Here is a 72089-nt window from a genome sequence, read left to right on the forward strand (position 1 = left end):
TAAAAATTGAGATGTTAACTGTAGTTAAAAAGGTGCACAATTAATATTTAATTCTCAATTTAAAATTGTTTTCGATAAACCTTTATTTTAAATAATATTTCAGATGTGGATAATTAAAAATTCCAAAGATCTTTTAGAGTACATACAATCTAACTCTCTTTCATCTTGTAACAGTATTTAGACATTTGACTTTTCTATTCTTTATACTAGTATTCCACATTCCAAACTAAAAGACAAATTGAAAGAGTTGGTATTGCTTTGCTTCGTAAAAAAGAATGGCCAACGTAGATACTAGTATCTTGTTTTAGGGAGGGATAAATCCTACTTTGAAAAGGATTACTCTGATTCCAACAAAAAATTCTCTGAAACTGATATTATCAAGATGCTTGATTTCTTGATTGACAACATATTTGTTTCGTTTGGAGGACGTGTTTTTCAATAGACTGCCGGCATTCCAATGGGAACAAACTGTGCCCCTCTACTTGCCGACTTGTTCCTTTATTATTATGAGGCTGACTTCATGCAGGAACTTCTTAGGAAGAAAGATAAGAAGATAGCAATATCCTTTAACTCCACTTTTCGCTATAAAGATGATGTTCTTTCACTAAATAATTCGAAATTTGGTGACTATGTGGAGCGCATCTATCCAATCGAGCTAGAGATAAAGGATACTACAGATACAGTTAAGTCGGCCTCATATCTTGACTTACATCTAGAAATTGACAATGAGGGTCGGTTAAAAACAAAACTTTACAACAAAAGAGATGATTTCAGCTTTCCAATTGTGAATTTTCCATTTCTAAGAAGCATCATTCCAGCAGCACCTGCATACAGGGTATATATCTCCCAATTGATACGATATTCCCGTGCTTGCATTTCCTATCATGATTTTCTTGATAGAGGGTTGCTGCTCACAAGGAAACTATTAAACCAAGAGTTCCGAATGGTGAAGTTGAAATCATCCCTTCGTAAATTTTACGGACGCCATCACGAGTTGGTTGATCGTTATGGAATAACCGTTTGACAAATGATATCGGACATGTTCCTTACATCGTAACTACAATCCCCTTCTCTTTCATGAATGTGACCTACCGAATTAGACTATTTACCGGATTTGTTATCACATAAGCAACACAACGGGTGCCACATGTGGAGCAGGATCTGCTTACCCTTTCGGAGATCACCCCTAGTTTTTTAGTGGGGTTCGTGTTGTTTATTCTTTGGTTTTCTATGTTGTGTTGTGTTTGTTGTTTGTTTGTCTTTTTCATTTTTAGCCTTGGCGTTGTCAGTTGTTTTGGATATATGAGTTTGACTGTCCCTTTGGTATCTTTCGTCCCTCTTTTTCAATGAGTGCGACTTATTCTGATTGATACTGAGATTTATTTACTAACAAATCATAAACATATGTATTTTTTATGTAGAAATTTATGTATGTGTTTAATTGTTATTGTGCTTAGTATAGTATTTTGTAAGCGTATGATTCTGAAAGAAGATTTAGAGTAATCGTTTATGAGACATACACACATTAAAAAAACGTACCAAAAATGACAAAAGTGATAAAAATGGCTGTTTTGCTATTTTATTTCATTTTGCATAGAGATTATTCACAAGAAAAATATCCAAAATCATTTAATGAAGTGTTGAAAAACAAAATAGATTGGTACAAAATAAAATCCGAATAAAACCTGGCTCCCCAAATAAATGCATAAATTAAGGACCAACTTTTGACGAAAACCGAATATATAACCGAAAACATAATATTTAAACTTTGAATAGTGAAAATCAAACTATCAATGTCGTATACTAAAAACCTAGAATATATTTGCGTAGGTTTGTCTTTATTAAAAACTGATATCAATGAAGAATATTTGAATGAAGACAAAATAAAAACAAATCTGTAAATTCTGGGTAAACTTTAAGCTTTTTTCAGTTCTTTCTTTGTGGCAAATTTGCTGTTTGTCTATATGCGAGAAGGTATTTGATTGCTACCTTGAAATATTCCAGTTTTATTCTTTTGTCTTAATTGTAAAACTAAGCATGAAAAGCGGAATGTCAAATTTCAAAGATGTCGGATGCCAAAAATAAACTTAAGACTTACTTCCAGTTACTCCAGTTAAAAAATTAGATAGCTTTTGGTTGCCTAATGTAATATAATGTAATGCACTCGTCATATGCACGTTTAGTTCACAACAGACTCATTATGAACGCTCGAATTTAAATTATTTTAAAGGCCAAATAAAGAACGAATTTAAGGACCATTGGGGACCCAAAATTCAGAAAAAAGTTTTAACTTTATGGAAAATACATCGTAGATAATATTAAAATTAGGGTTATATTATGATGTTATATGCTGTTACAAATGTAGTGAATTTCGTTTGATGGCAAATTGTGCACTCTTTCAATTTAGAATTTATTTTGTCCTTTCGTACTATGTGTCCTTGGATTGCTATCCCAATTACACTCAAGGATGTACACATCTGAGGAGCCAACATTTCTAAAAATAAATTCCTATCTTGATTTATGGGTTTACATATATATATGTGACTGCAAAAAATAATTGATTAATAAAAAAATCATATTGTGGTGCACTTCTATTTTTGCTACGGCCCTTTGAAAGTACCCAATTTTCCATTAATTTTTACCCATTTTTGGGCTATTATCGTGAAAGACATCACAGTTTCACAATTATATTTTTTTCATACTTTCAATCTGAATAAATTTAACATAAAAAAACTAAAGGTAGGTGTTTATATAAAAAAGTTTTATCATTTTTGTAATGCTTTTTCGTGTCAAAATCACCGTGCTGTAAGTTTTGTAAATTTGTGATTCATCTCTGTTTTAAGAACAATTTGCATATTATTTCAACTTCTTTGTTATAAATAATTGACAAAATACACATTTAAGAAATTTGGAAAAAAAGGAATATGGAATGTTTATGTTTATGGTTAAATCATTTTTTGTAGCCCTCATTCATTTTCTTAACATTTTGGCTATAAAGACTGACTTGATAGGTGATTAACTGTATTACTTAACAAATAATTATTGTTAATACATTTATTCACAGTGTTAAGTTTGATAATGATATTTATTAAATTCATTTATATTTTCCACTTGTATCACAAGTTTTGGAAATAATAGAATGACGAGATTTCAACGAGACTGACACGTCAGAATAATTCATCCTTAAATTACCAGTCATCAACAAAATATGCTTTAAAAATCAAATATCAATTTTTTTAATTTCGAAAAGTGTGATTAAAATCAAATGTAACTGATATTTAAAACATGTGTTTACTATGTTTGTAATTTTTGTTTCAATAATTAAATAGCTTATTACTTGCACAAGAGAGCTATTGGTTCGCCTTAAAATTCAATATTCATTTAAAAGTTAATTGGAAATGAATTCAAATATTCATAGCATATGACTTACTACACCTAATATATAAAGTGAGAGCTGCGTTATTTGAGTTTCAGTATTAACTTTTACTGGACCTTAAATAAAGATTTAAAATGAGGAAAATCTTTTTACTGCTGTATCTGCTGACAGGTGAGTTAGTTTTATCATAACTTGGATATAAATTTAATATAAGAGTACAACAATGTCGACTTTTAATACACTTTCATATTTGACTAATTAGATAAAAAAAGATAATAATTTATTATATTAAAGTATCATTTGCAAGTGCATCAAAATTGAAAAACACATAATAAAATTATAAAACTAAAATATGTAAAAAAAAAAAATAGGTCTACATTTCAGGAAAAAATGGAAGAAAATCGTAATTTTTTAATGGGATTTTAAAAGTATATATGTACGCTTTGTTCGAAATTCTTTAATTTTACTTTCCGATATATTGATGATGTTCTATCTTTGAATAACCTATATTTCAACCAATACTTACATCTCATATATCCCAGCGAACTTGAAATTAAGGATAATACTGATACTAAAAGGACTGCTTCATACCTTGATCTTTTCCTCTAATATTGACGCAGATGGACGACATCACACGAAAATCTATGATAAACGGGACGATTTCAACTTCCCAATTATCAATTTCCCATTTCTCAGCACAAACATACCCTCTGCCCTTCGTATGGTGTTTACATATCACAATTGATACGTTATTCTCGTGCATGTTCACACTATATACAGAAGTGTGCTACTTACACAGAAACTGCTTCAACAAAGTTATGAAGAGGACAGATTAAAAATGACACTCCGTAAATTTTATGGACACCATCACGAATTAGTTGATCCATATAATATGTCTTTGACCAAACCAGCTAAGGACATTTTTACCACATTGTAGATTGTGGTTTGTCATTACGTCGTCTAATCTTTTAATTGCCGAACGTGACTTGTTCCCGATTTTGACTGTTTTGCTGAGTGTGAATTCGCATTACTATAAGACGTGTTACGGTACTTATCTATCCCAAATTCATATATTTAGTTTGATGTTATATTTTTAATTTTCATCTGATTTTGTCAAATTGCTTGACGTCTTTTCTATTAATTCATGTGTTATGGTAAAGAAAATTAATCACCGCCTTCATTTATTAGTTTTGATTTTGTTCAACGTTATCTGTACGATTTTTTTGTTTGAAGTTAGATTCAAAACAAACTGGACATATATATAATATAGTTAATTACTATTAATTAGTATTGCAATGTGCATTGTGCTTAAATGTAATATCAGTATTTAGTTCTATTATAATCTTAAATCAATCCTATTTCTATCTTATTTTTTTAGATATAATTTTTCAAATATGACGTCATTTTTGTGCTGTTTCATAAATTTCAAAAGTCTGCGTGACGTAATATTGTGCCTTTTCACCACTACGTATGTGACGTCATTGTTATGACTTTTTGCGTTCAGGCCTGGACTGAGTCGGGTGTGTCTATTTTCTGTGTTGGTCTTCAATGCATTATGTATTCGGGTTTTGTTTTCTGTAATTATTTGAGACGTCAGTTTTATCATGTAAATCTTTTATATTCATTTGATAAAATTTACTGTTTGCAATAGAATAAATTGTTCTATATAATAAGGATGTTCTCATCAGAAGCATCCTAGCCGTATTTGGCACAACCTTTTTCAACTTTTGATCCTCAGAGCTGTACAACTTTGTTCCCCCTTTTTTTTTTTGACTTTCGAACTTTTATATCTGGGCGTCACTGGTAAGTCTTGTTTGGACATGGCGCGTTTTTAACGTATTGAATTTTAAACTTGATGCCTTTTGTTATCTTCATGTGTTTCTTAGCCTAATACGTACTTCTATTTATTTGTATTGTAGTCATGTATTATTATTTTGTTATTTTAATGTTATATTTAACAATGCCATCAAAGTGCGAGGCATGCCACAAAACCAGGTTCAACCCACCATTTTTTTCTTTAAAAATGACCTGTACCAAGTCAGGAAAATGGCCATTGTTATATCATAGTTCGTTTCTATGTGTGTAACATTTTTACGTTGCGTTTCAATTGTGTCGTTTGTTTTCTACTATATTTGAGTGTGAATTCACATTACTATAAGACGTGTCACGGTACTTTTCTGTCCTAAATTCATGTATTTGGTTTTGATGTTATATTGGTTATTCTCATCATACTTGGTCTAATGCTTAGTCCGCTGTTGTGTGTGATACATTTTAATGAAGTGTCATTGTTCTCCTCTAATATTTAATGCGTTTCCCTCAGTTATAGTTTGTTACCCCGATTTAGTTTTTTGTCCATAGATTTATGAGTTTTGAACAGCGGTATACTACTGTTGCCTTTATTGATAACTTTTTTCTTACATTTTCATACTAAAATCCATGTACAACCCTGGTTCAACTTTTCCCATTTATTTATGACTTCAAAAGTTCCAGTTTTTGATAGGGTTTGTGTTGCTTACTCTATGGTATGTCTTGTGTACTATTATTTGTCTGTCTGTCTTTTTCTTTTTTAACCATGGCGGTGTCAGTTTATTTTTTATCTACGAGTTTGACTTTCCCTTTGGTATCTTTCGCCCCTCTTTTAAAACACAATTGTTAACACTTATGGATTTCACAAGCGATCCTCTTGATTTGACACATAACTGATACATCAGGGAAAAGACTGTCACATTGCTGTAAAGCTACTTTAAATTTAGTTCTAAATGTTGGTGGGGATTTATTTCCCCGAGGGTATCACAAGCCCAGTAGTCAGCACTTTCTGTGCTGACTTGAATTGTCATTGATGTGGTTATATTTATAAATTTACTGTTTTCAAAGTTTTGAATTTTTTGAAATACTAAGGCTTTCCTACCTCAGACACAGATTACCTTACCTGTATTTGGCAAAAACAATTTAGGAATTTTGGTCCTTAATGCTCTATAACTTCGTACTTTATTTGGCCTTTTTAACTTTTATGATTCGAGCGTCAGTGATGAGTCTTTTGTAGACGAAACGCGCGTCTGGCGTATATACTAAATTTAGTCCTGGTATCTATGACGAGTTTATTTACATCCCCAAAAGTTTAACAATTAAACCATTGAACTGTCACAACCGTTTGTAAAGTGACACATTGACGTGGCATATGTTCTAGCCTGCAAACTGATAGCAGTATAATAGGAACATATATTGTACAAAAAGAACACGTCTACGATGTCGACTATATAAATCTTTTATGTCTTGCAAAAAAATAATGAATTTGTAGTTTTCATGTTTTTAAATCTTTTTACTTAATTTTGCCTTCTTCTGTTTTGATTCAAGCGCAGAAGGTGGATTTGATATGAATCTATAAAGTAACCAATTGTTTATTTTTTATGCCAATTTCTATCGATGTTTGAGTGCAACACCTTCTATCGTACGTTTAGTTCTTGGTGGATACTTACAAATTAGTAATAGCTTCCATGCTGGAATGAAATATAGTTGATTTTGTCATGTTCTGTTAACTAGCTGTTCATTTTATACATTCAAACTAAACACATAAAAAATGACTAGTATTTTTGATGCGTTTAAAATGTAAAAATTTATGATAATTCAATCCGTATCAAAATCTTTTTAATTACGTGTTTTGTGGACTGTTGATTTTCCTAACTTCCATTCTGTATTCTTTACATGGTGTCTCGTTCTTTTTCTAACGTACGTAAGAGCTTTAATGAATTCTCACCCTGTTACCTTATTTGATTGGGCTATTGTTAAGCTCAGTCAAGTCTAGTTAAGAAAAAATGTCTTTACCAAGCCAGGAACATGACAGTTATTATCAATTCGTTTGATGTGTTTTGAGATTTTGATTTTGCAATATGATTAGGGACTTTCCGTTTAGAATTTCCCAAGGGCTTGGTCTTTTTATAATTTTACTTTTTACAGCATATTTTATTCATAAAAGTAATGATTAATGAGACAAATATCCCCGGTAATCACATGAGGCCGGGTGTCAGAAGCTATAGAGAACTATTCAGTCTTATGTGAACAAACACCATAATATAAATTGTAAATTATGCTAATAGTCAGGTTTACAGCAAAATAATTAACAAAAAACAAGACTGCCTGACAGAAACCATTTAGATAGTAAATATAAATTTGAATTTAAGTTCTGTAGTTGATTGCATGATTGTATCTAGACTTTAATTTACAATATTTGACAAATATTTTAATAGTTTAAATTGATCGAATGTATTAGTTATGCAAAACATCGATAAATATATCTATATTTTCACTAAAAGTTTTGATTTTATGATATTTCATCTAATTTACGTTTTTATTTTGATCGACAAATATCTATATTTTACAAAATTTTGATACATATTGAGCACCAAAAAAAAATGGAATAATGAATAACATTATTAAACATTAATGTGTGAGTTATATTGAATATTTCCAGTCATTTTGAATTGAAACTATATTAGATTTTGTTTTGTTTTATAATTTGACAGTAGTTGCTCTCCTAATACCTTTCCAACTTATCAACAGAGGTTTTCTGGAATGTTATTTTGCTTACCATTAAATTTTCGTAATTAGCCATATGGAAAACCAGATTTATTTTAATGTATTTGCTTACTAAGTCAGTAACTGTAATCAATTATAAAAAAGAAGATGTGGTATGATAACAAATGAGGAAACTCTCCACAAGAGACGAAATGACACCAAACACACATGAACTATGCACAAATTCCAAACCGCCAAATCAGCTGTAAAAAGGCATCGAAATGATAAAAAATGGATTTACCTTTCAAACTGGAAAACTAACGGCCTGATTTATGTATACAAAAAGATGACCGATAAACAAATATATAACAACCGACATTAAGCATGTCATTCATTATTGCCTGCCTGATTGTGTTTTTTGTAGTTATTTTAATCATTTACTAAACACTTTTTTTCCATGTCAGCTTCTTTGATAACTTACAAAACAAGTTGTTTTAACTTGATGTCAAATTTGAATGCTGGGGAAAATCTTATCCATATCACTGGTTGCAAAGAAATGCTAAGCAACATGATACAATTTCATATGAGCATAACCTAAATGCAGATATATATATATATACGGAGTATATATCTTCACGTTGATACAATATTCCAGTGCTTGTATTTTCTCTCATGATTTCCTTGATAAAAGATTGTTGCTCCCAAAGAAACTATTTTACCAAGTTGTCAAATCATCGCATTGTAAAATTTTCAGACGCAATCACGAGTTGATTGACCATTATGGAATATCCTTTTCACAGATAATAGCGGTTATATTCTTAATATCGTAACTTTAAATTATAGTGTCGTCTGCTTTTCCCGAAAGTGACCTTCTGAATTAGACTTATTATCGGAGTTATACTAACATGAGTACGGGTGACACATTTGGAGAGTATCTGCTTACTCTTCCTGAACAATTGAGATTACTCCAAGTTTGTGTTGCTCAGTCTTTTTTGTATTGTGCTTTGTGTATTGTTTTGCTTGTTTGTCTTTTTATTTTTAGTCATTGGACTGTCAATTTATTCGTTAGAATTATCAGTTTAAATGTCCCTCTGGCAATTAATAAAAGTAAAGTTCAAATAATTTGTTTATAAAATAATGACCACGTCAATTGGTTGAGAGTTTTCTCATTTGGTATCATACCAGATCTTCTCCTTTCCTTTAGATTTGACTTTACTGCACACGATTTACACATTACACGGACATATTGGCTGTGTCGCTAGGTTAAACTGTAAGGATCCATTATTTCACGAATAAAATTAATTTATTAGAATATAAATATACATAATGCAATGGTTATCCTGAAATCAGGAAGGTATCGTTCAAATAAATCTTTGCATTATATGTGTAATGTACACATAAATTCTATCAAATTACTTCCGTTTTGTGTTTAAAGGAGGCTCCGTGTTGAAGACCGTGCTTTGACCTATAATTGTTTACTTTTACAAAATGGGACTTCGATGGAAAGTTGTCTCATTTGGTACTCATACCACATGCCGATTTGGAACAGTTTTGAATTAATATATAAATAATTTATTAAGCATAAGAAGGCAAAACATGTAGAAAAAAAACAGCGTTGTATAATGAATGAAAATAATCACACAAATATTGTACCTTCTGCCATAAAGTGCAGATTCTTAGATTCTAACAAATAAATTCTATTTAATATTACAGTAAAAGAGTACTATATTTTGAAGAAATATTCCTGTTGTATATTAATCACCGGATGAATTTGTGACCTAATACTTGTACAGAAAACGTTAATCAAAACGAAATAATAGATTGGGCCGAAGCACTCTAACATTGTAATTTTTTTCAAAATTTAAGAGAAATAAAATGATGAATAAAGTTCAATGATTCTGCAATTATATAATAGATATCAAAGGTACCAGGATTATAATTTAGTACGCCAGACGCGCGTTTCGTCTACATAAGACTCATCAGTGACGCTCAAAATATTTGTAAAGCCAAACAAGTAAAAAGTTGTGCCAAATACGGCTAAGGTAATCTATCTAATATAAGATGTACTATCATCATTATGATCAATTGTCTCCTCTGTAACATCAACCCTCGATATGTATTTAGATCTTGTCTCCTCTGTAACATCAACCCTCGGTATGTATTTAGATCTTGTCTCATCTGTAACATCAACCCTCTGTATGTATTTAGATCGATATGTTTATAACGGAAGCAATGAATTTCTACATACATTTAAAGTAAGTTTGAGCATGTTTGCAATATGAAAATTCTGTCAAAACAAATATTAACATTCCACTTGACAATGTACATAAAAATCCATTATCGTAATAAAACATATTACTCCTCAATAAACGGGTGTAATGGTGTGCATATGCATTTTCGTAGCCACAGTATATGGATGTTAAATTTTAAAAGGACACAAAAGCGTGTAGAGTAATTAAACTTATACAATTATTAAAATCAGATGATTTAAATAACAATCATAAATACAGTGCATAAAAGGCGTAGATTTAACGATAGGATGATTAAAACACTCCACAACGTTAATTAATCGCTGATAATAGATGTACTTCCTCTTGAAGATTCAAACACTTTAAAATTCTGAACTTCAGTCAACCATAATGTTCTTCAAAAACATATCTATTAAATTTTGATTGCTTTTGTATAATTAGGTCTTACAACTCTACCTATTGATTTGGTTATAAATATTTAAATGTTCTTCCTTTTTCTCTTAGAATAGCTATCATCAAAGGTACCATATTTATAATTTTTATAAGCCAGACGCACATTATGTCTACATAAGCCTTACTATTGACGCTCAAATCGAAATTATTAGATTAACAGGAACAAAGTGGAAGAGCATTGAAAATCAAAATATCATTTAAAAAAAGTGCCAAATGTGGTTACGGTAATCTATGCATGGGATATGAAAATCCTTAGTATTTTGAATAATTCATACTTTTGTTTATATGAAATTTATAAAATGACCACATAATTGAAATTCATGTCAACACCGAAGTGCTGACTTCTGACCTGGTGATACCCTCAGGGAAGAAACGTCAACCAGCAGTGGCATCGACCCAGTGGTGTAAAAAGTTACCAGAATTATAAAAAGTAAAATCACAAAAATACTGAACTTAGAGGAAAATCAATTTGAAAAGTCCATAATCACATGGCAATTTCAAATAACAAAACGCATCAAAAACAAGTAGACAAGAACTGTCATATTCCTAACTTGTTACATGCATTTTAAAATGTAGAAAATTGTGGATTAAACCTGGTTTTATAGCGCTTACCCTCTCATTTTGATGGCAGTCTTATCAAATTCCAATAAATTAATAGTCAAAATATGGTTACATCAGTCATCATCGTATAACAATTTTAAAAGGAACAATTTAACAGAACACAAAAACATCTATCTTCAAACACATTCATTGATTTGTGTGTCTGACGTCAGAAAATTTTATACGTCACATAAATTTGTCATTCAATGTGCATGCAAACAATTCTAAAATTTACATAGGCAATGTTAGCATATAGGGTTAAAAAATCAAAAGTATAATCCCTCGTCGGACGCACGTTTCGATGACTATTTATCTAATACTTCGCCACCATTGAAGAAACCGACACATTTATTTTCCAAAATAGCTCGTTTTGTCCTCATGATGTTTCTTTAATTTCGACATAAGCGGTATAGAGATTCCATATGAGAGTTATTTCCCCGCGAGACAAAAGGTTGGGTTAGAAAATATGATACCAAAGAGGGACGAAAGATACCAGAGCGATATTGAGATTCAATATGAGAGTAATTTCTCCTTCTATATTTGATATGAGTGAAATGTATTTGTAACTGGCAAACCATTAGTAATACAGACACATGGTATTTTGATTATTGTGTTATTATCTTAATCATTATAAAAACAAACAAAAATCCCAAAAAGAAAAACAAATATTTGATCAGTAATGAACTACCGCAGTGAATAAATCTGAAATGAACAGAAAAATACCAAAAACGTCGTTAAGATATATTGCTCCGTCTTAAAAGAGCTGACAATGCCAAAAAGAAACATTTCTAACCATTTTTAGTTTCACTTGTCACCTACACATCGTTAGCATTGATTTATGGTGTCTATTTTTGTTATACAATTTCCTTATTCAATTACGGTTTTCACTCTTAAAAATTCGTTTTATGAATTTACAGAAAAAAAGACGATATTTGGTTTTATATTCTTGGTATTATTTTTTTAAAGTTTAAGTTTTTTTCTGTACCTTGTTTTATGAAAACATTATCCTAGCTTTATTTTCCATAGCCAATCTGAATTTTGTACCATAGTATTTTTTATTTATTTTTTATTCGAGTGTCTTTGAAAACATTTTGTAGACACAACACGTGTCTGGCGTAAACAATTGTTATGCTGCTATATAGGATAAGTTTATAAGCTTTATTTTTTACCCGAATTATTATTTAGTCCCGTGGAGGAAATGAGGTTTTATGCTCCGATAAATCTATGTGTAACTTATTATCTATCCATTCAGGAATGTGGTCATCACAAACTGCTTACTGCTGTTAAACATTAGTATTTCGACACTAAACACAATTCAAAATATTCATTCGTTGTTACTTGAGCTGTGAGGATGCAGAAGAAAGTGACTACTGCCTGTTTTGTATGCGCTGATATTCTATAGACAGGTGTATTAGCTTTTGAAAGATCTATCTACATACTCAATAATATAAATGTCATATTTCTTTAACTGTATGTCATTCCTGCTTTGGTTTAAATTAGATGGTGTGGACTGTTTATTATTTGCATACTTTTTTATAGACACTCTTCAAATTTATTTCTTTATATAGATACATACTATATTAAGTAGGGGTAAAATTAAATGTATAAACAATTTGGAGTATGAATTTGTAGGTAAAGTAATAATTTTGTCTAGTTTGAAAAGGTCAAAAATTGGTATGTCTGATCTGTCAAACTGCAAAATGGATCCGCTTAATATAATATTGTTCTTTCCTTTAATTACAACTTTCAGAAATTTCTGTAATTGTGATATAATATGTCTTAATAGTAGTGTGCTACACAGTTAAATCATTTTTGTTGAGAGAATGTTGCGATTATTTAAATTTGCGTTTTTTGTTCAAAACAAAATATTCACTACCAAATATCCCTAAAGGTAACTGGGGAATACAATATGGTCACTCGATCTTCTTCCGACCGGCAGTAAAAAGCTTGCCAAATTGTGGTGTCCAATTTTTGGGAATTTTCGGTCCTCAATGCCTTCAACTTTGTACTCTATTTGGCCTTTTAAAAATTTTTTATTAGAGCGTCACTGATGAGTCTTTTGTTGACGAAACGCGCGTCTGGAGTAAATATAAAATTTTAATCCTGGTATCTATGATGAGTTTATTTGGTTGGCCGGGATGTACAAGTTTGTATCCACGTCCAGTCAGAATGGGGACGTTCAATCCGATGCCACGTGTATAGAGAATGCCACACGTTAAGAACACCTGCAACAACTCTTTAAGGAGTCCGTAGGTGGCCTTTAGAATTTTGGTTTCTATCCCATATATCCTCATTTTCCAGTGGCAGTCCAAATTTTCCCGAGCATTTTTCTCGGATGACCTCTGTAATAAGACCTACCTATTGTATTGATTGTCAATTTGTTCTCGTCCTGTTACTTACGAAATACTGATGGTCTGTTCAATGTGTTTTCTATAAGAATTCTTGTTACTGATTTATAGATATTTTTTTTATATTCTATTGTCTTCATTTCGTGTCTTTTTATAGATGACTGTGTGGTATGTGCTTTGCTCAATGTTGAAGGTTGTACGATGACAAATAGTTGTTACCTTTTACATATATGTCAGTTGGTATCTGGTGGAGTATTGCCTCACTAGCAAACACACCTTATTTTTCCTTTTTTTATATTTTCATCAGTAAATGCTTAAAAAAAAATCACAAAAATACTGAACTATGAGGAAAATTCAATTGAAAAGTCCCTTATCATAAGACAAAATCAAATAACAAAACACATCAAACGAATGGACAACAACTGTCATACTCCTTGGTACAGGCATTTTCAAATGTAGAAAATGGTGGTTGAACCTGGTTTTATACATTTTACGTCTCACTTGTACAATAGTCTCATAAAACTCCGTTACATTTACAACTATGCGTGAACAAAACAAACATAATAAATAAAACAGTCAAAAAATGGGTATAGCAGTCATCATTGTGGTACAATCTTAAAACAAACAATATTACAAAAAAGCACAAAAGCATCTATCAAATTAAAAACACATTCATTGCTTCGCGTGTCTGGCGTCAGAAAATGTATACGTCACATAGGAAAAATTGTGTCGTTCAATGTTAATGAATACAAATCTATAGTTTCACATGGGAAATGTTGGCATACAGGATTAAAATATCAGAAGTATGTTAAAATTAATATCAGAAATAGACCGAGATTTAAAAAAATCTAGAAGTTTTTTTAGAATTTTTAAGAATCCATATATAGTTAATACAATTACGCGATTAAAATAATTTTGACGTTTGTTGTTCAAAGTATTTTCTAATTTATAATAGAACTATAATATAATGACATATAATAGAATAATAACATAATGACGGAGTCTTTTAAAGTACAGAGTCACGTAATAAGAACAAAAGAAAAAAAACACACAAGCATAAACGAAAGACAATGCAAACACACTGACGGGATGTGTAAGTAAATCACCTTTAAATTGTAGCCAAAAAAATACACAAATCAATTATAGAATTTAACCAGATATATAATACAAAAGTTTATAAGAAGTATAACACAAATATTACTGTCAACTTAACTGTGAAATATGAGTCCAATCTTTTATTTTTATCTGTATCCGAAAATCTTCTCGGAATCCAATCTGAATGTTACGTTCACTACTAAGGTCACAATCCTGCATGATGTTGTTTGTAGAATAAAAGTGCCAATCCAAATGCTATGAATACTAATGTCTATCGATGTCTAAGTATAAAAGAACTTGATTGTCTGTATATATTTATATAGAGTTGTCACGGAAATGTCTAGAAAACTCTAGAAATAGAACGTCATAGAAAGTTACAACGGAAGTTTCTAGTTAAATGTAGAAGTTTAAATAACGCATCTTTTATTAGGAACATTCGGGAATCATTATGTAAGTCAAACGGAAAGTTCCAATTATTCTGTAATTGTTCCAATGATTTCTAAACTGCACAGATATAAGATTATTTTGTAAACAACTATCAGGCCACACAACACAAATTAGGCCAACATAAATAAATATAATAATTACAATATCATAACACGAGCCACGTCAAACGGACATTAAAGAAAACAATCAAAATAGCAAAAGCAATATTAATAATAGAACAAAGACAAATGAAGGGAAAATATAGCCCATTGTTTAGATGATAAACAACGTCAGTACGTTGAATCTATACATCAAGACCATCATGCATTATTTGTGAAGTTTATACGGAATAAAGATAAAGGCACTTAATTTTCATTTATTTTAATTCATATATAAATAATAGGAGGTGTTTGATATACATCTATGAGACAAAAAACCAAACGACTTAAATGTATCTCAGAAAATATCTGGTCTCAAAACTTTAATTAAGGGCAAGTCTTTTTTCAACACCTGACCAAAACGAATCATTTATGATTAAACTTTACCCTGTGCCAGTACTGATTGTTTGTGGTACAACAGGATATTTTCATATATTTGGATTATTCACAGGGAAACACCGATATGTACGGTTTGTTCATTGAATCACAAATAATGTAATTTGTGTTTCAATGTTTAGGCTATAAATAATTAAAACAATTACCCTGTTTACAACTGCAGACAATGATCGCACACCAGTATATAGAATTTGAAGTGATATTTGACGTAAAAATTTTAAAAAAAATCGACGAGAAGATGATACAGAATAATTGTCTTCGCTTCTTTAATCAAAAGACTCAAACTTGGGTAAATGATTAAACAAAAATATTTAAAACGTTTCAATACAATTTGTTTTAGGAAAATATAATAAATGGATTTGAACGAGGAGTTATTTGAAATTTTTTATAGACAAGAGAGGGACGTAAGATACCAGAGGGACAGTAAAACTCGTCCGTTTGGCTTTAGTATTCCAGTTATAAAAAAATAATTACTTGAATACGAGAGACAAAAGGGTGGGTTAGGGAATAATATCAAATAGTTTTGTAAAACAAATTTTATTTTGACATACTTAAAATATGGTCGAAATTCCTCAGTATAAAAAGTTAGAAAAATGAAAATAAATGAGTTTCCATACGATATGAATTGTTCTCATTGATAAAGACCATAAGGAGAAATAACATTGCTTACATCAAAGGCATGTCAGCTCTAGTGAATAGTTTTTCATTTTTAATCATACCACATCTCCTTATCTGTAAAGAAGATTTATAAATAAACTTAACAAAACCATTATTCTATACGAATTAGAAACATTCATTTCTCAATATAATTGACGGTGATTAGACAAGATAAGCAGATCCTGCTCTTTAAGTGACTCTCGTCGTGTTTCTCCTATTAAGATAAGTCTGATACCGTAAATGTCTCACAAAAGGAAAGATAATAGTCTTAGAAACATGATCCTGGATTGGTCGTTATCGAACTTGATCTAACTTTAATAAATACATACTTAAATATAAACTTGTGTTGCTGAATCTTCAGATTCTGTGAAGTATTGTGTGGAGTCTTGTAGTGGTTTATTCTGTTTACTTTTGGTCTTGGTGTTGTCGTCCATCGGTCTTATATTTATGAATTGCGATCGTTGCTTGCTTACCTATTTCTAATATCAACGGTAGCATATCGAATTGACACTCAAACAACAGCTACTATATCTTTTATTTGTAGATCTAATAGTTATCTCTGAAGCTGAAATAATATTTACATGGACCCTTTGGTCATCGTGTAATATAGATAGTTCAAGTCCGGATCAAAACTGCCACGGAATACAGACAAGACAAAATGCAACAAACGACACAATGACTGGAGTGATTACTCCAATTAATGATAAAGTTCTAGATACAAGACAATGTTTACTAACAAACGGTAAGTCACTGTAAAAAGTAGATCACGATACAAAAGGAACAATTAAAACACACAAGGTGGGGATAGATCGACAAAACAACGAAGAAAACAAAACTCGAATGTCTATTAAACACTGCATTAACAAAATTAGTCTGAATAACACATATATTCCAAAAACTTGCGGTGATTTCATGTCTTCTTGTATGATAATTAGATCCTGATCAACAATTTGCAGTTGCCGTGTTGAAATGACAGGTACAGATCAAATTGTGTGTATATTTTATTTGATGAACATGAAAAAACATTTGTTCTGAAGAAATAAACGAAACAATCTTCTAAATAGGGAGTTCAACATTTTATTGGATATATGAACTTATAAATATTTTTACTAGTATGTACATTTTTAAGGTGCCTTTTCTCTGTTTTGATCATATGGGTTTGTTAATGAAAAAATACAATATAACAAACACATTAAAAATATGATCTTATTTAACTTATATCAATATAATATAACAAAATTCAGTTAATCAGTCCAATGTTTATACATGAATATTTGTTATGATTTTTTTCTTCTTTCATTAAATGGATTTTAGGTTTTTTTCTGATAAAGGAATTGTTTTATACAAAAAGTCCAAAAAACATTTTTACTTTCACTATTCTAATACAGAACGACACTCAAACGACTTAAAAAATCAAAAGATATACGTAAGAATTGACGACATATAGTGTTTAGCAAAAGGTGCTTAATTAAAATAATGCACTAAAATACAGTTATACTTAACACGGTATCAATAAGCTACAATTAACAAAGTGTCAATACGAAGCACTTGAACGGGATCGTAGTAAAAATGATCAAGAAAAGAAAACAAAAAATGTAACAAAATGTTGCTGGAACATGCTATCTGCTTTAACCAAATGCTTATCAAAACCCGGATGAAGTAATAAGGGTGGGAAATCTAGAACAAGACGTGATCAAATGGGTACAATTAGAGATGCCTCTCATTGTATGCATTGAAACAAGATTTGTTGGGTAATACAAGTTGTGTCCCTTTTAACAGTTTTGGTAATTCTGTACTGAATAAAACGTCTAATGTATATATGTAGGACTCTAAAGTGCGATGGGGACACAAAAGCACGATGGTCTCGCTAAAGTACAATGGTCTACGCCAAACTACGATGCTTTTATACTCTAAAGTGCAATGGTCCGGGAAAATATAGACGCAAAAACGTAGTTTGATTATGATGTTAACAGTCGTTTATACAAACTAAAAATTGAACACGTTGGAAGATAAATTACAAATATTTTATAAACACCTTCAAAACCAAATGCCATTGACTAAATTAATTTAAACCTGATCGTGCTTTGTCGGCTGAGGTAAATTGTGGGGGTTTTTGTAACAATTTCACTACTAGTATATAGATACAAACGTGTATTCGCATGAATATCATGTATGCTGCTTTTGTTGGAAGCGAACAGATATAAATTTAAATAATTGTTTATGTTGCAGTTTACTTTGCAGTTCACGTTTAAATATTATCGATTTTATTGGATAGAAACGTCGGTAAAATAAAAGTACTTGTTTTCATGCGTGAATAACATGTTTGTGTGGTCACTTTGAAAAAGAAGAAAAGTCAGCGAACATCGCCTCTCCCTCTCTCGTTTACATTAAAGCTTAAAAAAAGTGTTCCGACAATAATCTAATTTTGTAATAATTAATGATAGACTGTGTAAACGGCAATCTACACCAATTATCTTTTGTAAGAAGACTATTTTTTAACCTCGATGTTTTAATCCCTCAAATCTTACCCTTTTGGTCCATCGCACTTAAGCGAGATATACCATCGTACTTTAGCGAACAAACAACCATCGCACTTTAGCGTGAGACACCATCGTACTTTAGCGTAGACCATCGCACTTTAGCGTGATAATCGCACTTTAGAGTATCATCGCACTTTAGAGTACCATCGCACTTTAGAGTCCTACATGTACATATATATTATACCGATACTTACGTCAGCAATACTAATATTATTATCCTTAATTTAATAGAATGAGGGGTGATGCTATTTACAAATAATTAGTATGATTCATTAATTAGATACAATTGATGGCGGTTACACATTATGGAGTGAATGGGATGATTGCTCACAAATATGTAAAGAAAAAACATACATGAGACGAGAGTGTCATAATCCCACACCATGTAATGGTGGTAAAAATTGTATTAGTCATCTTGGAGTAGACGAACTCACAAAACAGTGCAGTAAGTATTCATCAACAAGGTCTTAATACCTTCCAAAGAACCTTTTTAGAAAAAGCACGAGACGTTCTTTTAAATACCCCTGGTTTATCAACTTTCTAAAGACACTGGTGACGTTTCCAATGTCTAAGTAGCAGCTACAATATAATTTATATTCAAAATCTATAACTTAATGAAGTAATTATATCAAAAGGGCAGTAGTCATGTTGTGCAAATCCTAAATGAATTAAGATCAAAGGAATATGCGATATGATTTATTTATCAAGGGAACCAGGTTGTCGTTTTCTGATGGGTTCATAAGTGTTTCTTGTTTCTTGTATTTTAAATAGATAAGACCGTTGTTTTTTTCTGTTTGAACGGTTTTATACTAGTCAGTTTATGGACCCTTCATAATTTGGTGTGAGCCAAGGTTCTGTGTTGAAAAAAGTTTGACCTATACTTGTTGACTTTTACAAATTGTGACTTGGATTGAGTTGTCTCATTGGCACTCAAACCACATCTGCACATATTTAATTGCTATTTACAAAGTTGTTTAAGGTTGTAAGTTTATCTTAATGTACCATGTCAAACGCCACTGATAATAAAGAGATATAATCAGCAGATTTAAATTAAAAACTTTTACAAATATATAAGTATCCTATGATAAGACTTATTAATAATTGTCAATATTTTTTAAAAATTGAAAATAAAATTGGACATACTGATTTATATATATATGTGTCTACTCTTATTCACTTCATCTTCGAAAATACTGCAGACCTCAATGATTTGTGAGCTCTCCTCGGACTCATAATATGACTTGCAGATAACAATATAATTACAGATATCATATAAGATATTGTCATTCAATTAAAAAAAAACTTATGTTGAAGAGATCATAAGTTTCTTGACAGAATCTGGTCAAATATGAATAATATAGAAAATAATGTGCAGACTTTTCTTCATATTCACAACTTATACTGATCAGATTTTGTTTTTCTTTCGTTGTAATTGAAGCTTTTTCGTTTGAACAATATATTGTAATAATTTTATATTTGAAAATTTATAATTTATTTTCATTCAGATATTCCATTTATAAAATTATGAATGAATTCATGCGTAAATTTTCTTGTATTTCTAGAATTTTAAGTCATCTATTCATCCCCATTGATTTATATATGTTTGGCAAAACTTTTAGAAATTTTTGGTCCTCAATGCTCTTCAATTTCGTACTCTATTTGGCCTTTAAAACAGTTTTTGATTCGAGCGTCACCGATGAGTCTTTTGTAGACACGCGCGTCTGGCGTAGATATAAAATTTTAATCCTGGTATCTATGATGAGTTTGTTTCCTACTAATCAAAGAGTTTTATTATGTTGTATTTATTAATCATGAATTCTCAGTATAAGTTTATTTCCGTATAATCTTATTTATTAGAAAACAAACTGTACTTTTAATCGAACTTTCTTTTAGAACAACTTTCTTCAATTTTTTTTTTAATATATCATATTCAGCGATCAAGTTTATTTTGAACTTTAATATGTATAGAATATAGATTCCGATAATGATATTGTATGATATAAAATGTCATTTGCTCAAATCAGATCACTCTTAATCAAATTAGTTCTCGAATATAATTAGTTTATTCAACATATACCCTCACAACACTTACCAAGTTACCAAGATACCAAAATGACATTCTGGATAATTTAAATAACTGGATATTCCTTCACTGTAAAAAGAACATAAATTACACGAGGGTCCTGACAAACAACATTATATTGTCATGCTTCCTATTGCTTCATAAACCACCTTTTAAATTAAAAATTAAGGCTATAAGCAATCAAAGCCGGATTACTTCGTTTTTGTGAAACCACATATTCTAGAGGAGGTCTGAACTAGATTTGGATACTTACCTATTTCAAAGATCTTTTAAAGTACATAAAATCTAAGGACTCTTTATCTTACAATTTATTTACAAAATATGACTTTTCTACAACTTTCTCATGTATTTCCTGTTCCAAACATCGTATAATAGCAGATAATAACATTAACGGTACCAATTGTCCTACACACGATGCGCATTTCGATAATACATGTCTCTTCAGTGATGCTCGTGGCCAAAATATTTGAAATCCAAAGCTTATATAAAAGATGAAGAGCTATAATCCAAAAGGTCCAAAAAGTATAGCCAAATTCGTGAAAGGAATCAGAGCTTTGCATGAGGGAGATATATTCCTCAATTTATAATAATTTCTAAAATTTTATAACAGCAAATTTTAATAACACAAAAAAAACGTATTTTCATGCCAGTACCGAGGTACTTGCTACTTGGCTGGTGATACCCTCGGGGACTAACAGTCCACCAGCAGAGGCATCGACCCAGTGGTAGTAATAACATTATCGGTACCAATTTTCCTGCACCAGATGCGCATATCGACAATACATGTCTAGCAAAATCCATAGCTTATATAAAAGATGAAGAGCTATAATCCAAAAGGTCCAAAAAGTGTAGCCAAATTCGTGAAAGGAATCAGAGCTTTGCATGAGGGAGATATATTCCTTAATTTATAATAATTTCTAAAATTTTATGACAGCAAATTTTACAAATGTTTTAATAACACCAAAACATTAGTATTTTCATGCTAGTGCCGAAGTACTGGCTACTGAGCTGGTGATACTCTCGGGGACTAACAGTTTAGCAGCAGAGGCATCTACCCAGTGGTAGTAATAACATTAACGGTACCAGTTTTCCTGCACCAGATGCGCATGTCGATAATACATGTCTCTTCAACGATGCTCGTGGCCAAAATATTTGAAATCCAAAGCTTATATAAAAGATGAAGAGCTATAATCCAAAAGGTCCAAAAAGTATAGCCAAATTCGTGAAAGGAATCAGAGCTTTGCATGAGGGAGATATATTCCTCAATTTATAATAATTTCTAAAATTTTATAACAGCAAATTTTAATAACACGCAAAAAAACGTATTTTCATGCCGGTACTGGCTACTGGGCTGGTGATACCCTCGGGGACTAACAGTCCACCAGCAGAGGCATCGACCTAGTGGTAGTAATAACATTAACGGTACCAATTTTCCTGCACCAGATGCGCATGTCGACAAAACATGTCTCTTCAACGATGCTCGTGGCCAAAATATTTGAAATCCAAAGCTTATATAAAAGATGAAGAGCTATAATCCAAAAGGTCCAAAAAGTATAGCCAAATTCGTGAAAGGAATCAGAGCTTTGCATGAGGGAGATATATTCCTCAATTTATAATAATTTCTAAAATTTTATAACAGCAAATTTTAATAACACGAAAAAAAAACGTATTTTCATGCCGGTACTGGCTACTGGGCTGGTGATACCCTCGGGGACTAACAGTCCACCAGCAGAGGCATCGACCTAGTGGTAGTAATAACATTAACGGTACCAATTTTCCTGCACCAGATGCGCATGTCGACAAAACATGTCTATTCAGTGATGCTCGTGGCCAAAATATTTGAAATTCAAAGCTTATATAAAAGATGAAGAGCTATAATCCAAAAGGTCCAAAAAGTATAGCCAAATTCGTGAAAGGAATCAGAGCTTTGCATGCGGGAGATACATTCCTTAATTTATAATAACACCAAATTTTATTAACACCAAAAAATCCGTGTCATGTTTAGAATCCTAAGTCATTACCAAATACATAAGACATCTGAACAAAAAAAGTTCTAATAATTTGAAAACACCGTTTTTTAAATAAAGTGAATTTGACATTCATTGCTTGGAACCAAACTAAGCAATGACCATACAATAAAAGTAAAATATAAACTGCATTTTATGTTTTTTCACTAGAACCTGTGGCAGGACAATGGGGAGAATGGGGAGCATGGGGGGATTGCATAAACCCTAATTCTGGCAAATACGGAACTGGTATTTATCTACGCTCACGAAAATGTGACAGTCCAGTTAATATATGTGGAGGCCATTATTGCAAAGGAGAAAATCAAACTGAAGGAAATTGCAGAGGTAAGGAATACTAGTACTAACAAAAAATTAACTTGAAAGTCAATCAATATTGCTTCCTCCCAACTGATTATTTGCCTGAACCGTAGGTTTCTGAAACATTTTAATAAATAGACAAGCGGTCAATTTCTATAGTTTTATAACAAATACCTAAAAGCGTAGTAAAACAGAATTTTATAAGAAGAGAATTATTAGAATAAATTATAAATTATTGATTTATTGTGGTGAAAACTTAAGATATATGTTCAGATGTGATAAATTCTTTTAGAAAACAAAACTAGTGTAATACAATACAAAAGCAACAAAGGGAGTCACATCAACACAAGGAACCGAAACCGAATTATTAAAGAGGGTGTGCATCGACTGTTTTTCATGATTCATTTATAATCTATTAATTAATTATCTGTAGCCATGGACAATCCTTTGGCATAGAAAAGTGTTGATTTCGTAATTAATCATAATTTTGTCAAAAAATTATATTGATTTGAAATCATAACAGAGGGTACAAAGATTTGGCTTTATAGATCATTCAGGTAACATTTAGATATAGGAAGATGTGGTATGAGTGCCAATGAGACAACTCTCCATATTTGTCTGTTTTATTTTCTAAACGCCAAGCGACAGATAGCTCATGTGGATTCAGTACGAAAATTGAAGTGAATAAGTAATTTTACAAGTTGAGTCGATAGTGACTGAAGGACAGCAAATATACATCGTCTCTTTTTCTCGCTCTCTAATTCACTTTGGAAATCAATACTTTACTTTAACTGTTTGCCATATTTTTGTTATCAATACCTTTTAATGTATTTTTGCTGTAATTTGCAGAAGTGCCTCCATGTCTTACATACCAAATGTTTAGTGACAAATTTCTCAAAATAGAAAATGCTATGTCAATCTATACCTCAGCACAAGTAGATATATACCTTCTGACGAAAAACAACTGTACAACGGCAACTATTATTCACACTTATTTTGCATTATACAAGATAACTAACATAACTGATAATACAGAAGTGCAGATTGGAGGAAATGAAATCAGTGTAAAGTTCAAGTTCAACCCAGGGCAACATGAAATAGGATATTATCGTTTGTATGCAAGAATAGGATATCCTGCAAGCATGACACACTGGATGGAAGAATCAATGTTTGTGAAAATAGAACAACCACCACCTCATGCATTTATAAAAGGTGGAGCCGGCAGGACTATTGGTCAAGGACTCTCAGAGTTTGACGCTCGTTCTGTGTCATATAGTTTAACTAAAGGCCCCGGTGATCCTTCTGGTCTTATTTTTTCTTGGAAATGTCTTTATTTTGTCACAAATAATATCTATAATCTTCTGCAATTTAATATTGCACCATTATCAGCTTTTAAGGATACAGGTGACTATAAAAAGAAATGGTACGAAACTAACTTTGTTCCATATATAGAAAACAATGTCGCGTTTATCTATGCCTCTACACTTTACACCGTTATAGATAGCTTGCAACATTCTAATTCCACATGCATGAATGGAAGCGAATTTTACGTCAAGGCTGTACTTTATAAATATCCCCCAACCAGAGAACAGAAAGACGAAACAACAGAAGCCTACGAGAATTTTTCATCGACATCAATATCCAATACATGGAATGTGAGCGATGTTACAACTTCAATAATGACAACCCTACTAACAACTGTAACTCAAGGGGAGGATACTGTTAGTACCTTGAGTAATATGACAACAATTGAGTCAATAACAACAACAGAGGGGAGTACTATGACAACAATGGAGGCAATAACAACAACAGAGGAGATAACAACTCCCGGGCCTCTTTATGATCTGATAGCTCTGAAGCGATTTTTTGAAATTGACTTTATGTATGAAATGGAGGCAAATCCTATATCCGAATTGAACATAACATTCGTCATACATCCAGATAATAACAGTCTTGTTTTAAACGAAATGTTAGAATTTCTTAACAATTTATATAATGAAGAATCTGAAGCCTTTCTACAGGATACAGACGATTTTTTTGAAAGGTTATCTGACAGCTCATTAACTCTTGATAGTTTGTATAAACTACGTGAACTTTCTGGGTTGCCTGGAAGTGCCAATGCTACATTTTTTCATAATTTAAAAACATGGCTTCAAAACGCAAATGTATCGAAACAAATTGCATACAACCTGCGTGATTTGTTAGATAGCTTTAAACATGTTCAATCGAACATCAAAAATGCAACTGAATTGGTAAAATTAATAGGAATCGAAGGATACTTAAAACTTGTCATTGATGAATCTGGACAATGTTTAATGACTTATCTAGTAAACATTTTTAACGGATTTGCTGAGATTAACTCATTTAATTGGCATAAAATGGAACAGCAAGAAAAGTATTACTTAAGCTGGCTAGAGGATGATCTGGTTCACTCTAGTGCCTGTAAAATGTTCAACGGAATCGGAGATGGAACCGGAAGTCTGAATGTTACCTCTCAAGATGTAGCAGAAGGAATGGGATTTTTAGTGTATTTAAGGGTAGAATTCGAGGAGTCTATAAGTTACTTTATACAACATGCACAATCAGTTCCTGGAAATCCTCCTGTACTGGAAATAGAGTGAGTATAGTTTTAAGTTCCTAATTAAAACAATAAGTGCGAGAAAACATTAAAGAGAACAAAATCGGATGCATGTTTTTTTTACCCCAGAAGTTTTAATTTAAAAATCCTTCTAGCAAAGTCGACCTGCACATGATCTTTCGCTAGTTCTCTGCGATTAGAACGAACCTACAAGTGACCATTTCTCATCACTTGGAGTTCGTCGTTCTTTAGCTATTACAAAAATCTTGCTTTAGGAGGCTCGAGGGTATAAAAATTTCTGAAAAAAATTTAAGATTTTTTTTCGTTACAAATGTTATTTATTACTTTATTAGTTGTTACTTTATCATATGGTACAAAAATCATTCAAATACATCAATACATTTTGACCCCGGATAACTTTTAAAATGTATATATCATTGGAAAAGTTCCAACTTATCTCTTTTTGTTGCAAAAATGCCATTTTTTTTGCATTAAAATTGAAATATCTTCATTGATAAATATAATTTGTACTTCCAAATCAATAAAATTTCCTTCTAAAAATGCATTTTGTCTAACGGTTCTTATAGCAATGGCTTTCTGAGTGCATTATAAAATATTTAGGAAGCGTTTTTCGACATTCAGGACCAGTTGCATAACAAAAATTGTATCAATTCTACCTCGCTTGATGTGCATTTTGACAAATAATGTCTCTGCAATGATACTCGAGGCCAATGTATTTTACAATTCCGAACCTAATAAAGTCGTTAAACAGCTGATCAATCAAACACGATCAACAAATGTAAACATTACTAATCCCTCACATATGCTTTAAATTCTAACATAATGTCGGACTTCCAAATGTTCTCTTTTGTAGATGCAGGTTAAATTGCATGAAGAAGACTGCTTTGACTTCTATAATGTCCTTAAAAGCTTCATGTCCCTTTTGTACGTTTGAACATCAAAAAGGATTTAAATTTTGGTGGAAAGTCAAAGATTTTGATATTTTTAGTAGAATATCAACAACAAATGATTACTGGCAATCGTGGATGTTATCTGGTAATAATATAAGCAATTTGATTTATTCATACATAGCTCAGTCATTTCTTACAGGATGTCACTATGATTAAATCTGGCAGTAATTTCTTGTTAGATGATACGTAATTTACTCCACCAGAAAGTCATGTTTTGTTAATTGCCATTTTGATAAAATCTGCCGGGTAGTCAATTCACGTTGACCCTTTGATAAAAGACGTCTGTGGTCACATCTTGATACATAACACTTTGAATACATTTGTGCCATTTTTACCTATTATGTCAATGTTTTTCTCTCACTTTGTTTTGAAAATAATAGAATGTTATGCGGTTTTCATACAGGTGAGAGGTTAACCTAGCTATATAAATCCAGGTTTAATCATCTACTTCCAATATTTTATCGAAAAGCCTCTTCCAAATCAAGTGTATGATATTTTTTTTCAATTTTATTGGTGTGTTTGAGGTTAAAAATATTCTTAGCTGTATCTTGTGTAATATAATTTTCTGTTTGTCTTTTTCTTTTTTAGCCATGGCGTTGTCAGTTTATATTCTATTAATGAATGTCCCTCTGGTATCTGTCGCCCCTCTTTTGCATAAAACGTCTGAATTTGAGAACGTGATGTTATATCTAGACGTCGATTTTAGGAATAGATGTAAATAAGAGACACAAATAAATAAGTAAATAAGAATACATATGTAGGACTCGGAGGCGCGATGGTCTACGTCGAAGTGAGATGGTCCTTTCGCTGAAATGCGATAGTTTTTTTTTGATGGACATTGACGTTTTCAAAACAATTTTTTTTTTCAACGAACGATTCAAGCCCCGAGCATTAAAATATGTAAATCTAAGTCAGACAGTAAACCATGGGAAACAAGGCAGATCTTGGTCTGCAGATGAACTAACTAGTGTTCGGAAGCATATATAATATGTTCATTTTTTTTATATTAATAAGGCCGTTAGTTTTTTCGTTTGGATTGTTTTACATTATCATTTCGGGGCCTTTTATAGCTGACTATACGGTATTGCTCAAGGACGTACGGTGACATATAGTTGTTAATTTCTGTGTCATTTTGGGTTCTTGTGGAGAGTTGTCTCATTGGCAATCATACCATATCTTCTTTTTTATATTTGATTAGTACAATAGACAGCCGCGCGGAACCCGTTTGTTTTATCGCACTTGAACACTCATTATTAAAACACATCCTCGTAATCAAATACATCAAACTTAATCTGAGCCATGATATAAATAGCAAATTAAGAATTAAAATGTTTGGATTGACCCGACTAGAAATCAAACCCGATCTCCACAAATGTGAGGTTAGCACCGCTACATTAAAAAGGTTTTTACTTCAGACCATCGCATTTAGCTAGTATACACTCCTCACAGTTAGACCATCGCATTCAGCCTACCCACTATCGCATTCAGTGTATCTACCAACAAGTTAGCGTTACAATGTCACCACCGGACTACAGCGTGTTAACCAACGCACTTCAGCGTGGACCATCGCACTTCAGCGTGACCATCGCGGTTCAGAGTACTATCGCGGTTCCGAGTCCTACATGTATACTACCAATAACGTAAAATTCATGACGATATTTAGATATTATTCTTATAAACAAATCATTCTTAAATCTATCGTTTATAACAAATTCTAACATGACGTCCTTCAAACGCTTTGAGTACAAACCCGTGGTAAAATATGAATATATTGTTTGGGCTGTTCCAATCATACTCCCGCGTTATATCCTTTTTTTATGAATGAGCTACCCGACGTCATAGAACGATAACATCAGAATATAAGCATATTACGGGGAAACACACCCTTTGTTAAACCGAAAACCATCACAACAAGGAAACGCAAACAAACGATGCTAAAATGTGTTATATGAGCCATGTTTTGTATACAAATAAGACATATAAATACACTTATATAAATTCCTCCAAACCCATCTAAATATGTTATTGTAAATAGTTTTTGCTGTCACTTATTCAGTTTACTCCGTTCTTTTACGTCAACTTAATAGTGCGTTTATTTTTGAGAACGGCAAATAATGCCTTTATCGCTCAGGGTAAAATATTTGTCATAAAGGGACAACCCGTGGTAACATCACGATATATTCAAGCCCATGAATTATTTCTTAATTTAAATGATTTATGTCATTTCATTCTCAGAAGCAGATACTAATGCATTTGTTATGCAAGCCAACGTTTTAAATGCTAGTGCTGGATACCTTATAGAGGCTCATATGCAGCTTGCGACAGGGGAGAGGAGCATGAGTATTTGGAGCGTCAATACAAACATACTACCATATGGAGGATCTTGTGAGATTGAGGATGACAGCTGGGGTAAGCTGACTGAGATTGACTTTCTTGCTGACAGAATGCATTGTTTTTCTTTTCTTTGACAGACGTGTCACTATATCATCCTTATCTTTTTTCTTTAATGCTCTTGTGAATTTTTGCTACTGGTATGAAAAAACAAGCTCTATAAAGGCTGTCAGAAATATTAAGTATATAAATAAAGGAACTAAAAAAGATTTAAAACATCGAAGGGTATGTGTTCTTGTGCTCGATGTATAAGCTATTAAAAATTTGGTAAAAATGATTCTCTCTAGTTTCTCCATACATTTTCATGTTGACACTTTTGTTGATCAAGGCGTTTTTTTTTTTTATTAATTACATCTATGTTATGTTAGGAGAAATTTTTCAAACACAAATTCGGCATTCTAATGGAAACCCACCGTGAAATTCTTCTTGTGTTCTTGTTCTTTTATTAAAAAGAGACGTGTTTTATACAGGAGCTTCTTTCTTCAAACTTCGTAATGATAGCCCTTTCCTCAATTCATCTGTTCTTGTCGTAAACTGGATATGTATCATTTCTTGGTTCGTTTTAGGCTAAAAAAAAATTACATACTACTATAGTTATCAAATGTACCAGGATTATAATTTAGATGCCAGACACGCGTTTCGTCTACACAAGACTCACCAGTGAAGCTCGTATCAAAATATTTATAAAGCCAAAACAAGAACTAAGTTGAAGCGCATTGAGGATCCAAAATTCCAAAAAGTTGTGCCAAATACGGCTTAGGTTATGATAGCTATAATATATAGTTGAATTTGCAGGGTACGAAGTTAGAGTCGTTGTCCATTATTTAGCAAACCCTAAAAAGTATTTTGTGAAGCGGCTTCGTTTGGTTGAAAATCCGGTTTTATTGTTTTGCAAACTCTAAATACTCTATAGGTTTTACATTTAATTAATTCTATGACCCCCTGTTCTTCAAATGAGAACAAATACTTCAGTTACCTTTTGACAATTTTAACATGTCAAATATCACTGCATCCTTCTTTTGTGTTTTCAATATCCGTATAACTTTACCTGGATACGAGGTACAATGGCTTTTAAGCATCATCATGCGATTTAAATTGATATCTAGGACGTAAACATGTTGGTTTCACATGAATATGAACCCTTGTTTGTATAAGCCCAATATAATAAACCAGATTATTTACTTCCTAGTTTACAACAAATATTGGTTCAAAATACACGTGCATCAGGAGAAGAAGCAAATATAATTTTCAAGGTTTTGGTGTGACCCAACTGAAGATTTAGTCCACGACCCTACGTACTAGAGGCTGTGAGCACTCTACCTCGAGACCACCCAGTCGAATAGTAGTAAGAAATGTTGTGACATTTGGTCGATAAAACTTTTTACTGGATTTTATTTTCGAAATTCGATCACAAACTGGTTTATAACTGATTGAATTTATTCATTTTAACTGACACCTTACCTTAAAATTTATTACGTTTTAGGGGAAAAGAAAGTAACAACTAATGGATGGAATGACGAAGGGTTTCGAACATCAACTGATCCCAGTTATGACTGGAAAGAACAGCTGATGTATCGAATAGTTCAGACGAATTCAGAAGGAAAGGAAACACTTCTATATTACGGTTGTAAGTTACATATACATTAAGTAATGTCATTATATTAATTATGTTTTTTGTATTACGGTTCTAAATATTTTTAGAATATGCTTGCCTTACTTTACACAAATCAAATTTAGACTTATATTTTCAGATAGAGTTGTGCATTAATTTCAATCAAGTTTAACAAGTGAACATTTTTTACACTGTGTGAGCTACTGATAAGGAATTTGTAATTAATCCAGACAGATAACACTGTTACAAACAATAAAACGGCAGAGACAGAATAAGGGAAAAATAAGGGGAAAAAAAGCCAAAACGATATCAACTTACAAATAACTATTTCAATGTTAAGAAATAGATTTAAAAAATGTCAAAGAGACTGTAAAAGAGGGACGAAAGATACCAAAGGGACAGTCAAACTCAGAAATCGAAAATAGACTGACAACGCCATTGCTAAAAATAAAAAGGACAAACATACAAACAAAAGTACACATGACACAACATAGAAAACTAAAGAATAAGCACCACGAACCCCAAATTTTTTTCTTTATCTTTTCAATTTTGACCAGCCGAACATACTAAGAACACGCAAAATCCATCTTTAATAAATGGCTTATTCGAATATTTTATTGTAGTAGAGGCAGAGAATTACATCAAAGTAAAGCCTGGTATTGAGACAGATGGTTACAATGTTACAATAAAGATACAGATCTATGATATCTTTATTGATTATACAGAATGTACCCAACATATTGGACAGGTATGTCATCGATTATACAGAATGTACCAAACTTATTGTACAGGTATGTCATTGATTATACAGAGTGTACCAAACATATTGTACAGGTATGTCATCGATTATACAGAATGTACCAAACATATTGGACAGGTATGTCATCGATTATACAGAATGTACCAAACATATTGTACAGGTATGTCATCGATTATACAGAATGTACCAAACTTATTGGACAGGTATGTCATCGATTATACAGAGTGTACCAAACTTATTGGACAGGTATGTCATCGATTATACAGAGTGTACCAAACTTATTGGACAGGTATGTCATCGATTATACAGAGTGTACCAAACTTATTGGACAGGTATGTCATCGATTATACAGAGTGTACCAAACATATTGGACAGGTATGTCATCGATTATACAGAGTGTACCAAACTTATTGGACAGGTATGTCATCGATTATACAGAGTGTACCAAACTTATTGGACAGGTATGTCATCGATTATACAGAGTGTACCAAACATATTGGACAGGTATGTCATCGATTATACAGAGTGTACCAAACTTATTGGACAGGTATGTCATCGATTATACAGAGTGTACCAAACATATTGGACAGGTATGTCATCGATTATACAGAGTGTACCAAACTTATTGGACAGGTATGTCATCGATTATACAGAATGTACCAAACTTATTGGACAGGTATGTCATCGATTATACAGAGTGTACCAAACTTATTGTACAGGTAAGGATGCATAGCAATAAACAAAACAAAAATACAGAAGCGCATATTACAAATAATAAGATATAACCCTCATATTTATCTTTATCATACCTCCTATACATAAAGTTCGTTTTAATATTGTTATATCAAGGTTGTATATGGGGTTCATGTTGTTTATTCTTTAGTTTTCTATGTTGTGTTATGTGTACTATTGTTTTTCTGTTTGTCTTTTTCATTTTTAGCCATGGCGTTGTCAGTTTGTTTTAGATTTATGAGTTTGACTGTCCCTTTGGTATCTTTCGTCCCTCTTTTGTAGATAATAAATAGTTAGTGTTTGCATTTTAAATTGAACAGTTGAACATTTTAATATAGAAATAAGAAGCTGTGTTATGATAGCAAATGAGTCAACTCTAGTCTGAATTAAACAAATAAATATAGTCGGCAAGATAAATTCGTTACATAGTGTGCTAGTAATTATAACCTAATATGATATATACCGGGTCAGTAAATTCCATATGGAGTTCGAGCTTCGCTCTCACCCCATACGGCATTTACTGACCCCGTATATATCATATTAGGTCACTTACACACTATGTAGCTAAAATTAACACGTAACAAACTATCCGACAGATATATATATAATCAAGAATTTTCTCAATATACTGCTGAAATTTACCCCAAGGAACTTACTTTAAATAAATCAAATTTATTCGGTAATAACTGTCCTTTCCTGGATTTAGATATTTCGGTTTTAAACGGGAAACTCCACACTAAAATTTACGACAAAAGAGACGATTTTTCGTTCCCTATTGTTAATTTTCCATTTTTAGATGGTGATGTTCCTTTGGCACCATCTTACGGTGTTTATATTTCACAACTTGTTCGCTATGCCCGTGTCTGTTGTGACGTTTTTTATTTTAACGAACGCAACCTATGTATTACTGGTAAATTATTAAACCAGGGATATCGTTACCATAAATTACTTAAAACCTTTACTAAATTTTTCCATAGATATAAAGATTTGGTTTTGAAGTTTGGTTGTACCTGTAGAAAACTTATTATTTTAAACGAGATAGCACATCCTCATTTTTACGGAAATGTTGTAAACCGTGCCCGGAAATTTAAAAATGATCCATGTAAACTTGTCGCTCCTTTAAATAAACTAATTCTAAAAGGTTACCTATTCAACACTGTAGTAAGATCATTGAATATTGTTTTTATTGGTATAAATATTGATTTTGTTATCAGTAAATTAAAAGCTAACTAAATATTACTAGTATGTTATATACATATATATATTCATGGATCTACAATCTGTCGATACCTGTATGTTGGCATTGCACAAGGTCATGTTTTTCTCTGGCTGTTTATGACGTCTTTACGCTAAATCCATTGGATGTTGGATGTGTACGGATTGATTGTTTAGTCTTAGATGCATGATTTTTTATTAGTTGTTAGTGGCTTTGATGACTAGCTGTCAGATAACTGCGAGTACTCTCAGATCTGTTCATTGCGTCTTTTTGTGTCGGGATGTTTAAGTACCCGGCCACGTCTACTTGTATTTTTGTCCATCTGATGAGTTAAGCCTTTTTCAACTGATTTTTATAGTTCGTTCTTATGTTATACTGTTATACCACCGTCCCAGGTTAGGGAAGGGTTGGGATCCCGCTAACATGTTTAACCCCGCCAAATTATTTATTGTGTGCCTGTCCCAAGTCAGGAGCGTGTAATCCAGTGGTTGTCGTTTGTTTATGTGTTACATATTTGTTTTTCGTTCATTTTTTTACATAAATAAGGCCGTTAGTTTTCTCGTTTGAATTGTTTTACATTGTCTTATCGGGGCCTATTATAGCTGACTATGCGGTATGGGCTTTGCTCATTTTTGAAGGCCGTACGGTGACCTATAGTTGTTAATGTCTGTGTCATTTTGGTCTTTTGTGGATAGTTGTCTCATTGGCAATCATACCACATCTTCTTTTTTATATATAATGCAATCCGAGGAAAATTCAAAAGGGAAAGTCCCTTTTGAAATGTCAAAATCAAAAGTTCAAACACATCAATCGAATGGATAACAACTGTCATTTTCCTAACTATATGTATCATTGCGATTTCCTAAAAATGGATAAAAATGAGAGATTTATTATTGCAATTTTAGGAATATCTACATACAGTGAAATGTACTGGATATCAGAATGCGAGTCCCTATCATTGCGATATTCACTTAGTCGAATTATTTGGATTTATAAGATCTCGAATTAGTTTATGAATTTATTGTACTTTTTCTAATACTTAAATAAACAATTAACGACTGGAAAAAGTCAAGTAAAATTACAAAAATACCAGACACTAAAATAAACGGAAAGATCTTTATAAATTGTTAAAATCAAAAGCTCAATGAAATTAAACCATTGGAAAACAATTGTCGTTTCCTGACTTGGTGTTATTTCTCTTTTTACCACCCAGATTGACTTTATTTAGAATTTATGCAAATTTCCCAGATTAGTTTTCATTGCAATAATTAGTTCTTCCTTCTTAATGGATTTATGGAATTTTAACATCTGAAAATTGTTGACTCCAATTCATTAACCATTTTTTTCAATTTTCTTTTATTCCAAATCTTAGCGTATTTGATGAAATGCCTTTGTAAACCGGATAACAGTGACATTAAAGGCTGAATATATTGAGAAACAACCAATCATTTCACTGTTAATGGGTAAATCTAGAGAATATATAAAAAGTAGTGGATTCGAATTCTGAACAATAATCATCTTGATACTAACGTCGCTGTTTCATTATTGTTTGATAAGTCCATTTCTTCTTATGTATGCTCTAATGCATATATTTAATTTTCTAAATAGACAAATATTTCAATGGTAAGAAAATACAAATATAGCTTCGTGTTGAAGGCCGTACTTTGACGTATAGTAGTTTCCTTTAACAAATTGAGACTTGGACGGAGAGTTGTCTCATTGGCACTTATTTTTTTTTATCTATAACCTTACCACAACATTCGTTGAGGGTTTTATAAATTATCTACGAAAAACCAATTTCGTTTTATAATCAAAACATGAGCAAAACTATACATATTAATAACAGTTATGTACATTTTAGGTTTTACCCAATTATACCACATCAGACCAAAATACTGTATCGTCATTCTTAAATTTATCGGCGGAAAGCGTGGACTATTACTGGAAAACAGGAAATGTAAAACAAGTTGCCATGAATGCAGAGGTTGCCGGAACACCCGTCACAGATTTGGTATGTTATTTTTCTAACATCAAAGTCACTGAGTAATTTGATTGGTTTTTATGTAAGAATTACAAAGAATTTTTATTAACAATATTAGAACTTGCACTTTCAACCTACGTCGAATTTCAGTATTGACTGATATGTATGTGTTTGCAAATTGTAGTATCAAAACTTATCATATATACTAGAATTACAATTGATTAAGCCTGGCTCTCGAAACAAAGCAGTTAGTAGTCAAAATTAATATGCAAATATGATAACCAGTAGAATATAATATACAAGTCTACAACAGCATCAACATATCTATTAAATATGTATAATAGATACTGAGAAGTAGTACTAAATCTTAAAAAAATAGCTAGTTTGTACAATGACAATTTCTTTTAGAATTCAACTACGACAATATTTGATACTGAACCTGGACAATGGTTGAATATAGGTGTAGAAATACTGCCTGATGGTTCAAGTATCACAAAAACATTTGATGAACTGTGGAATATGTATCAACATCCTGATTTTGGAGAAGTCAACACACAAACTGATATAATAGAGGTAATCATTGACCTTAAAAGAAAATTGACTTTGTTCAAATCAATTTCAATATCATTATTTATTTTCAAGTTTCAAAATGCTTCTTGCTATCTGATGCTGTTCTTTAAGAATTTTAATTGTCTACAGATGTTGACATATTTCAGTTAAATCAACCTTAATCAACTTCTAATAGCAGTCAATCAATTTGACAGATTTTTATAACGTGTTGTAGCCTAAAAATTGGTAGAACATCTTAAAATTCTGTTGAAAAGTATGTGTGATAATTTTTCAAACATTGGTTAAGGATATTAAAGGGAAATTTAGTACTCATTAATGGAAGAGGAATAAATTCAGTAGCAAATATAAAGCATACGAAAGACAAAACAGTACACAAAAACTAAAAACAGCGTCCTTGACAGCCTACTGAAAACATGGAAGACCTCAGCTGCTGAGAATTGATAACAAATCCTGCTTAAAAATGCGTTGTGTCAAATGGAATTTTGTTTTCTAATGAATAAAAATGGTACGGTTATTTGAGACTCCGTTTTTGTCGATTTGCCTTCTTTAAAATCAGGTACGCTTTTAATTTTCTTATCATTTTCAGATTTCTCTTAAAATTGGCCAATTACTCTTTTCTTTTTAAAGAGAAGGTGGTATATGTTACATGGCAATGAGTCAAATTATTTTGGTAGGTTTGCTTTTTCCGAATATTCATGTGTTAGTTTATCATATACCGAGCATATTTTTTTTTATTATGTGTGCATGAACCTTTTCCTCAACAGTATTTCAACTTATCGCTGTTGTTGTTTTTATCATTCCTTACATTTCAGAAATGCTCCGCAATTTTTCAAATAGAGAATTTTTGATGGAAAGGAGGATTATTGGTAATAACAACAGGAATAAACTTTATTAATCGACATGAAATGAAATAAAAAGGGTTATACAATTCACTATTGTGAATATTGCATCAAAAAACATATTTTTTATATCGTTATCTTTAAAGGTATTCGAATATATACACTTACAATATACAATGTTTTAACCCTAAACTCTAAACTACCATTTCAAAAGTTTCACTATAGCTTATGGTTGATCCAATTTATTTTAGCAATTGACAACTTTTTCTACGATTCTGGCTGCAACATCTAATGCAGTTGATGGAACATCCACTGTGAATTTAGACCAGGTTGCTAATAGTATTGGTACAATTATTGGAAACAAGCTTTTCACTGCAAATTCCTCAGCCGTATGTTTTTTATTTATTATTCTTAACTAGATAAAAATTACGATAAAAACAAAGCAAAAGGAATCCCAATAACTAAACAAAAGAAAGAACGCGAACGGCTGATGCATTACAAGGGCAGGGACTTTGTTCTACACATGTATCACCCGTCATGTTAACTCCAACTCAGACAGTATGTAAAAATCAGGATTTAGACAGCTTCGGTAATTCTTTCAATTTTATTACATCTGAAGATGCGATACTATCACAAGACATCAGGATATGGGTAGTAAGTAGAATATTAACTGAAATTTGCTATAAATATCAAATACTGTTACGTAATAATGTTGTTTTACATACCATAGGGTATCGGATTTGCCGATGAGAAAAAAAAAACCAAAATGTGCTATTATTCCTGGGTGTGTCAAACAACAAGAAAATATAAAAGTATTCATTATATGTAAGTTCTGTAGGAATTTGTACTACATTCTACTGAGCAATTTCAAGTGGGACATTCTTTTTTAAATGATTTTAAGAACAACTCTTAACTGATCATTATTTAGTGAATAAAACTCATTAATCAAGATACAAAAAGTAAAATAACAGAAATACCGAACCCCGAAGAAAATTCAAAATGGTAAGTCCGTTATCAAATTGTAAAATTAAAAGCTCTAACGCATCAAACCAATGACAGACAACTGTAATACTCCTGACTTGGTAAATACATTTCTTGTATATAAACGTTAGTTTCCACTTATACTACGCACATTTCTTTTATTGCATGAAGCAAGAAGCAGATGGGATAAATGAATTCGTACGATTATTGAAATCAAATACTTCAAATCATTTACATAGAAATTAATCATATTTCCTATGGTTTAAAATTACTTTTTTTTCTCTGAGATCATGCCACTTAAACTACGGAAATATATATATGTATTCCACAAAATTCTGATTTTTCTCTTTTGCCGACTCTTGAATACTTTCTTTTAATGTGAAAAAAGATTGAATGTTATACCCAACTTAAATCAAGGGGGCTGCTCCCTACAGAAATGAGTATATTTGGTAGATTATTAGTGTGAAAGGTATAGATAATTGTAAATTAAGAAAACATACACACACACACTGGCAAGATAGTCAAATATCGAAGTGTTTCTGTTGTTCTGATGTGTTTCCCTCGGTTTTAGTTTGTAACCCGGATTTTTGTATCTCTTAATCGATTGATGGCTTTTGAACAGCGGTAATCTGTAGCCGTAAGGGGTGTAGTTGTTTCACATCTCATCGTACTGCCTTCATCTCAGTACTTCATTTCAGCCAAATATTTGTGTTTAAAGTTCTATTGTTAGACTTACATATACATATTTATATTTTAATAATTTCTATGGTTTAAAAAATATATTCTTAAAAACATGGTAATTCTGTATTATGATAATAGTTGGTTTATATTTGTACAATTTGTAGTCCAAGGCATTTGAAGGAAATAAGGGTCTATTGGAAAAACTTGTAAAATTGACCAGTAATGAGACATATCCCAAGTATGAAGACTACATTTCTACGTGTCAAGGTAATATCTTAAAACTAAACATGATTTTTATAAATTGTGAACTGGCACTCATACCACATATTCCTATAACTATATATGATTTATGACATAATGAACTCCACGAAAAATTTAAAACGGAAATACCTTTATATTCTATTATAAAATGGACAAATCTAAAGCTCTCACACACCAACGAATGTAAAACATCTGACATTATTACAGGCAGTTTATTGTGTAGAAAATGTATAAACCGCGGCTGCGTTCAATATCGTAGCAGCTACGTAGTGCTAGGAAGATTTGGTCTAATGAACGTGTAGCTATAGACTAGTTGATACATAGATATTGATAGCAGCTACGTAGCCGCTACGTAGCTGCTACGATATTGAACTCAACCCTGGTTAAATGCTAGCTAATCCTCTCATTTCTATGACCAGCTTAAACAAACAAATTTGGCAAGTCTTCAGTGAAGACATTTAGACAGTTTGCAGTTGATCTAAATATCTGTTAATTTTTTTTCGAAATAAAGGAAGGAATATGAAAAAACAAGAGTTTCTTTAGTTTCTTGATAATTATATAAAATATCCAGTATCCCTGAACCTATTTATATAGTAAGTTAACAGTTCTAAAACAAATAATATACACCCTCAAGTTACAAATATCGAACATGATTTTTTATTTTTAAAACGTCCAGTAGCAAAATTGTTCTCACTTCAATCACATCTCTCAATTAATGTTGGTAACAAATACGATCATTTCAGGTATGCTAAGGGTCCTTAACAATGCTTTGGAAGCCATATTACCCAAGACATCAGTGAATACACCAACAACATTAGATATATATACCATAATGTCAGATATTTCCAGCAGACAGGAGTTATCGGAACCAAACAATGCTGATCTGACGACTGCAGAAAGAGCATTTATTGCTTCACAGGTCGCTATGAAGAATGCACTGGATGCAGATATAAAAAATGACGATGTAAGCAATCAAAGCTGATTTATTTTACACTGTTAAAATATAGATTAATTTGCTGTACAAGAATTTCACCACTATCACAAAGTAGCATATAGTATAGGTACTATAGGTACTTGTGTTTGTTAAAAATCATTATTGCAATTTAAGTTTATTTAGAAAATACTTCACTTCGGCTATTCACAATTGTTGGACATATTAAAAAAAATCGTGAAAGCAAAAGATAAGACAAAGGTAGTATACGGCTGTTCAAAATTCGTTGAACCGAAAACAAATCCAGGTTACAAACTTAAACAAAGCGAAAAACATCAACTGTATGAGTAAAACAACGAAACAACAGAAACACTGAACAACAAAAAAAAAACAACGTCAAAGTACATCGAAACGGAAAACTTACTATCTGCTCACCACATGAAAAGATCAACGCCACAAAAAAAAGGCGTATTTAGTGACGTTCATATATACCTATTCGTTATGTTTTGGAGGTGTGTTTTTCAACAAACAATTGGAATTCTTATTTGATCCAATTGTTTTATTTTATTTTCTTGTCGAGTTGTTTCTGACATCATATAAAGCAGACTAATACTCCCTCTTACATTGTAATGGTCTTGAATTTAAGTTTATTTTCGTGAGCTTTAACAACTGAACGTTTGACTTTAAATGTAGTTTATTTTGACAATCTATGCTGAACAAATTCTTTATGTAGGTTCAAAACGAGGTTCAAGTACTATTGGACAGTATTTCCTACTTAGGCCACGTGCTTCAGATGTTGAACTATCGTAAACAGATGCCTGTGTATGTTCAAAATGGACACATCAATTCCACTGAAGACAAGAAACTGATTGGAGAATTGATTCAGAAAGGGTTTCAAATCAATGAAGTAAATTTAAGTTTTGTAGAATCAAATTCCCAGTCTACACAAGAGCAAGCCATACAGGTATAAACATTAATAAGAGATTTTAAACAGTAATTTTAATGATTGGTCAAAACTATATATCGAAACAAAAGAAAGGGAAACGTAAAAAAATATCATCCTTATTGTGTTGTAGATATTTTTCGATTCTGTTATGTCTGTTCATGATGTTAACAACCTGTGTGAGTTCAAGGATATTTACAGCTTGATGCAAAGTATCGAAATATGTGTGCTATATGACAAATTGTATAGATCTACTACTGTTAATCGTTGATACAAATGTAGTAATATCAACAAAACCTATAAATGATAGTACAAAAAAAGAAATAGTTGCAGTAGAGTCGTACGGTGACCTGATGTTGTTACTTTCTGTGTCATCAGGTCTCTTATTGACAGTTGTCTTATTGGCAATCATACCACATCTTCTTTTTTATATCCACGAGTTATTATGGATCACATAAGTGTCTAACCTACTTTTTCTATATAACTGAAGATGGTGTTTTTTTCTGAAAAGGTAACATTATATGACCACACACCATTTTCGTGGGATGAGGAGTCTAAGTTCATATCATCTAAGACCGTTACTGTGTCAGTGGGAGAAGGCCATACAACAAACTCAGCAATACCATCGAAAATCAAACTTCAGAATTCTGGTTTAGTACCAACAAGAAAAACTATCAAAGTAGCCATTCCAGTTGATAAAAATGAGACCACTTCACAGATGCTAGTGTACAAAATGTACTGGAAGACACCTGCGGACAGTTTGATAATCAGTATAAATAGCCCAATAAACCATCTCAATCACATTATTTCCATTCGGAAGACAGAACCTCCAACGGAAGACGAATATGACTGGAAGAAAGTTATAGAATCCAGCGACTGGTTATCAACCAGCGAAATAAAAGTAATACTTGACGGTGGACTATACACCACCCCGACAAATGTGTATGTTGGAGTCCTTGTTCAAAAAGGTATATCTATTTAACTTATGGGAATAGAGAAAAAATCCAACACACGTGTAAGAAATGGCATTTATTGGTAATCATTAAGATTATTTAAGACATTTCTTGTTTTCAAGAATGTTTACACTTCATTTAAACCCAAAGATAACTAACGGGAAAAGAAAAAAGAAAACGTTTTCAAATCAATAAATGAAACATTTGAAATTACAAGTACTAAAGGAGTATTGCAATATGCAAATCAACCTGCTAAGTCAAATATAAACAGTATGTAATACTTTTGTAACGTACCATATGTAATAGGTTCTGCTCATATTGTCTTTGATCCTACTATGGTCATATACTTCTACAACATTTGTCTCAAGTGGATAGTTGTCTAATTGTCTTATTCTTTAGATTTCTATATTGTGTCATGTGTACTATTGTTGTCTGTTTGTCCTTTCAATCTTTAGCCATGGCGTTTTCAGTTTATTTTTAATTGATGAGGTTGACTGTCCCTCTGGTATCTTTCGTCCCTCTTTTGCAATCATACATCTTTTCTTTTAAAGATTAATTTGTTATACTATATTGAAAAACTCAAGATAACAAAATGTGAACAAGACCGAGCAAATCGACATAAGTACAATAAAACACACAACTAGATACAAAATAAATATTGGTTTCAAAATTATGTTTATTATAATGTGTATTATTGTTGTTTGGTTGATAACATAATAATACTTGAGTTTTTAATGATAGAAACATCTTCCGACCCTACATTAACCAGGCGAAGACGATCATTGAGAACTACTACCGTTGAATATAAAATAATTAGTGCTACGGTTGGTTGTAGAGTATGGGATACTGTAGAGCAGAAATGGGACAAAACGTCATGTCAGGTATGATTATGGGAACCCTTGTTCTGTTATGATTGATGTAGTCCGATTTCAATAGGGTATTTATTCCATCACAAAGTTATTCCATATTTGTTGCACTCTAACCCTATGCCCTGTTTGCTCCTGATAGGGTATGTTAAAAAATAATGCGTATCGAAACGACATGCTGGACTTATAAAAATATATTTCATAGACATATAACTTACTCTTTCTTCAGCAGGCGATTTATTGTTTGCCATTTAGGTTTACGTGGACTTATTTTATGCCTATATCGCTTTCAAATTTTTACAAGAAGCAACAATGATTTTTTTTTGTCGGAGACATCATGGCATGTTATTTGTTTAATCTTTTCTTTAAGAAATCGCAATAATTGTCTGAAACTTGATAATAACAATTCCAACACTCGAACAAAGAAGAATTATATAATAAAATAATTTTCTAGCACTGGAGAATATTGCTGTGAACTTTATATCTGTCCCAAAGGTATAACATGCAACCATGTAGTCATATCTTTGGGACTGACTTGATAAATTATATACATTGGTTGGATTTACGGTTGATCGCTTAAGAAGATTTGACCTTCCATGGACAAAGTTGACCTCGAGTTGGTTTATGTAATCCTGTAAATTTCAGCCTGTTTAGTTTGTAGCTCCTCGTGTATTGTTACATTCGCTGATTTTAAAGGAATGGGTTTCTGGGTTCCAGACGAAAGTAAATCGAAAACCGCGCTTCGCAGGCCTTAAATTCATATTGAGTATTTGACAATACAAACTATTTTTTTTAATGTCATGTTAAAAAGAAGAAATAAATAACAAAACGGATTGACAGAATTCAAAATTCAGGGAGATGGTAAAGACAAACAACAGTCTACATCACACTAACATCACATTAACAATGAAAACTGAAGACTGATTAATACAAACTTTATAAAACCGAGCACTATGTCAGCCACTCCGGTCGGGGTTATACTCATGGATTTAATCAATTATACTTCATACACCAATTTGTTTCTGTTATTTAGCTTTCTTCTGCATCAACTATCAATGAGACTGTTTGTGAGTGTTCCAATCCACCAGGAAATAGTTTTGCCACAACGTTTTACGTGCCTCCAAACACGATCGATTTTGGAAGTGTTTTTGAAAAGTTTGATTTGAAAAACAATGCAGCGGTATTTGCAACTGTTGTATCCCTAGTACTGTTATATATTTTGTTGTGTGTATGGGCATTCAGACAGGACAGAAAGGATCACAAAAGGGTAATGTAATTTGCTTATTTATACAACATTATACAATGTATATATACTTTTCTCGAAAAAAGAAGTGTATATGTTAATCGGTAAAATTCACAATATTAAAAGTAAATGATAAGATTGATTTAGAGAAATTAAGTCAAATAAAGTGAATAACACAAAATGAAAACAAAGGAGAAACAAAGCTTATGGCAGCACATTCGATGATGATAGCATGCATTCTAAAAATATACATTTCATTTGCTGCAAGCCAAATTTCTGTCCCTATCCGATTAATCCTCATCTTCCATTTGGCAGTTCAAATTTCTTTGACCTTCATCCCGGACCTATTTATTCCATCTATTTGTCAGTTGGTTTTTTTCCTCAACATGCATGAAACATTACCACTGGTATTAGCAACCAACAATCAATTAATCAACATGTATGAACTGCAGTCGAATTTGTAAAGGTGTTAATCCAATTTTTGCAATTTAAACATCATCTACAGCCCTTGGAAGGTGTAAATTTCCCCAAAACAACGTGTATATGGTGTAATGGTGTATGGCATATGGTGAAATGGTAGAAGGTGTATGGTGCAATGGTTTGTGGTGTAAGGCGAATGGTTTAATGGTATAAAGTGCGATCGGGAATGGTGTATGACATTTGAAATTATGCAAAACATTGAGAACTGATTTTTAATTTTATACATTGATTTACAATAGTTATCAAAGGTATCAGGATTATAATTTAGTACGCCAGACGCGCGTTTCGTCTACATAAGACTCATCAGTGACGCTCATATCAAAATATTTATAAAGCCAAACAAGTACAAAGTTGAATATTGTGATCAAAATTCGTTTCTTTAAGATAAATGAATAATTCATTAGTGGCACGTTTTCTTTGAAATAAAATTGCATTATGGTGCAATGTGTATGGTGTAATGTCACAGGGTGAATGATGAAATGGTGTATGGTGTTAGTGGGAAGTTTACACCATCGAAGAACTGTACATAAATATTTAGTTATTGGTTAGTTAGTGCGTGTACATGAGAGACACTACAAAAATATCGAATCAGTTGGAGCTTCATTTTTATCCAACTCTGAACACCAAGTCTTCAAAGTTTTAGATACTGTTCAAGGGGAATAATCTTTACACATTTATTGATTGTCTTACATGATTACTTTCTCTTCCATGTGCATGCGATAGCTATTCAGTGTTCTATTGTGTTGTTTTTTTATTTTATTACTATTTTATTGTCATAACAAAAATCATTGTAATCATAGACATAGTATGAAACTTTCAAGGGTCCATAAGTGGGTTAATAAAACATTTCTTTTTCTATTTCAATAACGTTCTATTTATTATAAAGAAATAAAAGAATAGCTTCTTTATCAAAGTGAAGGAAAAAATCACCGAATCCTTATTATAAGTGTTAATAATTAAACTCATCATAGATACCAGGACTAAATTTAGTATATTCGCCAGACGCGCGTTTCGTCTACAAAAGACTCATCAGTGACGCTCGAATTCAAAAAAGTTATAAAGGCCAATAAAGTACGAAGTTGAAGAGCATTGAGGACCAAAATTGCTGGGTTTTGCCAAATACACTTAATGTATATCTTGCAGTGGGCTTTATCATACCTGAGTGACAACGGTCCTTACGACGATTACTTGTACATTCTGACGGTGTTCACAGGACTACACAGAAATTCTGGAACAAAATCTAGAATAGGTTTCATGATAATTGATGGCAAACCAAAGAAAAGTCATTTTTATGAACCAGATGTACGACTATTAGATGACGAAACACATCGAGTGAGTATTTTGTCTGCTCATGGTTCTTGTGATTTATATGTAGGATAATAAAATATAACTTAAGGTTCATCATAACAAATGGCCAAATATGGCCGCATTTCACATCAAAAACCAAGTCAGTGTACAGATACCTGTGCTGTTTTGAAAGTTTTAAGGCCTAGCATAGTTTTTGAGGTGAAAATACGGCCATAGTTGTCAATTTGTTATGATGAACCTTAACGAATAATTATCTTACTTCTCATTTTTTAATACAGTTGATAACAAAATGTGATATGATTGTCTTTAAAAACAGAAGAAAAGAGGACATTATTCTTAACAATTACGGTTCATTTCACGATCTAAACAAATGATACGATACATTACACTACAAATGTCAAAAAGGAGGAATCATGTTTGTTCCCTGTCCTTTGATTTGAAGTCGACAGCAAACAAATCTATATATAGATATATGTGTTGTTAGATATTAGCCGTCCGTAGTCTATTAAAAATTTTGCAAATCTTAATGGAAGCAGTGCAAAGGTCTGCCATGAACACCGGATATGCAGGAACTTCTTAGGAAGAAAGATAAGAAGTTAGCAATATCCTTTAACTCTACTTTCCGCTATATAGATGATGTTCTTTCACTAAACAATTCAAAATTTGGTGACTATGTGGAACGCATCTATCCAATCGAACTAGAGATAAAGGATACTACAGATACAGTTAAGTCGGCTTCATATCTTGACTTACATCTAGAAATTGACAATGAGGGTCGGTTGAAAACAAAACTTTACGACAAAAGAGATGATTTCAGCTTTCCAATTGTGAACTTTCCATTTCTAAGTAGCAACATTCCAGCAGCACCTGCATACGGGGTATATATCTCCCAATTGATACGATATTCCCGTGCTTGCATTTCCTATCATGATTTTCTTGATAGAGGTTTGCTGCTCACAAGGAAGCTATTAAACCAAGAGTTCCAAATGGTGAAGTTGAAATCATCCTTTCGTAAATTTTACGGACGCCATCACGAGTTGGTTGACCGTTATGGAATAACCGTTTCACAAATGATATCGGATATGTTCCTTACGTCGTAACTACAATCCCCTTCCCTTTCATGAATATGACCTACCGAATTAGACTATTTACCGGATTTGTAATCACTTAAGCAACACGACGGGTGCCACATGTGGAGCAGGATCTGCTTACCCTTCCGGAGCACCTGAGATCACCCCTAGTTTTTGGTGGGGTTCGTGTTGTTTATTCTTTAGTTTTCTATGTTGTGTCGTGTGTACTATTGTTTTTCTGTTTGTCTTTTTTATTTTTAGCCATGGCGTTGTCATTTTGTTTTAGATTTATGAGTTTGACTGTCCCTTTGGTATCTTTCGTCCCTCTTTTTTCATACAATAGCAAAAAATGAGATGTGACACAAAATAATGATTGACGAGGCTACGGACAGACAAAATATTATTTGACGGGATTAGCCAAGTGATTTTGTTTATATTATAGGGTTTTGATGTTGGTAGCATCCGGAAATTTGTCATGAGCGTTGCTAAACCAATAAATGACCCAACAGTATTAAAAATTTGGCATGATAATAGTGGACAAGGAAATTCGGCATCATGGTATCTTAATAAAATCATACTGGAGGATGTCCAAACCAGTGAAAGGTAAATCTTACAAAATTATTTTGTCTCCTGAAATGAATAATAAGTTGCATAAAAATATTTTGTGTTTTGTTCTGTTTTGTAGTGATATGGTGAAGGAAAAATGAAAGAGACCATTTGTGGCCCATGAAAATTGCAAAATAGTAAATTTATTAGAACAGATTTTATATGTTCATTTTATTGAATAATCATGGTTGCAATAAGATGATAACTTAAGCGCATCACTATGATGTCATAACCATGTACAAATTGACATATATTGAATCAAATCGTCATTTGACACATAATTTATAGACGAAATGATTATTGGCGAAGGTATCACTCAAAAACATATTTTGAATACACCATGTAGCATTTTTTGTTGTTTTTAAAAACTCTTGGAAAATACAAATACTGTAAATATAAATAACAAAATCGAGATGAAAGGAAATGCTTGGTTTTAAACTGAAATACAAATATTTCAGAACATATTCTAATAGACAAAAATACTTATCTTGTATATCATGTACATGCTAATGTCTTGTTATTAACTGAATGATGTTTATTGGTAGATCATAAATGCTTTATAATTTCAAATTAAAGGTGCCAATAAAAGTTTTATCGTCCTTCTTTTTTTTACTGGCAGATATATGTTTATATGTGATCAATGGCTTTCTTTGGACCACGATGATGGCTGCGTTGATTGTGCTATTCCTGTTTCTGATAAGCTGGATAAACACAAATTCTCATTTTTATTTAACGAACAAACTAGACAAAACACAACAGACAATCACTTATGGTTATCAGTTGCCATTCGACCTGAAGACAGCAACTTTACAAGGATAGAAAGATTGGCTTGTTGTTTGACATTGTTGTTTCTTACTATGATATCAAATGCAATGTTTTATGGACAAAATACTGGAAGTCGCATTTCAATTGGACCAATCAAATTATCACTTTCTGGAATATACATTTCACTTATAAGTGCAATGATTGCGGCACCTCCAATATTGTTAGTATCTTATATGTTCAGAAGTTCCAAACCTCGTTCAAGAAATAAGAAGAAAACTTTAACAAATACTAAAGAAAATCCTGGAATGACACTAAAATCCGATGAAGAAGTCAAACCTAATGCAGATGTTACAGACGACACTCAATTTTCACTTCCGTTTTGGTGTAGATATGTAGCATGGGGAATAGTAACATTAGCCGTCTTTACATCCGGGTTTTTCCTAATTCTTTATAGCATGGAATGGGGAAAGACAAAGTCAGAGGAATGGCTGCTATGTTTCTTTATGTCATTCATCGAATCGATGTTCTTAGTTGACCCCCTTAAGGTAAGATAATCTAGCTTTCACTTCACATGTATAATAGTTAGCAATATTTCTAATGACCTTGTTAAGGAGTTATAAAAACACTATCCTATAAATAAAAATGGCTGGACCAATGCAAGTTAGAATATGCCAGTTGTTATCCATTTGTTTGGTGTGCTTGAGTTGTGTAATTTTGCCAGTTACTTATGGACCTTAAATTTTCCTAGGACCTCTCTATTTTTTGTTATTTTACTTTATACGTCGGAAGCAAAACTTCTTGTCAGTTAAAACAAATAGGTTACAAATGCAATTATCAATATATAGCTAGCTGAACGAAGACCCTTAAAAGCTGATTTTATCATTGACGAATTTACAGCTATATGTAAGAACTCTTTGAAATAATTACATTTTGTTTTATATAAAAACAAATGTATACCTTTTTTTTTTTAGATTATATTGATGTCAGTCATATTCTCTTGGATTGTAAAAAATTACAAGGAGAAAACTGTGAAATACGACAGAGAAAAACTTCTTCTAGAGACCAAAAGACGTGCAGCAAGTCCATTGTCATATCTTTTAGGTAATATTTGTTTATATTGAACGATGAATATTAACGACATATATCAACCGTTTCCGTTTTTCGAAAAACAAAGGATTTTCTTATCCCAGGCATAGATTACTTTAGCCATGTTTGGTCCAACTTTTTAGATTTTTTTATCCTCAATGCTCTTCAACTTTGTACTTGTTTGGCTCTATAGTTTTTTATATGAGCGTCACTGATAAGTCTTATGTAAACGAAACGCGCGTCTGGCGTGCTAACTTATAATCCTGGTACCTTTGATAACTTTTACCTTCATCTGAAATTTTCAAACCAAACGTTTGAATACCACGGACACATAAAGACCGATTTGACCAAAAAGACCTAAATTCATGTGTTTTTCTTTCAAAGAATGAAAAAGATGAAGAAAATATTATCAAGCATACAATATGAATGAGCAAGACAAAATCTGTACAGAAGTCGGAAATTTTCTGACCGTCATTTCATTTAAGTACAACATTTGTCAAAAATTAGTTTCTTAGGTTTGGTCTTCTAGAAAAATCGACATTTTAGTCATGAATTATTTTAGTAGTTAGATACTGGCCATTATTGAAAATTCACATGGATCTAGTTGAGCTACACAGGCTACTTCGGGCCTTTTGTTCTACTGTTTTAAGTTCAAATACACATTTTTAAAAGGAAATAAAAGGATCAGTACTAAAACATACTTGCATTCTATCTTCTTTTAGATTTATTAACCCTAGTATTGACATTTGAGTTGTATACCAAGTAAACTATGCAACAACACATGGTGAGAAAACATCTTGATACATGAACGATGATAAATTATATAAGAACAGCTTCGAAAAGTAGAGGAGTTTGTTATCAGTACACGAAATACCTGAGAACAGTGTTTGGTTTTTAGTTTGACTACGTTTTTTTCTGGAAAATCTGATATTTTACTATTACTAGTATTAGAAACACAAATACAGAACTAACAGGTATATTACTGAAGGTGGGAAGTCAATAAAACCTTACAAAATCAAATGTCAGAATGATATATTACTTTTCATAATTTTTATTTGTTATGTCTTTTAAGATGTGTTCAAAGCCACGCAAGCTCCATTGAAATCCCAAACAGTTGCTAGATTAAAAGAAAAAAGACAGCAGCGCCTTAAAATGCAAGAGATATTTATAGAGCTAGTTTTATATATGATATTCCTTGCTGTTTTGTATTGTGTCAGTTTTAGTAACAGGGATCCGAGATGGTATAATGTAAAAAATCATCTAGAACAGCAGCTTGTTACATCGAATAGCATCTCAGTTGGAGGTTCAACGTTGAAATATGATCAGGTTAGTTGTCTTTCCTGTTTAAAGTACTGTGGATATAACAAAAGAAGATGTGGTATGATTGCCAAAGAGACAACTGTCCATAAAAGACCACAAAAACAGAAATTAACAACTATAGGTCACCGTACGGCCTTCAACAATGAGTAAAGCCCATACTGTGGATTTATATAATTTCGTGGGCATCTATTTTCGTGCATTGAGGGAACTTGCACTTTCGTTGATATTTGATTTCGTGGATTTGGCAATATCGGCATACAAAGACTATATTTTTTTGTAATTAGTTGGACATTTAAATTCGTGAGATATCCGATGCTGAGGCATGGGATTGCAGCAAAGAAGTTATTGACACTTCTATAATGTAATGAGTTAACGTTGTGACAAGAGACAAGTTAGGTTAACGCTACTTCAGCACAATAGGCTATGTCGCGGCGAACGTAACGAATAAGGTGGTGTTGCTATCTATTTACTTACTAGTGACATCTTTAACAAAAACTACCCCAAAATACAAAATACAAAAACACAAGAGTTGAAAATTAGTGTCAGAAATTCGTATCGACTGCATAAATCTCATCTATTATACTCCAATCAGCGTTCAAATCATGTGCGAAGAAACATTCTTATAAAGCTTATTTATTTGTGTTCAACCATAGACATAGTTGCCTAAGGTATGTTGAGGTTCAGCTCACTTTTTTTTAATGTTATACAACTTCTCTTTGAACTGTTTTGATCGATAATAACCGAGCAGTCATTTTACTTTATAACGGCTTGGATTTTAGTGCACCTGGAGAATCTTATCAGGTGTAAATCTGCATCCCACGTACACCATACTGAAATCTTTTTATCTTTAGATTTTACCCATTTCCAACTTGAACTGTACCAAATCAGAAATATGACAGTTGTTGTCCATTCGTTTGATGTGCTTGAGCTTTCGATTTTGTCATTTGATTCGAGACTTACTGATTTGAATTTTCCTCAAAGTTCCTTATTTTTGTGATTTTCATTTTTTTCCCCAATTTGATCATGCTAGAGTTATAGGACTTTATTCCTGAAAACATGTTGGACAAAATAATTTCAGAATTGAAAACAAATTTGAGTTTTCAACCTTGCTCTTTACCTTTCATTACGTTTGTTTTCTACAATTATTTTTTTTATTATATAGGTTCGTCATTTGTATATATGTAACACTCCCAAACGTGTCCTTCCCCTTTAAACGTGTCCGATTCCCCCAAACGTGTCTATTCTCCCCAAACGTGTCTATTCTCCCCAAACGTGTCCATAATATTCAATATTCCCCAAACGTGTCCGATTTCAGAACCCCCAAACGTGCCCGATACTATTGTTATTCGCCCAAACGTGTCCACTTTTAAACGCAAGAAGTCTCGCGTCTTTTAGCGCTAATACATGTCCTAAACGCGACATCAATAACGTTCACGGCAGTTCTATGATGGGGGACACAGTCGATGAAGTGGTAATTTATTAGCATTAACTTGTTCAATGCCGGTTGTTAATGATTATCATTACTGAAAATTTAATATGTAACATATGCATTAAAGCAAACATAAAAATAATTCTAATACAGTTGATTTAATAGTTTACTATGTAAATTATTTTAAAGTAATAAACTCCGATAATGCCTTTTATATTAATCAGAATATTGCACGGTGGGCTTTCAGTCGAATTGACCTCCCATCTTCTTTTAACAGTTCTAATTTTTAATAAATTTTAGGTTACGAGCGTCACTAAAGACACAGAACAAGAGAAATTATGTCCAGTGCCAAATATTTCATTCGTTATTTGAACGATATTATATTAACGACATATACTGTAGATAGGTTATATTATCAAACCGGGAATTTAAAATTGGGCATTTATTTTTACGGTTATCTGGGATGACCACTAGTTTGGATTTTAATCTAAAGAAAAATAAATGCGAGTAAAGACCGATTTGTTTATGACTTTGAAGTAAGAAACTACTTCAATGTCTGTTATGTAATATAGAGGCCGTTTCAAATAAAAGTTGCAGAAATTAACAAAAATGTTGCCTTCCAAAATACAACGTATGGCACATTATAAAGAGTGAAATGCTATAAACATTTTAATGCGCATAGAAAAAGAATCTTTTAATGAAATAGTAAAAGATCGTAAAATGAGTATACAATGATAATAATAATAAAAAAAAACCACACAAATAACCTACGTTTTTATAATATGAATACGAATGATAGTTCCAGTAAAATAAAAAAAGCTTGGTATGGACACGTTTGGGGGATTGGACACGATTGGGGGTTATTAAAAAATGGACACGTTTGAGCGTTTATACAAATGACACGCTTTGGCGCCCTTTGACAACTAGACATGTTTTTGCAGTTCAGTGACGTCGATGTGGACACGTTTGGGGGAATCGGACACGTTTGGGAGGAAGGACATGTTTCTGAGTGTTACATATATATATATGGTTTGTGTCTTGAAAGAAATGACAAACCTATATAATAATTGTAGAAAACAAACTTAATGATATATATATATATGTCATGTATCTGTAGCTTAAGTAATCTTTCATAATTCAATATGTTTCAGTAAGACAAAAAATGTACAAATTACCTGATAACTTCTGTTATATATCATAAACTATTACAATATTTTACAGGTTACAACTGCATCTAATTTGTATACATGGATCGATGATACTCTTATTCCATTTTTTTTTCCACGGTACGATAACAATGGAGATCAACTGAAAGCCAATAAAAGATTATATGTACAAGACCAAGTCAATTTCCGTGTTGGTCCAATGAGACTGAGACAATTAAGAGCAGCTGAAGGTACGATACATAATATATACAACTTTATGAGTATTACTTGTCCAAAAAATTAAATGACCAGCTCGGACTAATACAATTGAAGATTGCAGCTTATTCTGGCATCGATTACTTCTTTATTGTTTAAGCAAAGTTAAATCAAACAATACTCGTATTCACTAGTGAATGAAAATAACAATATATAGTTTGTTTGCATCCGACACCCTTTTCTAGATTTACCATTATCAGGAACGCTCCAACTTAGACATTCAAATGCTATAATATATGCATACGTAAACAATACTTAGATGATGATACAAGAAATAAACCTACAGACTGACAGTCATCACATAGTTCAGAAGAATTTGAAAAAGTGAATAGAAAATGTCACATTGGACCAACACAAAAACGCCGCTTTTATACGAAAAAACAAAGTTAATATAATAAGTTAGCTATCAAATGGTTTTGACTGGTTTTCTTATATTCAATCGAGTGTTGTCCTGACATATAAAGGTGCAACTTATTTATTCCTAAATATTATATGAATATTATTATTAAGTAATGTAATATATAAGCAGGCTTGATATCTTGTTGTTCGGTGTGAGCCAAGGCTCCGTGTTGAAGGCCGTACCTTTACCTATAATGGTTTACCTTTATAAATTGTTATTTGGATGGAGAATTGTTTCATTGGCACCTAACCATATCTTCCTATATCTATTTAACTTTTTCAGAACCATGTAGGACACAGTTTTGGGGTAATTTTACCTGTTATGATGAATATTCTATTTCCGGGGAAGATAATGGAAACTATTGTGTTGCCTGGGAGTCTCGCCCTTGCGTCAGAGGTCAAACTGTATATAATATGACATATGCTGCCTGGAATTTTGTGTCGTCTGTTGATATTTGGGGACTTCCGGTCACAGGATTACATTCTACCTATGGCGGTGGTGGATACATAGCAGAATTTGTTGTCAACTACAACATATCACGTCTAGTTCTCAATGATTTGTATAGATACACATGGATAGATCGTAAAACGAGAGCCATATTTACAGAATTCACTTTGTATAACGTAGATGACAATGTTTTTGTTTTCATTTCGTTTTTGACAGAATTTCCTGAAACAGGTGGGGTCATTGCAAGTACATTAATCAAACCGTTTCGACCTTACCAACATGTCGGAAGTCTTGGTTTGTTTATCTTTATTTGTGAAATTATTGTACTGATTGGAATAACTGTATTTTCTGTTCATAAATATATTTGGTTTCGGAGATACGGTAAGAAGATGTGGAAAGAATTATGGCATGTTCTTGACATATTAATCATAATTTTATTCTTTGTTGCTACCATAATGTATATTGGAAGATGGATAATGATTAATATGGCAATGAAAGAATGGGAAAATCATAAGAATAAATTCGTCAACTTTAGTCATATTGCGTCATGGGACGAGCTGTTCAACATTTTTTTGGCATTTATTATATTTCTAACAACTATCCGAATCATGCGAGTTCTCAGCTACAATGAAAGAATTAACCAATTTGGCAAGGTACTTGCTCACGTGAGCCGTGATCTTTGTGGATGCTTTGTAATGTTTATGATGGTGTACGTAGCGTTTGTAACTTTTGGGCATTTAATATTTGGCAGGCATCTAGAAACATACAAAAACTTATTTGTGTCATCAACAACATTGGTTAACGCTATTATCGGTAAAAACAGCATCAAAGATCTGTTTTCTGTGGAGCCAGTTCTGGGAAGAGCCTATTACTTTTTCTTCGTTTTGTTTTTGTTGTGGATTTTAATGACGATGATGAATGCAACATTAAACGTAGGTATTACAATAGTTAGGAAAAAGCCGGTGCGGTCCACATACGGCATCATTAACATTGTAGCAAGCTTCTTGAGAGAGGCTGTTGGTCACATTATTGCATCAAATAATACCACAACAAAAGACAGGCTGAAGTTATCACGTAATTATATATCAAGTAAGACATTTACAAAGACAATAGTAGTAACACGTCAGGATGAGACACAACAGGTCGATATGGTAAAACCGACAGAAGACCTACCGAAAAAGAAAGAACGAGCAAGACGTATTTATCAGTAAGATGAACCATGCATTGTTTGAGAAATGTTTCATAAGTATTAAGTGTGTCATTGTACTTTTTTTTTTATTAAATTACCTATTATTAAAAAGTCTTTTTCTCGGTTAAATCTAAATTATTTCCCTTGTGTGACTTGATACATATAATACATTACGGATGTTTAAGTCCAGAAAAAAATTACCTTATTGATATTTAGGGTCTGTAATGGTCTTCAACTTCATACTTTAATTTTCTGCATTTTAACGCTTTTGATACGAGCCTCACTTATGTTGGGTTTTTTTTAGACGAAACGCGTGTATGGCTTATAGAATGTGTAACCCTGGTTTCTTTAATGAGTTTAAACATAATGCTAAATGTTTCGATCGATATCAAATTACCATTTTTAGGCAAGGGATTTAAAAATGGTTTCAATTGCAAGCATTTGTAGATCCATATTTTAGGTCGTATTTTGTTTTGTGGTTTTTTTTTTTGTGGTTCGTATCGAATTGATAGTCAAGTCCGTTCCGAGTGATTTTTACATTTTGTTTTAATGTTGTCTTGGTTTACTACTGTCACTGAAAGTACTGATATATGAATACTTGCAGTTGAATATAAAAAAGAAGATGTGGTATGATTGCCAATGAGACAACTGTCCACAGGAAACCACAATGACACAGAAATTAACAACTATAGGTCACCGTACGGCCTTCGTCGATGAGCAAAGCCCATACCGCATAGTCAGCTATAAAAGGCCCCGATTGACAATGTAGAACAATTCAAAGGAGAAAACTAATGGCCTTATTTATATAAAAAATGAAAGAAAAACAAATGAGTAACACATAAACAAACAACAATTACTGAAATACAGGCTCCTGACTTGAAGCCTATTATTGGTAAACCTTTTGAAAACAAGCCAGGACCTGTTCTGTAATCCACTCTTGGTCGTTGGTTGGTGTCTATCATACTTTTTTTTCGTTTATCTTTGAACAGAAATCCGTCTGATGGTCTTCATTTTCTAATTGTTTAACAATGTGATTTTCAGGAGTTTTTTTTTTTTATCAATGTTGAAAGTGGTATGATGAGATGTCATTGGACGCATCTGTTTTCTATGTTAATAATTTTTTTTGTCATTGGCAATCACAAAAATACTGAAATCCGAAGAAAAGTCAATAGGAAAGTCCCTAATCATATTGCAAAATCACATGACAAAACACACAAAAAACGAATGGACAACAACTGTCATATTCCTGACTTGATACATAAATGAAGTTAATTCTAGGCATCAATTTATGTTTTATATTTTTTATGAAATGTTTTGGAAATCAGAAATACGCTTTGACCATTTCTAAGAATACACTTGTTGGTCTTTTTAAAACATATTTTGTACTAAGAAATGGATTGATAGTCTACATTTAGATACAGTCTCAAGTTAGTTTTACAATCATCAATAAACTTATCACAGTTGTAACCTAAAAGAAATAATAACTGTAAGAATGGTGTGGTTGAGAATATTATTGTATACTTTCATTCTTAAAGGAACAATTCTGGAACGGGAATATTTTAAAAATCAACTTTCGATTATTATATGTTGTACATTCAAAATTGTTACAAATTAGTATCCTTGCATTGACTTATTTTCTATTGGTTTAGATTAAAATCATACAAAAGAAAACAATAATAACTTTTATAAATGGATAAACCTTTAAATCACGCAGCATTGGTGATATTCCCATAGTAAGCCAACTGAATACTAAGAACGTTTGAAGTGTCCGATCTTCGTCGTTTATATCTCTGTTAGAAGTATCCTGAACGTACATGTAAATCGCGAATGCTTTTATTCTAAATTTGAGAAAAAAAAATGTAAAATCGGTCAAAAAGAGGCGAAACATACCAATGGAGACAGCCAAGCATACCTGAGAGAATTGAGTTGCTCTTGTTTGTTTCGTTGGGTTTTTTTTTGGCATAACATGTATATGTTTTTCTTACTATCTTTTTTTTAACTTAACAATCATCAAATACATAAGAAATGATATGCTACATATTAGTTTTTGTTTATATTTCAGGATGTTTAACACGTTTTCCCTAACTTCTTTTTCTACATAACTTTAAATTAAAAAACAAACTAATGAGTTAATGCTACGAGATAGGAAATAATCAAATATGATTTTGTTTGAGTCAATCATTAATATAAGTAAAATGATAAAATAGTTATTCGTATGTAGCAACCAATTTGGTGCAACTTTATCAAAATAAGAAAAGTTACATTACTAATGAGTTATTCATTTGCAAGTGAATAATTTGACATCATTGAATTCGTATTCGTGTGACTTATAATACAACCTTATAGCTAAAGATTGGTTATACATGGATAATTCGTGGTCAGCTATTAAAAAAAAGGATATCAATTTTGAAAGTGAAACAAAGGTGAACCGGTTCGTCAATAGGTTCGATCCGATAAAAAAAATCATTATTATACAGGTAAAAACGGTAATTACCTTTTTATTTAACCTATAACATAAAACCAAATAGATCTTGAAAAATCCCATCGTGTTGCTCATGTTATTACAAACCCAGTAATTCTCTAATTTGGTAGATCACATTGAAGGGGATTTTAGTAACCACATAAGGAACATAATCGATATCATCCGTGAAACGGTTATTCCATAACGGACAACCAACTCGTGGTTGCGTCCGTAACATTTACGGAGAGATAATTTCAACTTCATCTATGGAACGCTTGGTTTAATAGCTTCCTTGTGAGCAGTAACCCTCTATCAAGGAAATCATCATAGGAAATACAAGCCCCGGAATATCGTATCAATCGGGAGATATATAATCCGTATGCAGGCTCTTCTGAAATGTGGCTTCATAGAAATAGAAAATTCACAATTAGGAAGCTGAAATCATCTCTTTTGTCGTAAGTTATGTTTCAAACCGACCCTTATTGTCAATTGATAGATGTTAGTCAAGATATGAGACAGAATTAGCTGTATTCTTTATCTCTAGCTCGATGGGATAGATGCGTTCAACATAGTTACCAACGTTTGAATTGTTAGTGAGAGAACATCATCTATATAGCGAAAAACAAAGTTAAAGGATATTGCTTATTTCTTATCTTCCTATCCGAAGAAGTTATTGCTTGAAGTCAGGCTATTAATAATAAAGGAATAAGTCGGCAAGAAGAGGAGCACAATTGATTCCAAGTGGATTGCCGACAGCCTATTAAAAAACACATCCTTCAAACATGCACACAATAAAACAAAGTCAAGCCAAATGGACATCACCAAAACAAAGACTATATAGCTAAACAGTAAAAGTAATATTCATAAAGGCAAATACAAGAATACGATAACACATTATTAAAATGATAAATTATGTCAGTACCCATATTCTATACTTAAACACCATCGTGTTTCATTTGTGAAGTTGAAACGAAATATAAAACAACAAGGTATTGGTACCATTCGATGAATGTATTTAGAAAAAAGGACCAGACGTTCTTTGACATACCCCTTGTTCATCAACTTTCTACTCAGACATTACCTTCCAGAGCACCTGAGATCACCAACAGATTTTAGTGTGGTTCTTGTTGTCTTTAGTTTTCTATATTGTGCCTTTTCATTTTTTGTCACTATGTTGTCAGTTTATTTTTGACTTATAAGGTTGACTGTCCGTTTTGTGTTTTCTTTCTCTTTTATTTTGGTTAATGGACGGCAAACTATATACGAGGTGTCATCTTGTAGGTGTAATACTAACATTGTTGTTCTTCTTTTGGTTTTTGTTAAATTTGCACTTTTCAAATCATTGTGCAGAATTTATCCTTTTTTCTTATACAGAGATACTTGGTATGAGTAAAGTTTTATCCAGTCCGGTACTACAGTAAACATGTCTAATAATATTTCATTGCATTTAAGATAATAACCATAACAAGAATTTAACCTATCACATGTTGATCCCCTTTTCTGTGTCAGTTAACATGTAACCTCAAGTTTTAAAAAAAAAATCATAGAATCATAAAATAAATAAACGATCAGCTTCATTTATAAGTTTTTAGTTTGGGGCAACGATGTATTTGTTTAATAGTTTTATTTATAAAATTAATACATACATAGCTAGATAATACAATTAATTATCGGGTTGCTAACACAATTCTATATTAATTAAATTGTTATTGTTGTATTATACAATTAATGCCATAATTGCAAACCTGATTTTGAACTATATCAAACTTTTCGAAAATTATCGTGACGTCAATTTTATCATGTGAGGTCATTTTGTAGCATAGCGTTGTTCTGTAGGTGACAATGCAAGATGATTTGTACTGTCTTATGTGCTTTTGTTTTTTGTTTTACGTGTTTATTTTTATTCTGTGGTAAGTCACCACTTCGGTCGTCTTGACATGAACATCAATTGTGTGATCATTTTTATAAATTTACTGTTTGCAAAAGTAAGAATTAATCTAAATACTAAGGATTTTCTTATCCCAGGCATAGATAACCTTAGCCGTATTTGTCCCCACTTTTTAGACTTTTGGGTCACCAATGATCTTGAACTTTGTACTTGTTTGGCTTTCTTCACGATTTTGATCTGAGCGTCACTGGTCTTATGTAGACAAAACGCACCTATGGTATTAAATTACAAGCCTGTTACCTTTGATAACTATTGGCATGTCAAAAGTCCTTTCGTAATGTTTATTTGTGTATTTTTTTGTCCTGAATGTTCTTGCATTTCTTTGTAATGTAGTCCTGTCATGTAATGTTGTCATTGTAATGTTATATTTAACATTGCCATAAAAGCACGAGGTTTGGCTAGCCACAAAACCAGGTTCAACCCATCATTTTTTTGGCCTGTACCAATTCAGGAAAATTACCATTTTTATATTATAGTTCGTTTCTGTGTGCGTTATATTTTAGTGGTGTGTTTCTGTTGTGTCGTAGTTCTCCTCTTATATTTGATGTGTTTCCCTCAGTTTAAGTTTGTAACCCGGATTCGGTTTTTTCTCAATCGATTTTTGAATTTCGAACAGAAGTATACTACTGTTGCCTTTATTTTAACACCCAATACATATGTGTATGGCTATGAATTTATTTACGGCAATGAAATGTAAAATTAATTTCCTACAACTGTCAAATTCAAGGGAATATTTTTTGGGTCCTTTTTCGTATGCAACCGGATATGACGTACTGATTTGATGGTATTACACCAAAACAGACAATAACTATTGAACGAGAAAATCTAAACTAATCAAAATCAAACTTGAACTTTGTTTTGACATGAGAATCGATACATTTTAATATGTAAATATTGATCAAATATACTCAAATGATTTTAGAGAAACGACTCAATTGCTATTTTATAATTAACAATCGGAATTTTCGTTCGGCATTCAGTTCACGAAATTTAATCAGTTTGTAATCCTGAATTGTAATTAAATTAAATTACAAGGAATACAATTTGTCTAGCCAGAATTTAAGAAAACAATGGAGGGCTGCATCTGGTTTGATGGCTGACCAAACCTCCTGCTTACATGGCATTGTTAAATATACCGCTAAATAACAGAAGTACAGTGCAAAAAACTATGATCAATTTATCTATACAATTAAACGAGAAGACCTCATTTTGTGTGTCGCTTCTCCTTCCCCGATATATTAATCATCATGCCTCTGTGTCCTACAGGTACCATGCATAGTCGCATTTGTCATCCATTCTTATATGGGCTTAAAATAATTGCCCTGTCTTCAAGTGCCTATGACTCAGTTTGATACCTTTTCTTAAGTTATCCAGACATAAAATGTTTACATCCTACAACAGTTAACATACGTTTAACCAAGCTCTAAATACATGCGATTTCGCGGGTGTGTTCTAGTATTTTTTAAATTATGAGCGAAAACTATTTTTTAAAGTAAGATATTAAATGTTTCAACATGACAATATGTGAAACAACTTGAAAAAGAAAAAAAACTCACAGTATAAACTGGGATTCTATATCCTGTTTGTACTAAATTTCCAAAATGAACAACTTATATCTAAAACCGAAACTTTGCATCAACATAAATATACACAAGTGTATTAATGTTGTAACGTAATTCTTGGCAAAACCTTCCCTGCATATTTACTAGTTATACAGAATAGATATAAAAAGAAAATGTATGAGAGCCGATGAATCAACTCTCCTTTAATTTAAATCAAAATTGTTAAGACAGACATACTAATAATTTACAATATACAACTTATGGGCATACGATACAGTTACAGGGGATGAAATGACGTCAAGTGTCATTTTTCGAAAAAACAAATTTTAACATATCGGGAAAAGATGCATGTTTCGACTCATTTTTTTGCATTCAGACAGATTTAACTTGAAATCAAGTTCATGGAGCACATTTTATTTTAAAATGACATTAGGTTTGTTTACGTATGAAGATTTTTTTTTTTTTTATGAAAAAGTCACAAATGATTTTTTTTTAAATGTGATAAATGTGCAGCAAAAAAAATGCAGGATTTTGTGTCTCTATGAAACTTTATCTAAATGAATTACTTCCAAAGAATTGTTACATAATTTAAGATGATAATTTCGTAGGAAGAATTTCAAAATCATTTTATAAAAATATGCGGTTTACTTTTACAAATTCTGACTTGGATGAGAAAGTTGTCAAATTGTTTATCTTTTTGAATGAAAAAAATAAGTCTATGCATATTAGATAAATGTAAAACAAAAACGTAATGTTAGATACATGTCTAAAACTTCGACTATCTCTAAGTTTACTAATAAGCAAATGAAGGTATATTGTTTCATACATATTGGAATCGACCAGGTGAAACAACTTGTATACCAATTTTCATTAAAAAAAAATAAACGTGAGATCGAAACTGTGTCGTATGCCCTTTAGCAGACGACAAATGGTCACCGTCCATAACAGATAAATAGTAACAGTAGAGAACGGGAAATCTTCTTTTTATGCCCCATTTATGGGCACTATGTTTTCTGGTCTGTGCGTCCGTTTGTCCGTTCGTCCTGTTTCAGGTTAAAGTTTTTGGTCGAGGTAGTGTTTGATAAAGTTGAAGTCCAATCAACTTGAAACTTAGTAAACATACTCCCTATGATATTTCTCATTTTAATGCAAAATTAGAGATTTTATCCTATTTTCACGGTCCACTGAACATAGAAAATGATTGTGCGGATGATGCATCAGTGTACTGGGGAAACATTCTTGTTCTTTATATGTGACGTCACATAAGGAAAATCAGAGGAAAGTAAGAAAATGTGACGTCGTGATTGAGTTTTAACCAATGAAGAACTGAGATCAAACAAACCACACGTTGATTTTAAAAAATAAAAATAAATAAAGTAAGGAAAGCGATAACTCGCGTAAGAATTAGAGAAGATTTTATACCGGATCCAAAAGCCATTGTATGCGATCTTTTAATAAAACACCAAACAAAAAAAAATATCGTAAAGTCTGAACCCAGATCAGCGGCGCTGTTTATTGATTATTTACATTAAAAGTCTGTACTTCACACTGTATAAACCTTGCTTTTATCACTTTGATGTAAATTATAATTGTGTATTTTACTTGACGAACCAACTGTTTACAAGTATATTTTTGAATGTAAATATTAAATATTAAAATGGGGTGAACTTATGTATTTGTCCTTTATGTCGGAGGACACATTCATAATCATTATAATTATGTATGATATATATTTTATTGGATTACAAATGTGAACTCTAAAGTACAATTTGATATTTGGACCGAAAAAGAACAGTCATTGTCCTTTAAATATAGTTTTCAATCAAACTATATTGACCGAATTATCTGTTACTATAACTTGAGCATTTGGTTGAAACAGTTAATAAATTTCAATACAACTGGTGATATTCTATACGTGCAAAATATATCTAAATCATGTCTGGTATTGTGATTTTTCAAAATTGATGAAACATGAATTTGCTGAAACTGATATGACTGATTCAATCGGTTATATGAATTTAAATGTTTTACTTAAAAGACAGATGTTCCATATCAAGTTTTGTAGTATATGGAGCTTGAGTATCATTAATTATTGATTCATTGTATATTTCCTTCATCTGTAATGTTATTGTTGCTGTGTAAATTGAGTTGATTTAGATTTCAAAATTAAAAAAATATCCTTCACTTCTCCTATTACCTGAAGAGTGTATGTTTTCATTTGTTATACATATTGTAGCTTTTAATATGTATGCATTAAAAACATTATCTTACGTTAAACAGTTAAATAGTGAACAATACTTCATGTTAGATTAAAGTCGATTTTTTTCACCACCAGAGACACTTTAACTGTGTTTTGTTAATTAATTCATGTTTGATACCAGGATTAACATTCTGTGCGGAAGACGCGCTTTTCGTCAACAAAAGATTAATCAGTGATGCTTAAATCAAAAAAAAATAAAACGTCAAGATTAAAAAATGTCCAAAAGATTGGCAAAATACAGCTAATGCAAGCTATTCCTTGGATAGATAATCCTTATTATTACATTGGTTGCAATGAATTACATTGATTTCCCAGTTAGATAAAAATCGATAATTTCACATGTGAAATAAACGTGGTTATTTCACTCTCTGACGTCATACAACAATAGGCGTTGTCAAGACCTCGATAACGTCGGATCAAAACAAATTGTCAATGCGTAGGAAAAAGATATAGTTCCTTACATTTTCTACATTAATTTCATAAAAAAAAGCCATTTGCCAATGTAATAAAAAGAATAACTAATCGCCGTATTGGAATATCAAAAATAAGACAACTTGTGACCGAACGCCGCTATGGATTAAACTCGTGCTGCGCACTCGTTTAATCCATGCGTCGTTCGGTCACGCGTTGTCTTATTTTTAATATTCAAATACGGCGATTAGTTATACTATAAGTATTTCGAAATGTTTTTTGAAAATTTGAATTTTTTTGTTCAAAAGGCAAGTGAATATAAAAAAATGTTATTCAACAATACGGTTACGAAGTGTAGCTGATATAGTAAAAAATCACAAAGAAAAAAGTCTTCTTTAAAAATCATATCCCTGTAGGTTTTATCATCTTTATAATATATTCGGTGTGAATGGTTCAAAGAAAGATGAAAGTGGTTAAACGTATTTTGTATAATGGTTAATTTCTTTTATTTGCCATAAGGTTTGTATGTCATTGCTTGACAAAACACTTACAATTCACTTCATCCCCTAAAAAAGATTACTTATAGTATAACTAATCGCCGTATTTGAATATTAAAAATAAGACAACGCGTGACCGAACGACGCATGGATTAAACGAGTGCGCAGCACGAGTTTAATCCATAGCGGCGTTCGGTCACAAGTTGTCTTATTTTTGATATTCCAATACGGCGATTAGTTATTCTTTTTATTACATTGGCAAATGGCTTTTTTTTTATGAAATTAATGTAGAAAATGTAAGGAACTATATCTTTTTCCTACGCATTGACAATTTGTTTTGATCCGACGTTATCGAGGTCTTGACAACGCCTATTGTTGTATGACGTCAGAGAGTGAAATAACCACGTTTATTTCACATGTGAAATTATCGATTTTTATCTAACTGGGAAATCACTGTAATTCATTGCAACCAATGTAATAAAATAAAATAATAACCTAATAATAATAGATAAAAAAAAATTGAAGGTCTGTAAAACTTTTAATGAAGGATATTTTCTACGTTAAGTATTCTTTTATAAAATTATGGTTCACAATATTATTGACATCCTTAAATTTTATTTTCCACGTAATGAAATAGCGGAGTTATTTGGTTCATATACATTCAAAATCCGGTTTTCCAGTGTACTTCATTGAATTTTGTTTTGATATTAAACGTTCTTTATATAGATTTTCAGAAGCACTGAAAACTGATTTGGTGATCCCATAATCATTATCTAGAATAGATGGAAGATTTAAAGTAACAATTAAAACAGTATATAACTTAAGTTACCTTGTTTATATATCGTATATATATATATATATACTAGATCAGTATCTGTGAAAGATGAGCACCGACAAACAAGATAGTATAGAACAGGATTCAAAATGCGCCAAGAATCAACAATGTTGTTCCTACCGATTTAGTTTCCACAAATTTGAGGACTTCCAGGAACCGAAAACCACGTGAATTTTCATATATAAAACAAACTTTTTTCAATCTTTTGCAAATATATTATCGACAATTAGATAATGTTTAACGCTGACATTTTGTAAATAAAAGACTATAGTAGAATGGCGAACGCTTATCTAATAAAGAAATGGACAAGACTGCATAAAACTTTTGACCTAAACAAAGACAACTTGTTAACAGTTGATGATGCCTTTTTGTTTTCGTAAGTATATCTGTATATTTAGCGTACATTAAAGACTGCGCATGCATGTTATGATATATTGTTTGTAAATGGACACATAATAACTTACAAAATTTATTTAAGTATGTTACTTACAATTCACCGAATATGATGTTGACACTATTGATGTGGTATCTTAAATTCAAAAAACGGAAAATGATTGTGCTACTTGAAGCGACTGTAAATTTTTAAAGCGCCAAATAACCGCTTATTTTGCTAACCATTTGTTACTATCTATATATTGATATTTAGAAAAATGTTACCATAAAAGAACAAAAATATGGTATGTTGTTGCATTAATGAAATATCTTTGACTGTTTATTCTTGAATCTTTGACCTCGATTTAACTAAAATTTCACGGTGCGATGTTTTAAGGATCTACACCTCTGAGGAGCCAAAAATTTCTAGAAGTAAACTTTTTTTCTTAACCTGATTTTTGGGTTTATATGACTGTGAAAAATAATTGGTAAAGAAAAAATCATATGAGGGTACACTTCTTTTTTTGCTATTGCCCTTTGAAAATATCCAGTTTTGACTATTTTCCCATTTTTCATAAATTTTTACCTATTTTTGGGCTATTATCGAGAAAAAAAATCACAGTTCAACAATTAAACTTTTTTACATACTTTCAATAAAGATGAAGTGGACCAATCTGAATAAATTTAGCTTAAAAAAAACTATAGGTAGGTGTTAATATAAGAAAGTTTTATTATATTTTGATGCCTTTTGTGTCAAATTTGCCATGCTGTCAATTTTATAAATTTGTGATTTTTATCGGTTTTAAGAACACAATGCATATTATTTCAACTTTTTTGTTATAAATGATTGAAAAAGTACATATTTAAGAATTGGAAAAGACAAAAATGATATGGGATGTACATGATTCTTGTAAAATCATTTTTAGTACACCTCACCCATTTTCTCAAAATTTTGGCTAAAAAGATTGACTTGATTGGTCGTAAAATTTGAAAACTGGGTTGCTGAAAAACTATTCATTGTAAATACACAATCTTTTCACAGGGTTATGTTTGATTATAATATTTTTGAAATTCATTTATATTTTCCACTTGTATCACATGTTTTTGAAATAATCCAAGAACGAGACTGAAACATCAGAAGAATACATCCTTAAGAGCCGCGGCCGAAACACAGAAACTATAGACAATTAACTTTCGATTGGTATAAGAAAAAAATGTGTCTTGCTTATTAAAATAAATACTCTGGTATTATAACGTAAAAATCAAAAACTGTCAATAAGTAAAAGTAAAATTCCAAAAATGCTGCACGCCGAGGAAAATTTAAAACGAAAATTTTCTACTCAAATGACAAAATTAAAAGCTCAAAAACATCAAACGAATGGATAACAATTGTTATACTCCTGACTTGGTACATGCATTGTCTTAAGTATAAAATGGTGGATTAAGTCTGGTTTTATAGGAAGTAAAATTTCCCACTTGTATGACAGTCTTATTCCATTATATTGACTGAAATATAAAGAAGCAGCAGTCCGTTGTGACAGCCTTTGGGATTTTTTAAAGAATAAGTGGAGAAGAAATAAGTTCAAACAGAAATTTTAAAAATGTTTGATATATAAAAAAAAACATATATTAAAAAAACTTTGTATTGTATATTCACGTCTATATGACATGTGTATACTAAAGGTTTCCATGCAATTCAATACAGGTTAGTCCGAATATTAATTCTTGTTGTAGTTTTCTGTAAATTGTAATATTTTCAGTACCCTTAGGAATACTCTTTGATATTATTGACGAAAAAAAGACCAATTTAAGAACAATTAGTGTTACAAATTTTTTTATGTTTTGTACTAAATGAAAATAATATATATATGTACTTGCAGATATATTTTTTTCAAAACATGCATAATTAAACAGAAATCTTTTTTTAAAACACAATATTACTGAAAAATTCCTTTCATCATCGTGGTATTTATCGAAGGTATAAGTGTATATCGTTTTATTTGAGACATAACAAAGCCATAACATGAGGCTGAGTTATCGAATAAAGCAGTAAATCAGTCTTTATTGCATTGCATTGACTGTTTCAGAGATAGATTTATTGAAAGCAACAAACTGAAGGGTGAGCAGGCAACAGAATTCAAGACAAAATTTGTCAATTTCTTTCGAGATTTTTTCTTGAAAGGAGAGGAGAAAATCACGGAGGATAGATTCGTTCAAAAGAAGACCGATGAATATCAAAAGGATGGAGAAGAATTTGAGAAATCCGTCAGAAAGAATATGTCTGTACTGGTATCGATCACAGATGTTAACAAAGATAATATGATATCTAAAGAAGAGTTTATTGAGGCACTGAAAGCAATGGGATTGGTCACTTTTGATGAGAAATATTTTAGCGCATATCCCCAAATTAAACCAGGCTTCATAGAGGCTAATCTATTTCTGCAAAGTTGGGTCGAGTATTGCTGTAACAGTGACGATACAAATGTCAGTAATTTGGAGAAAGCTCGTCTTTATGGATTTAGAATGATTGATTCTATTTAAGGATCCAATTACTTCAAGCATTTGTAATAAAAATAAACACTGTTATCTAATGTGTGTGTAGAATTATTAAACTCTTTGCATGCAAACTCTTTTTCATGTTCCTGTGTTTCCTATCACATTGTACTTCTCCAATGTTTTCCTTTGACATTGTCTTTCCCCAATGTTTTCCTATCACATTGTCTTTTCCAAATGTTTTCCGATCACATTGTCTTTTCCCAATGTTTTCCTAACACATTATATTTCCCTAATGTTTTCCTAACACATTATATTTCCCCAATGTTTTCCTATAACATTTTCTTTCCCTAATGTTTTCCTATCACATTGTCCTTCTTCAATGTTTTTTCTATCACATTGTCCTTCCCCAATGTTTTCCTATCACATTGTCCTTCCCCAATGTTTATCTATCACATTGTCTTTCCCCAATGTTTTCCTATCATATTGTCCTTCCCCAATGTTTTCCTATCACAATGACCTTCCCCAATGTTTTCCTATCACATTGTCCTTCCCCAATGTTTTCCTATAACATTTTCTTTCCCTAATGTTTTCCTATCACATTGTCCTTCTTCAATGTTTTTTCTATCACATTGTCCTTCCCCAATGTTTTCCTATCACATTGTCCTTCCCCAATGTTTATCTATCACATTGTCTTTCCCCAATGTTTTCCTATCACATTGTCCTTCCCCAATGTTTTCCTATCACAATGACCTTCCCCAATCTTTTCCTATCACATTGTCCTTCCCCAATGTTTTCCTATCACATTGTCCTTCCCCAATGTTTTCCTATCACATTGTCTTTCCCCAATGTTTTCCTATCACATTGTCTTTCCCCAATGTTTTCCTATCACATTGTCTTTCCCCAATGTTTTCCTATTACATTGTCCTTCCCCAATCTTTTCCTATCACATTGTCCTTCCCCAATGTTTTCCTATCACATTGTCCTTCCCCAATGTTTTCCTATCACATTGTCTTTCCCCAATGTTTTCCTATCACATTGTCTTTCCCCAATGTTTTCCTATCACATTGTCCTTCCCCAATGTTTTCCTATCACAATGACCTTCCCCAATCTTTTCCTATCACATTGTCCTTCCCCAATGTTTTCCTATCACATTGTCCTTCCCCAATGTTTTCCTATCACATTGTCTTTCCCCAATGTTTTCCTATCACATTGTCTTTCCCCAATGTTTTCCTATCACATTGTCTTTCCCCAATGTTTTCCTATTACATTGTCCTTCCCCAATCTTTTCCTATCACATTGTCCTTCCCCAATGTTTTCCTATCACATTGTCCTTCCCCAATGTTTCCTATCACAATTGTCCTTCCCAAATGTCCGTTGCATGGAAAGAAGTGTCTTCCCAACATCCTTTCGTGAATTACTGGTTTTGCAAATAAAACAAAGTATTTTTTTCTATAGCCCAGGTTTTTCTTATTTCATTTCGGGATTTATCAATTTGATTCTGAACATAAAGAGCCAAATAGTTGTTCTTTTTTTAGAAAATTTCTGTCTATGGATGTTCATATCTATCGAATTTTATTTAAACGAAAATCCACGAGAGAGATAACATCCATCCTGTTGTTGCATGCTTTTCAGTGCAGCTTTATATGAAATCAAATGAACCATTAGATGAACTCTGAGATCGTCCCCCGTTTTAGGCTAAGTTTGTATTGCTCAATCTTTAATTTTCTGTGTTATGTTTTGTGTACTGCTTTGTATGTTGGTCTCTTTTTTGTGTTAATATAAAAAAGAAGATGAGGTATGATTTCCAATGAGACAACTCTTCACCAATTGACAACTATAGGTATTCGTACGGTCTTCAATAATGAGCAAAGCCCATACAGCATAGTCAGCAAAAAAAAGGCCCGGAAATGACAAATGTAAAACAATTCAAACGAGAAAACTAACGGCCTAATTAGTGTACAATAAAATCAACATCCGACAACCACTTCCGTTTATTTTCGGTCTATGAGTTTAAATGTCCCTTTGGTATCATTTGTCTCTCTTTCTATACATTTTATGTTAGGAGTTGGAACAAATACAAATTTTACTTATAGAAAATAAGCGGAAGTGCATGGTAAGACTGCTGTCGACAAAACCATCCTTATTTATAAATCAGCATCTAAATTTCGTCGCATAGTTTTTAATTATTAGAATGATATGAGACCGGCTACCGAAGGTAATTTTGATTTCGAGTTTTGTTCAATTTTTTTTTTTTTTTTATATATTATTTTTATTCTATATCGTTCCATAAAGGCAACAGTAGTATACCGCTGTTCAAAACTCATAAATCCAGGGACAAAAAACAAAATCGGGGTAACAAACTAAAACCGAGGGAAACGCATTAAATATAAGAGGAGAACAACGACATAACACCGAAACGTAACACACACAGAAACGGACCAAGCGTCAGACAAAACACCACGAGAGTAACAAATATAACATGAAAACCAAATACATGAATTAGGGATAGACAAGAACCGTGCCACGTCTGATCTCAATATATCAATCAAAGCGCTGTAAGCACTGTAGGCAGTTAACCAAAAACCAAGGCAAATAGAATTATGAAAACTGTGGCAATGTTGCTTCAACTTTTTTTTAAAGATTTAAAAGAACAAACATTAAACATTCATATATAATTGTGCATTTATGTTCATTTAATGAATAAAACAGTAAGGCAAATAATTCATATTTTATTAAGGTTTTCAATAGCAACGCACATGGCCACGAATGGTCATGAGTCTTTTATGGTCATGAGTCTTTCATGAGTCAGCAGTGGCACAAATTTGCACTGATTGCAGTTCTTCTAGTTGAACGTAATTGTTCGTATTAGTTGACTGTTAGTAGTTCAAGTTGACTTTAGTACGAGCTTGTAAAAGTATGAATGGACTTGCTTCCCTGGAAAGAAAACTGAGTTTGTGTGTTTAACAGTACAAAAGTTATGAGACACAAATCAGACAAATGTTTACTACTACAGGGATCAATGGTGAGGTCTGACTGACCTGTCCATAGTAAATGTAAATGACTCCCACCTTAACCCCAAGTCCATGAAGTCTAAGTTTGGAATAAAATGACAGGTGTTAGGGTCTAGCAAAGTGATATGCATATGTGTCGCCTATGAGATTGACCTTGTATGTCATTCAATCTTTTTGAAATGAAAAACAGGAATGAATATGGTTTAGGAGTTGGTATCTAAATCTTTTACAAAGTCTCAAAACACACACAAGAGCGTGTCGGGTGACCCTAAGGACTACCTCTATTTTTCATTTGATTTTTTATATTGTCCCATACATAAATATATATGGTTTATGGGTGGGGATCTCGACCGTTATCAAGTTTTAAAAACAGGAGGGATGGGGACCCCAGTGATTTCCCCTATATTTGATTTGATTTGTTATATTGTCCAATACATGAATATATATGGTTGAGGGGTGGGGTACTCATCTGTTTCTAAGTATCAAACAGGAGTGGGTAGGGTGACCCTAAGGACTCTCCTTATATTTCATTTGATTAGTTCTCATACATGAATATATATGGTCTAATTTAAAGGTGGGGATCTCGACTGTTTCCCATTTCTCAATCAGATGACTGCAGGGACTCCCCCTATATTTCATTTAATTTAGAGTTGGGGATCCCAACTGTTTCAAAGTTCTTAAACATGAGAGGTAGGGTGACCACAGGACTTCCCCTATATTTCATTTGATTTGTTATATAGTCTTATACATGCGTATATATGGTTAAGGGGTGATGATCTCGAATTTTTCCAAGTTCTCAAACATAAAGGCCGTACGGTGACCTATAATTGTTAATGTTTGTGTCATTTTGGTTTCTTGTGGATAGTTGTCTCATTGGCAATCATACCACATTGTTTTTTATATATAAGAAACTTCCAGCTATTTTAACTGACCTATCAAAATTGAGAAGAAAAAAATACCCCTTGAAATTGCAGCAATATGTTTAACTT

The 72089-nt window shown here is 32.0% G+C and overlaps 2 protein-coding genes across 2 annotated transcripts; both read left to right on the forward strand.

The window, feature by feature from the left end:
- Window positions 1-3427: 3427 nt before the first annotated feature.
- On the forward strand, window positions 3428-55358 carry LOC139489405 (uncharacterized). Its single transcript, XM_071275722.1, has 25 exons — window positions 3428-3547; window positions 16815-17012; window positions 19091-19255; window positions 23071-23244; window positions 24067-25834; window positions 26670-26851; window positions 29002-29175; window positions 30641-30784; window positions 31393-31517; window positions 35339-35488; window positions 35867-36031; window positions 37119-37256; window positions 38694-38796; window positions 39534-39754; window positions 40455-40685; window positions 41176-41632; window positions 42359-42498; window positions 43517-43750; window positions 45350-45538; window positions 47027-47187; window positions 47810-48500; window positions 48927-49056; window positions 50114-50367; window positions 53012-53186; window positions 53894-55358. Exons 1-25 carry the CDS (start codon window positions 3511-3513, stop codon window positions 55267-55269), a joined length of 7782 nt encoding a protein of 2593 aa, XP_071131823.1. The 5' UTR covers window positions 3428-3510; the 3' UTR covers window positions 55270-55358.
- A 10096-nt stretch (window positions 55359-65454) lies between these two features.
- LOC139489819 (sarcoplasmic calcium-binding protein-like) lies at window positions 65455-68171 on the forward strand. Its single transcript, XM_071276664.1, has 2 exons — window positions 65455-65597; window positions 67681-68171. Exons 1-2 carry the CDS (start codon window positions 65497-65499, stop codon window positions 68132-68134), a joined length of 555 nt encoding a protein of 184 aa, XP_071132765.1. The 5' UTR covers window positions 65455-65496; the 3' UTR covers window positions 68135-68171.
- Window positions 68172-72089: the final 3918 nt, after the last annotated feature.

This window comes from Mytilus edulis, chromosome 9, assembly GCF_963676685.1.
Source record: "Mytilus edulis chromosome 9, xbMytEdul2.2, whole genome shotgun sequence".
NCBI lineage: Eukaryota > Metazoa > Mollusca > Bivalvia > Mytilida > Mytilidae > Mytilus > Mytilus edulis.

Coding starts and splice junctions, on each gene's coding strand:
- LOC139489405 (XM_071275722.1), top strand. CDS start 3,511: ATGAGGAAAATCTTTTTACTGCTGTATCTGCTGACAG. Junction 47,188..47,809: donor GATGTCCAAACCAGTGAAAG/GTAAATCTTACA, acceptor TTTTACTGGCAG/ATATATGTTTATATGTGATC. Junction 53,187..53,893: donor ACAATTAAGAGCAGCTGAAG/GTACGATACATA, acceptor TAACTTTTTCAG/AACCATGTAGGACACAGTTT.
- LOC139489819 (XM_071276664.1), top strand. CDS start 65,497: ATGGCGAACGCTTATCTAATAAAGAAATGGACAAGACTGCATAAAACT. Junction 65,598..67,680: donor GATGATGCCTTTTTGTTTTC/GTAAGTATATCT, acceptor TGACTGTTTCAG/AGATAGATTTATTGAAAGCA.